The 71443-nt window shown below is 41.7% G+C and overlaps 3 protein-coding genes across 5 annotated transcripts; 2 read left to right on the forward strand and 1 right to left on the reverse strand.

Moving 5' to 3' along the window:
* Positions 1-5005: 5005 nt before the first annotated feature.
* Positions 5006-8165, reverse strand: Cyp8b1 (cytochrome P450 family 8 subfamily B member 1). The gene has a single exon (XM_020171905.2). The coding sequence runs from the start codon at positions 7995-7997 to the stop codon at positions 6492-6494; it is 1506 nt and encodes a 501-aa protein (XP_020027494.2). The 5' UTR covers positions 7998-8165; the 3' UTR covers positions 5006-6491.
* Positions 8166-26769: 18604 nt separating this feature from the next.
* On the forward strand, positions 26770-36471 carry Znf662 (zinc finger protein 662). Of its 3 annotated transcripts, none has more exons than XM_074060343.1 (5): positions 26770-27187; positions 29143-29269; positions 29867-29983; positions 31912-32013; positions 32916-36471. In XM_074060343.1, the coding sequence occupies exons 2-5, from the start codon at positions 29236-29238 to the stop codon at positions 33887-33889; spliced, it is 1227 nt and encodes a 408-aa protein (XP_073916444.1). In that variant the 5' UTR covers positions 26770-27187; positions 29143-29235; the 3' UTR covers positions 33890-36471. The 3 variants fall into 3 exon arrangements, with proteins under 3 accessions (XP_073916444.1, XP_073916443.1, XP_073916442.1); XM_074060341.1 differs by lacking the exon at positions 26770-27187 and adding an exon at positions 27422-27738; XM_074060342.1 differs by lacking the exons at positions 26770-27187; positions 29867-29983 and adding an exon at positions 27421-27738.
* Positions 29248-58043, forward strand: Krbox1 (KRAB box domain containing 1). Its single transcript, XM_074060344.1, has 7 exons — positions 29248-29269; positions 31912-32013; positions 53162-53252; positions 54854-54929; positions 56402-56528; positions 57076-57189; positions 57656-58043. Exons 4-7 carry the CDS (start codon positions 54894-54896, stop codon positions 57748-57750), a joined length of 372 nt encoding a protein of 123 aa, XP_073916445.1. The 5' UTR covers positions 29248-29269; positions 31912-32013; positions 53162-53252; positions 54854-54893; the 3' UTR covers positions 57751-58043.
* The last annotated feature ends 13400 nt before the right edge of the window (positions 58044-71443 follow it).

Genomic DNA, 71443 nt, shown 5'->3' on the forward strand with positions numbered 1-71443 from the left:
ACCTGCAGGAGTTGGCTAGCATTCATTCCAGAAAATCCCTCCAATTTCTGCAATTTTGCTTTCTGTCTCTCTGGCCCTGCCAAAAAAAGCAGCATTTATCATCCACTGGTTTTCAGTGGCTTCTGGGTCAAATGGGGTGTACAAATGGAAGGCCTCACACAAACACTCATAGAACTGACTGGGACTCTCATCTGGCCCTTGGAGGACTTCTGATGTTTTGCTCATGTTTGTGGTCTTTTTCCCTCCTTCCTTCTTCATGCCTCCCAATAATGCCTCCTGATAATCACTCAAGTAACTGGTAGTCTTGGTTGTTATTGGGGTCCCAATGGAGGTCTTGTTCGGGGAAATAGGCCTGAGCATATGCTTGGGCATTTAGTGTACCCTCGGGCATGATCTTCTAACCACTTTAGAGCTGCCAACGATATATGGCACCGCTCTTCAGTATTAAATAGAGTCAGAAGAAGCTGTTGACAGTCTGTGTAGGTGGGTTTGTGAGTCTGGATGATAGACTGCATCAAATCAATCAGGATCTGAGACCTTTCTGTGAAGGAAGGGTATGATGTTTCCAGTTGAGCAGGTCTCTAGTGGTAAAGGGCTGGTAGACAGATGTCTGTCCTCCTCCTTGTATTTGGCCTTCCTGGTCATAATACATGGGTTCTGGGCTTCCATCAGGGGCATCTGCAGAGCAGTGGGTATCTGAAGAGTGGGTGTGTCATGGAGACTGGCTAGATGTTCCTGATTGAGTGAGGGATGTGGGGTGAGCACTGGTGGACTTGGAGTGGGTATGGGGTCCATAGGACTCAGGAAGTTGAGGGGAGTTGAGGCCCCAGAGGTTTCCAAACCAGATTTTACAGGTGTGACTGTCCCTTGAGTTTCCCCATCCAATGTTGCAGGTGGACGTGTGGAACTGGATGCTGGAGGCAGAGGTGGATAGCGTGGCACATAGGGTGGTGGTATTTCCTCAGGTTCCTCAACCAGTATAGGCTCCTTTGTTTTCTCTCTACACTTGGAAGTTGTGGCCACCCTAGCTACCATAATTCTATAGGCCTCTTCCAGACAGGGCCTTAGCCCTGTGGGCCAGCTGAGGACAGCATCCTGCCAGCAGTCAATATAGGAAATTGATCTAGGTGCCCAGGCCTTCCTACAATTACCCTATAAACTTCATTAACTGCAGTTTTGTCTAGTGACCCTTCCAGGGGCCACCCTATACCACGAGCAGGCCAATCTACTTCACAAAGGACCTTAAGCTTGTTATGAGTTAACTCCATAGTCTCCATTAAATCCCTTTTAAAGTTTTCAACCATACACTCCAAGGAAGTGTTTTTACTCTGATTTCCACCCATCTGCTCCTGTCACCAGACAGCAAGGCAGACACAGTGGGGGAGGGGTTTTGGAGGAGAGGTAAGGGGTCCTCACTCACTTTGTCCTTCTCTAGCCACTCCCCTCGCAGAGATTTAGGCATCTCTTGGCCATACTGAGTCCATGTAAACCCCTGACCTGAGGCCCTGTTAGGCTCACCCTTGACCATATGAGTTCTTCATGGACCCACAGATTGGGACTCCTCACCCACTTTACAGCTGGGCTGCGTCTCAGCTCACGCTTTCACACACTCTCACACAGCACAGTACTTCCACCAGCTCCCTGAACCTGAGAGACACGGTTTCACCCTAAAAGGCAGTTACTAGGTGTCTCTGGGAGGTGATCAATCTCCCCTTCTGCCTCCTAAAGGCAGGCCTATTATGTTCTTACCAGTCTGATCGCCAGCACTCCCCTCAGTGGTTCCTGTGCCTCTTCAGGTTCCATTGGGCACCTGAGGCACTCACCCAGACTTGCTGGAAGGACAAATCCATCCTCCGGATCAAGCTGTCCATTGGCACCTGGCAGGATCACTTCTCTTGGCAGTCCAGGGGATGCACCCCAGAAAAAAGGGAGGTAAAAAAATCATAGTCTCCATAATCCTGGATGATCCCCCAAGAAATGTTATAGGAAATTCGAACAGAGATACAGGACTCTGAGTGAGGAAGCAACACTTTATTGTGCTGACACAGACTCAGCAGACTTGTGTCCAAAGTCTGAGCCCTGAGAACAAAGGAGTCTCACCTTATATACCCTAGAAAGCAGGTTACAGAGGCAATAAAATTAAAAAACAAGGTTTAACCCATATATGGTTACATGCAACTCTATAGGCTACTTCACCTTAGTACTAGTGCCCCTCTATCTCTAGTGCTACGTGACCTGAATCCTTCAGGTTTTATCTCTCTGCTATGCTGTCCCTTCTCCCCTGTCTGTTTCCTTCTAGGCCTTCTCCCTGCTACACTTCCTCTACTTTCTTCACTGGCTTACCACACAGTCTCCCCTGCATTTCTGGAATAGTTTCTCAACTGATTTCTATTCTTCCAATTGTCTTGTGCTTCTGAGGCAAAATAGATGAGATAACAGGGAAATTAAAAATAATAAATGTTAAAAGGGCCAGACTCAGAAATTAGAACCAGGAAGTAAACTGAAAGACTAGAGCAGCAAGCTCTCCTCCTATCACCTTCTCCTTTTAGATGTTAAGTTATAAGAACTTATAACTTAAGGAATGCAGGAAATGTTTCTCCTTTTTTCTTTTTCTCCTTTACCCTGTTATACTAAAAGAAATTCTTGCTAAAATTTCTACCTTGTAAGACTCATTTGTGTGTGTGTGTGTGTGTGTGTGTGTGTGTGTGTGATTCCTTAAATTTCTCTTTGCTGTGGATCTCAAGTTCTTGTCATTTTGTGTGGAAGCAGGAAAGCTGAAGGACACCCTCTTGTCTCTCCCCTGGTAATACTTCTATTGAGGCAGGCTAAGAAAGAGGGAAAGAAGCTGTGAGACTTTCAGGCTCCATGTAACTTTTTCCAGGACATTTCCAAAAATGGGCAAATGATCTGAACAGACACTTCTCAAGAAGTATAGCAGGAGGTATAGTGGCTCAATCCTGTAATCCTAGCTACTTGAGAGGTGGAGATCAGGAGAGAATGTCAGTTCAAGGTCAGCCCAGACAAAAAGTTTGTGAGACTCCAACTACAAAGAAAAGCACAAATAGGAGGATCGTGTTTCAAGGTGGTCAGGCATACAGTGAGACCCTATCTCTAAAATAACCAACACAAAAAGGGCTGGTGGAGTGGTTCAAGTGTTATGGCACATGCCTAGCAAGTGCAAGGCTCTGAGTTCAACCCTTAGTGCTGCAAACAAGAACAAAAGAAAGAAATACAAATGGCCAACAATATATGAAAAACTGTTCAACATCTTTATTTTCTTCCATCAAGGAAATGAAATCAAAACTACATTCAGTTCCATTTTCCCAGTCAGAATGACTATTAAAAAAAAACAAAAATAGCACATGCTGAAAGGATGTGGAGAAAAAGGAAACTTTATGGAGGGAATGTAAACTAGTACAGCCACTATAGAAAACCATCTGGAGGTTTCTCAAAAAACTAAAAATAGAACTACCACCTGAAGAAGTGTTAAGTCAGCATACAACAGAGACACCTGCACACCCATGTGTGTCACAGCAATATCTTTAATAGCCAGACTATGGAATTAGCCTAGCTGTCCATTAGCAGATGAATGGATAAAGAAAATGTGGTACATACACACGATGGAGTACGATTCAGTCATAATAAGAATAAAATTCTATCATTTTTAGTAAAACAGATAGAACTGCAGGTCATCATGTTAAGTGAAATAGGCCAGACTCACAAAGACGAATATTGTATGTTTTCTCTCATATGAGGAAACTAAAAACAAAACAATTATGACTTGAAAGTAAAGAAGGAACTAATAGAGGAGGTGTGGGGTCAGGGGAAGGGAGGAGGGGCCGCGTGTTAGGGAGAGTGGATGTGTAGAAAGCATGATGCACGCATGTTTGGAAATGTCATGAGGCACCCATTGGTCTGTGCAATTAATAGGAGCTAATAATCATAGTGATAATAAAAAGCTTTGTCTCACATCAACATCAGGACTTTTGCAAATAGCACCCCAGGTATACTCCCACTCTTCGGCTCCCCCGCTTTTCATTTCCTGAACATCAGGCACCCCTTGATGTTTTCCTGCAGTCTCACCTCTATGGTCTGCCGTCACTGTCTCCCTCAGGTAATAAGGATAATTTCCAGCCAGGTATCCCCTTCACCTTTGTCTTGTAACCAAATCCCACTTACTCTGGCACAGTGGTCACTGTGCCCTGTGCTTTGGGTGAAGATTGGGTAGAACATAGCTCCACATTCTCTCAGGTGTGGGAAAAGGAGGGGGTACAGCACTGAGGCCTAAGGAAGGCAGAGGACCTCCAGCCCCCATCCCACTGGGCTGGACACAGGGCCTAGATGCATGGGGGCTGTTGATAAGTTGTCCATGGATGGTCTCTACTTTCCAGCCATCTTGTCCTCCTCCCATTGCCTCTACCTGACTCCTCTCTGGCCTTTGTGGAGTCAGATGTACATCCTGCCCCTCCTATCCAGGTGGAGCTCTATTAGACTTCAGGCAGACATCACCGTTTAGGGGCAGCTAAACCCAGAGAAAAGCAGGCTCTGGCCCAGGGTCACACAATTAACTGGCGGGGGACAGACTCCTGACCCTGGCTCAGGCCTCTGCCCAGGGGCCTACTGTTCCTACAACACTCAGGGCAGTACAGGCAGTCTCAGGAGAATGGGAGGAGCCACTTAGAGATGAGGCATGGCAGAGACAAACCCCACTGGCTGGATCTTGCAGGGGAAGGGGGGTGGTTGTAGGGGGTTCATACTGCCTGGCCCACTTTCTCCAGGACACTCTATCCAGCTCCCACAACCATTCTTCAACCTGTCACAATGCCAGCCATAGTCCTGGCATCAGCCAGCCACAGCTCTGGGAGCAACACCCTCCCATTTCTCCTGGCTCTGGTAAACACAACTAGCAAAGGGGGTTGACTGTATTTCCTATGCCAGAAAGCTGAGGTCAGGGAGGGGTAGGAAATAATTTGAGGACACAAAGTAAATGAACTGAGACTGGAAGTCAAGTTTCTGCTATTTAATTCATATTTAGGAAATTGGAGTGAGATGAATAAGATATCATGCCCCTGGAGGACTCCAGTCTGGAGCAGGGGACAGGAGGAAGAAATCAAGATGCAGAAAGCAGTGACACCTAACTGATGTCTATGACACAAAGCGTTATGGAGGCTCAAGGGGACAGAGGCCACTTCTGGGATGGAAGGAGGACATCCAAGAGGCTGCCCTGGGGTCAGCATTAAAATCAATTCTCTTGCTTTAGGGACAGTTCCACTGGAGAAAGTAGGGAGAGTCAAATTGTATTGAGTTGAGAAATTTGTGGAACAACAGTTGCAAAACTCCAATGACTGGTGTGTGGAGGTGCTGGGGAGCCAGGAAAGTAAAAGGCATCAGAGGTGCTTTTGGAAAAAGGTCTCTGGCAGCTGTGTCTGAAGCTGCTGCAGGCCTGGTGTGGAGAGGTCATGGCAGTGCACAAGAGGGACACACTTCAGAGGTATCAGAGGGAGGTGAGCTGACAGGGCTAGGCCTGATTGTAGGCAGGGAAGGGAGGCAGTAGGGAGGCAAGGGAAATCAGGAAGGGCTGTTCAGGCAGAACATGGGGTAGAGCATGGACCAAGGTGAATCAGAGGTGTGTGAGACTCCCATGGGGAGAAGAAGGGTCTGTGGGTAGAGAAAATTCTGACTTAGTGGTCCTGGAAACTAAGGGAGGGTCAATGCCATATCTAGGTAGAGATGCAGAGGGAAATCAAGGGACTCCTTTGTCAAAGGCAGCATTTCTCTAGACCTGGTATGGTAGCCATTAGCTCAAGAGCATGGCTATTGGAGTCTGAATTCAGAAGTGCTGCAAGAGTAATGTACATCAGATTTTGAAGACAGAACCAAAAAAGGAATGCCAAAAAATTTCATTAATATCTTTATATTGGTCACTTGTTGAAATGCAAGTACTTTGGATACACTGGGTTAAGTTAAGTAAAATATATTATTTAAGTGAATTTTATCTATTTTTTGCTTTTAAAATACAAATCTGGTAGGAAATTAAAAGTTGCACAAGTGGATTGCCACACATTCCTATGGGACAACATCATTCTAGATCCTGAATTCTACAGGATGTGAAATAAGTGTGGAAGAATAAAGTGGGGCAGAAGGGTAGATGTTAACATTTACAAGCTACAAATAGTTAACATCAAATTGGATCCTCAAGGTAGGCATCACCTCTCAAATTGAGTTGCGCACACATGTCCCGTTCCACTGGACCTCTGTGGGATGAGGGATCTGCGGAACCCACTGGGAGAGATGGTGTTTTGAAGGCAGAACAATAAGCCTGTGAACTATCTATCAGGAAAGAGAGCAAGAAGAAGCAGGACAAACATAGGGGTGCCACAGAACCAGAGGAAGCGGTGGCCAGTGCAGGTCTGGAGCAACGGAAGAGCGAGACAGGTAGGAGGCCCAAAGGGAGCCCCTCTGGCCAGGCTTGCTGGCTGGCTTGGCTGAGTTCACTCCAGAGGCTTCAGGCGGTAGCGGAAGCACACCTCATAGCTGGGCTGTGAGATGCCAAAGCCCCACCGGTCTGGGTCACAAGGGGGCACAGGTATATCAGGGTCTACCAGCACCAGGTCAAAGTATGTGACCATGAGCAATACAAAGAGCTTTATCTCACTGAGGGCAAAGAACCTGCCAGGGCAGATGGAGACACCTGAGCCCCAAGGCATGATGTAGTGGTGGATCTTCTTGCCTGCTTTATAGAAATCCACTTTTCGGCTGCCATTGGAGTTGAGGAATCGATCATACTTGAAGGTTGTAGGCTCAGGGTGGATTTCAGGGTCCATGTGCACTGAGAGGTAGGGAAAAAGGGCTACTTTATCTCCACGGCGTAACAGGTACTCCTGCCCACTGGCCATCTTCAGGGTATAATCACTCTCCACCACCCTAAAGAGGGTGGGTGCAGCCTTCAGACGCAGGGTTTCTTCCATCACACTGTCCAGGACTGGGGTGTGTTTCAGGGCACTGAATTTGAAGGAGAAGAACTTCTTGGGTTCCAGCCTGGCCTCACCCAGGACCTGGATGGCCTCCTCCCTCACAGCTTGCATGGCTTCTGGGTGTTTCATGAGGAATAAGAGGGCCCAGAAGGAAGTGGGCCCTGTGTTCCCCTGGGAGGCCCACAGCATCATGAAGATGAATTTGTCCTGCATAGCTGGAGCTATTCCCTGCTCCCTCAGACGCCGAAGCATGTAGCATAACCAGGTGCTCATGCTATCCCTCTCCAGGCTGTGTTTCACAGACAGTGTCTTGTGAAAGAGATGCTGGAGTTGAGCCACTTCTAGCCACTCCCGGGGCCCCAGTAAATTGTAGACAAACCTGGGAAAAAGGAGATCGAATCTGCGGAACTTCACGAATATCTCCTCTGCCCGTAGCAGGTCCTGTTCCTTGTCCTTTGTGTAGCCAAACAAGCTCAGGTAGCCAGCCTTGAACAAGATGTTGTAGCAGAAGTGAAAGAGGCCATCCTCATGCCAGCAACTGGCGTCTGGACTCCAGCCTTTGGGTCCCAGCATCACCAAGGACAGGCTGTCCAGCATGGCTGTATTGAGAACCTCCAAGCCAGCGCCCATCAGATACTTGGTACTGGCTAAGTGTATCATCTGAATGTCCCCCTCCACCGACTGATATCCAAATACCTTTAGCACCAGTTGTTGTGAGTACTTCACAAAGTCTAGTTTCTTCTGTGATTCCTTGATGATAGGGCCAAAGGACAGGGGGTCCATGATAAAGGTGAAGTATTGGCCCCCTAGCTGCACTGTGAACACATCCCCATGCTTAGTCCACATTCCTTTCAAGAATTCAAACGCATTCTTCCGGAAAGCCATGGCATGGCCGAGCAAGGGCACAGGGCCCTTGTCCAAAGGGGGTTCCTGGGGCTTGCGTTGTCGGAGCAGCCCTGGAAGACACAGGCATACCACAATGGCCGCAAGCAGGGCTCCTAGCACTGCACCCCAGAGTACCATGGTTTTGCTTCTGCAGGCTAAGTTCTGCACAGACACTTGTTCTCTGGGTGCCAGTAGAGCTTTGCAAGACCTTGACAAGTCAGGAATACAAAGGTCTGTGCATTTGGACCTTGCCCTGTGACTAGAGCACAAGTTGTGGCAAATAACTAATGAGCTAGCACCTGGGAGAAAAATGTCACTCTGATTTAACACATGGCCATATCTGGTCAGGTGAGAGGAAGAGCTAATGATTGGAGGAAGCTCAGAGGGAAGCCTCTAGCTATGACTGCAGCCTGCACAGTTGCTATGTGCTTTGCTTTAACCTTCTGACCTTCCATTCAGCACTGACACTTTAACTCTGTGCCTGTCTTGAGCTCACTCTTACCCCTATGACCTACTGACCACACACACCTTTATTTGCTCACATAGTCATTTATTTACTTGCTCATGCACATCTGTCCCCTTCCTCACCTTTAAGACCCAGCTGAAGTTCCCATTCCTAGTTGGGCCTCTGGTCAAGTTACTTAACTTCACAGTGCCTCCATTCCTTCAGCTGTGAAATCAAGATAACATATGAAAACCACTTAGAACCGTACCTAGCTCAGGTTAGCGTTCAGTGTACCTCAGTTCTTATCTTTTCTCATACCTTGGCTCCCTTTCCTGGGCCTCCACGCAGCCTTGTGTTTATCTTATTCTTTTCTGAGTCTGTCTTCCCCTCTGGTCTCAAAGATGCTTTCTGAGGAGGCAGGGCCTTGTTGAGGTCATGTCTGCTTTGAGCTCCATGTACACAATCAAAGGCAAAAAGGCAAAGCTCCATGTACACAGTCACATTGATGTGTGACCTTCCATAGCAGCTTTTGACATCCTAATCCAAAGGAGAGGAGCATGAATGCTGGGGCTTAAGGCTTTAAAAGGTTGAGCAGGTGGAAGGGGTGCTGACTTAACTCCATCTAGGAGTCTAGTGTGAATGAATCTACCTGAGAGTATGCGCAGAACTTCCTAGACTGGGGCCCCTACAAGCAGAGGCTCAGCCCTTAGTTCCCAACGAGGCTCTCCCATGGAACTCCTCCACTGGTTCAATTGCTTTCCTGTTCACTCCTCAAACAAAAAGGTGGAATCCTGGAATTATGAAATGTCACAGGCAATAGGGACCTCGGCCAATAGCTTCATTTTAAAATAGGATCCAGGCTCAGAATGCAGTGGGAACTTTCTCTGGCAACTGGTTTGTCTTGGGGTATGAGTTAAACTGACCACTGACTAGAGAGGTCTTGTCAATGCCCTGCCAGCAGGTTCACAAAGGAGAAAGCTATGACATTGATAACAAAGCTTTAGTCAAGTAGGTTAGCCCATTGTTCCAACAGGTTGGTTTAGACTCTATTCAGTCAGTTCTGACACCTGCTAAATTATTCTTTAACTTCCTGCTCTACAAAAGGGACTTTGGTTTGCCAGACCACAGGACCATACACTCTGCTGATTGAACTTCTTTTGCCTTGGGTAGTTTTTAGCAGGCAGCCGAACTATCCATATTCTGCCTCCAAGAAGCCCTCTTTGATTGCAAACACAGCACAGTATTTAGCACATCAACTCTGCTTGGCTTTAGAATTCACAGTTAGAAACCGTGGGCTAAATACAATGAGTTGAAATTTGTCCCCTAGTTTTTAATGAACAGAATGCCACTTTACATTCATTTTTACTCATCTGTTCATTCTCTCCTTCCTGGAATGGTCCATCTATAACCAATCAACAGATATTTATTGGACACTTCCTGACAGAAACTTTGCTAAGAGTTGGAGATAAAACAATAAGTGAGACAAAGTTCTTACATTTTTGGAGTTTATGGTTTATTGGAGGGGAAAAATATTAAATCATTGCCCTATGTTAAATGCTGCAAAGAAGAGCAGAGAGTGAAGGGAGGTGAGGATTCAGACGGTCACACTGACCAGGTGATGATTAGGCAGAGGACTGGAGGACAAAGCAAAGTCACAGTGTTATATTACTGGCAGTAGTGCCAGAGGTAAGGGGGGCGGTTCAGGGATTTGGGGAGTACTGTCCCCTGGGGTCAAATGTTGCAGAGCTCAGAGGAGGGGGTGAGTCTTCTCCAGGGTGCAGGCCCTGCAGGCTCAGTGCAGATTCGGCTTTGACACATCACGCGACACTGACCCCTCTCATGCCACCTGACCTGTGGCCCGGTCCAGCTTACGGGATCCCCCTAAGTGCTGTCGGATGGACAGACAGTGAATGTAGACTCTTACTCGGGAGGAGGCTGGCTTGGCCCTGGGAAGTCAGCTCTTACTGCCCTCCTGGGCCTCCCGAGGGGTTGGAGACCAGCCCTCCCGAGCGCGCACCGAGGGCCGAAATACCTGGACACGGAGGCAAGGAGGACCAACGACAGGCAGAGGCGGCCTCCGGGAGTGCTAGAGCGGCGCGGCCCGAACACCGGAAGGGGGTTTCGCACTTCCGGCCCTGCGGTTCTCCCAGCTGCTGTGCGGGTGTTGCGGGAGCCGTCTGTCAGTCGGTCGGCTGTGTGTGTGTGTCTGTGCGCACCGCCGCTATGTTCAACGCGCGCGCCCAGCGGCGTCCGCCCAGGAGCGACGTTCCGCTGTCTCGCAGCGTGTTTGGTGTGCTCCTTTCTTGCCGGACTTGTTCATCCACCTGCCATGGTGGCCAGTGGGGTGGACTGAGTTCTCTAGAAGGGGTGGGGGTGGGGGGGCCCTGTGGCTCCGCCCGATCTCTTGGCCTTTTCGTTCTGTAATGGGGTCCGGAATTTCGAGCAACAGGGCAAGATTGAGGATTGTTAATGGGCTGTGCTTCCTGGCTTGGAGCTTTCCGCTGTGCGTGATCTGCTCTGCGTGCAGCTGCTCTCCCTGAGTCTTTTTGCGCGTTTTTCCAATTCTGGAAGACATTGACTGCTCCACCAGTGTGTGTCATTTCCTGCTTCACTCCCAGCTGTACTGTTGAAAGACAGATGTAGGGAAGAAATTACTTCACCCTGCCTTTAGATAATAATCATTAAACTTAGGCTGGACCTGCTTATGGGTTCTTTTCCTTTGTAGCCCTCCTGCTTCCTTCTTTTCCGGGAGAAGAAAACCCTGCCATGGCAACTATGTTAACAACCCGGCCCAAGGTTAGCCGTGCTTACTCCTAGCCTGCTTCACATATACACCAGGTCTCTGTGAAGCCGGTGTGGCACATAAAAAGGCAAATTTGGGATCTTGTATCAACTCTGTCACCCACTCATGACATGATCTAGACCATTTCATCTTTTTGTCCTTGCCATTCTCTTAAGTCACAACAGGAGGCTGAAATGCTATTGCAAAGGTGTCAGGTTGTGTATTTACTACTAAGTGCGTTACTATGTACTAAGTGGCAGAGGTTGGAGGGATAGAAGAACTGAAATGATTCACCCTGAGCCCCTGTCCTGGGCATGACTCTACACTGATCATCTCCATTGCCACAGGGACCATCATCCTTATTTGAGCACTTACCTTGACCTAAATATTATGCTAAATACTTTACGTGTAATTATGCTATTTAGTCTTCCTATCAACCTGTGTCAAGAATACTGTGCTTTAGAGATACCCTACAAGAATTCATGGAATTCAACATGTAGATGCAGTTATGACTAAGATTTATCCCAGCTATATAGTAAGATCGTAAGAGTCTGGAGGAATCCATGTACAAGTTTCCTAATGCTTTCTCCCTCTTACTTTGGATCACACAGAACTCCCTCTTTTAGCAATGAAATTGCAGCAACATGTATACTGTGTTTATGCCTAGGGACGTTCATTGGGGAGTCTGCCCAAGGTGTTACTGGGGGACTGATCACATAGGCACCCTCAGCCTAGACATGCCAACATTCCAGACTCTCAGAAGGAAAGCAAGTGTTCAGCATTTTTGTGTATTGTTAGTGTGGATAGTCCAGGAGTAACTGGGCACTCTGAGAGTGAAGTTCTAGATACTAGCCAATGGCTGATCTTATAAGTGGTCCTTTTCAAAGTCTCTGCCTTGTTAATGCCTTTGTACACAAAACCCTGAGAAGCTGTAATAGTGTCATTTTGCAGAGGAGAAAGTTGAGTTCAAAAGTAACTGCACCGCCAGCACGAAGTAGAGCCAGGGTTTTAATGGGTCTGTTTACTTCAGAACTTGAGCTCTTCTCTACCCATCTTACATCTATCTTGTCTGCTCCAGGGTCTTCCTTAAGTTCTCTGCACTTGTTCTTTCTGCCTAAAATGCCAGAGGAGGGGCTGTTGAGCTCGAGCTGCACAGCAATATCTTTGCATGACTGGTTTCATTTCACCATTTGAGCTTCAGTTCAGATTTTACCTTATAAAGGACTTCCCTGACTACCCTATGTAAAGTAGCCTCTCTCTTAAGTTACTTTATAGCACATTGCCCTGTGTTTTTTTAATGTGAAGTAATCCCATGTCTTTGTTTATTCTATATTAAATCTATATCTTCCTCTGTATGTGCTGGTAAGTTGGCACTCAGAAGAAAAAGTCCTGATTTGCCAATTTCTGTGTTGCAACTCAATCACCATCTGGCTAATTTCATACTACCAACACAGGGTCACTAGAGGAGGAGTTGGAAGAGATGTTCATTATCAGTTTACCTGAGTCAGTGTGAGCTAATAGCAGAATAAACTCTGGACACAAATATGTTAGGTGACAGCCAGTTTGAAAACAGCGAGTTTGTTTATACAAGTCACTGCCAAGTAGGTCAGAGAAACCTAAAATGGGGAAGTTAGGGTGAGAAAGCAAGTTGTAGAGTATCATTCCATAGTCCCTATCAATAAATAATTTGCATAGGCAGGATACTGGCTTAGGCACTATCTGGGAGACAGACATTTAAAAATTATTCTTCAAGAGCTCGCAATCTGTCAAACAATAAAATAAGCATATATCAAGTAGGCACTAGTAAAGGCAGTGCAAACTACATGCTGCTGGGCTGTCAGAACAGTTTATATCCTGATGGGAGGAAAGGAATGGAGTCGGAAGGATGTTTATGAAAATGAGGTCTATGAGTTGGGCTGGTGAAGATACACAGGATGAGGTTGTGAAAGGAAAGGCAAGATATTTCAGACAAAAAACAGTATGGAAAAAACATCAAAAGAGCTGATGAGATATGCTTGAAGAAAAAGTCCAGTTTGTCTAATACATCAGTGCAGGAACAACTCTTCAGGCCGAAAGCCTAGAACTCTAATGGGCACACTTATCTGGGAAACTGACCTTCAATTCACTCTCATAACAAACCCTCAAGAAGATGCTGGAAGCTGTTTGCAGCTGAAAGGGAGGTGGCCTTATTGTTGTGGTCTCCAGAGCAACTTGCAATAGCCAGAAGAGTATAAGTGGACTCCACTCCCATGGCAAGGAGAACTTTGTGAAATCCTTGGTTGGACTCCATTGCAGTGGGCAGTATCTTCAGCAGTAAAACACCTTTGTGGGGAATTCAAGGCCAGAGAAGCTTGACCCTCCATGCAGAGGTTGGATTTATATCTGTTGCCTATGTTTAATAGTACCTTCCTATCAATCACTATCATCCTTGTGATAGCTGTGAAGTAGGATCTGACAAAACAGCTATAAAGATGGCTTGGTGCCTATTCTGGAGTATCTTGAATTTACCTGAGGAATGGATTTGTCAGTGAATGAAGAACTACTAGAGATTTTTGAAGGGGGCTGGTGAAAGCTTTAGGAATGTTAATCTAGCAGAGATAGTTTATAGCCAAGATTAGGAAAAAATAGAATTGTCAATGAATAGGGTGACATAGGAAAAGTTGATTGGTAAAAGAGAAGATAAAGGTATAAAAGGGGGCGCTGAGCTTTGTTTCCCCCCAAAGAAAAGGGAAAAGACCCTAAGAAATAGGTAAGTGAATTTAAGTGGGGTGAATAGAGGGCACCTGGGCAGGATAATTGTAGGAGCATGTTGACAGTCTGGACCTGACATGCTAAAAGACCTGAAGTTGGGCTTCTGGCCTTGGACACTGATTGGTACACCATCAGTAAAGAATATAACAGTGGACCCATCCTGGATGAGGGCGACAGAAACAAAGGGTCCCATGCAGCTGCCCAAATCACACTTATTTATTTTTCGTCTTGTAGCATTATCAACTGCTTTTTCCCAAGCCATTTGGGTTCATTTAAATTAATCTGGGCTTCTGCCATTTGTCTGACAGGAAAATGTAGAATCTGTAATGATGTGTTGAAAGGAATAAAAAAAAAATAGACAAAGAAGCCAGGTTTTTTCAGGAGATCTCTACTGTAATTTATGTAAGAGTAAAAATACTAATTTTATCTTATAATTTTATATTAGGGAGAATTCCAGCTGTAATTAGAAATCTGTAACAAAAAAAGGCAAAAACAAAAGGAATAACTTGTCTAAAAGTACACTAATGTAATTGTGTTTAAGGGGTCATTTTGTGTATTTCTATTAACCTGTGTCTATAATGAGTCTTAAAACAACATTAGTCAAAACTTAATCTACCTCTGGAATTCCAGACAATAACTGACTAGCATATCTGGAGCTGCTTCATATTTGCATTTTAGCTCATTTTATACATCCTAAAGTCAACTTGTATAATTTGAAACATTTTTTGTGTGTATGAGTATATGTACATGAACATTTTTAGGTTGACTTTTAAACTGCAATTAAAAAACACAATGGACAAAACCTATCGCCTCTTCTTAAAAGCAGTTATTCGAGGCCTAACGAAAATATGTACATTCAAGAGTTAACGTTCAAATGCTAGACCAAACAAGGAAAGGTCATTTTAAAACCAAGCCATTAACTATTTGTTCAAACTTTAAACATGTAAAAGTTTACAGAATTAAAGGTATAAAAGTTTAATGCATATAAAGAAACCCAAAAGGGCTCTCTTCAATACAATATGCATTGCGTCTGAAGCTTTAACATACAAAGTGGTAAGTGAAACTTTTGGCATTTCTGCCATTTATAATTATTCCCATTCAGATGAAAAAAGAAAGCCTGCCATTTGGGCAGTCCTGTTATTTAAAACCTGGCTGACATCTATTTATCTTGGCTAAATAAGCATTTTGTTATTGTATATTTGAGATGCACTTAAAAATCAGAAAATAAGTCTATTTGCATTCACTAACACTACTTCCTAAACTTGTAAAAGCTATATTATTTTGAATTTTGTCACTGTTGTAGGTCTGTTATCCCACTGAGACAAAATTTCAAAGGTAAAAGCTAAGTTAATGGATAAAGGACTTTTGTGTAGTTATGAGGCTAATTCTTGTTAAGTCCTTTTCATGTTAAATGTACTTATGTTCCTCATGTTTATAAGTCTTCTATAATGCAAAGCTTGAGTGAACACTTTACCAAGCTGGTGTCCAAACTTGTTAGTGGTATTAACAGGCTTGTGTTCATGTGTCCTTAATTCTATCATGACTATCATAGTTAAAAAGATAGTTAGACATGAACAAACACTTCACTGTAAACAGAGTCATTCTAATAATTAAAAGAGTCACCTAAAAACACATCTGTAAACAAGTATATTCTACTTTATTTTTAAAATTTATTCTTAAAAGACAAAATTAATTGGGAATTTATATATAAAAATATTCTATTATTACTAAAATATAAAAATTTTATCATTCTTTACACTAAAAATTTTAATGTCTTCAAGAAGATAAAAATAAATGCTTATGGTCCTGTCATGTGCTGTCAGTTATAATTATAATCCTAAAATGTTACATACAATAAAAAAAATTAGACTATTTGTCAATTACTGAACTTTTCTCAAAATTCTGACCATGACTATCCTACTTCTTTTCTCATCCACAGTTTGGATTCTTCTCTAAAGTATTTACAATCAAGTTCATGGAAACTGATTCTAGCAAGTACTTATTTTTTAGCCAATTAATTTTTCTTTAAATATTTACTTTTTTTAGTTTTATTTTGTGTTTTTCCTTATAAAACTTTATAAATGTGTGTTGACATTCTATAGAAATATGACTTCTAACAAAATAACCTAAGTGGTATTTTGAAATGATAGAACACTTACAGAGAAAAATTAAACTTAAAAAATAGACTCCAGGTAAGCTCAACCTAAGAAGTACTCCTTCTAAACCTCTTAGCTATTTAAAGTTGGTCAAAAAGATTTTATTGGCAGTGACTCCTAACTGTCTGTCACCCTTCAACATGGGACCAGATCAGACCAACTAAGACAAATCTCAGGCCAGCAAGGAGGGACAATTAAAACCAAACCACAATATGGATGATTAACCAGCAGTGTCTTCAGAGAATATTGTTCAGAGACAATGGGGGAGAATGTTAAAATCAAAATGAAGTTATGCTGAGTATGATGGTACATGCCTGTAATACCAGCCCTTGGGAGGCTAAGGCAGGAAGATTATGAATTCAAGTCCAGCCTGGATTACATAAAAGTCCCTGTCTCACAGCACACAAAAAAAGTCACTTGTGTCAAAACTTCTAAAAGTAACTGAAGGTGAGAGGTTTTGAATAAGGGTGTGTACATACGATTACCTGATACCAAAGCCCTCTACCAGACATCTTTTTCACAAAAGATAAACTCATAATTTTGACTAAGGGCTTCTATTTGAATAGGAACAAAAATTCTACCTCTATTGACTCCAAACATATTTTTCGTAGTCCAGATTCATCGGTTTAATTTCAGATCAAAGCGCCAAATGTACAGTATTCCAAAAATTATATTCACAAATTGAAGAAATGTCAGATCCTGCCTTATGTCTTAATGGTTTGTTACAGAATGGTCTGGAGAGCCATTCAGAGGAAAAATATGTTGCTTGTCCTTATATTATTCATATATGGGGGAATACTACTCTGCTGATTCGTTATAATGTTTATGAAATACTCTCTTCCCTAACTTCTCATATGACTGATACTGGTAGTACAACAACTGATCTTCCCCTTCATCAGCTAGGACATGACTTTCTGCCTCTCCTTAGGTAAGGCCATCACCCATTCCCAGCTTAAAAAATTACTGAAGATGGACCTTTCCCTTTTAGCATTCCTTAAGATTAAGGGATCAAAAAGTCATTGGGGGAAACTGAGGTAGGTTGTAATAGGGAAAGGTGACAAGGAATTCCTCTGCCAGGAATTGAATGCAAAAACACTTTACTAATGATTAATCTTAAGAGCAAACACATTTACTGTTAGGAGAAAAACACATTTGCTAATGTTTGCTCTTGAGAGCAAACCACATTTGCTAATGCTTAATCTTGAGAGCAAAACGTATTTGCTAGTTTTTAATTTTGCTTTCCTCTTGTAACAAGTATCAGTGTAAGCTAGACAGTGAGCACTCAGCATTATTCGTTTCTTTTAGCTTCACTGAAATGTAACCTAAAAGAGAAAACAGCTCCCTAGGGCTGAGTGCAGTGGCTAAACTACTTAGGAGGCAGACATCAGGAGGATCACAGTTGAAAACCAGCCCAGGAAAATGTTATCAAGATCCCATCTTAACCAATAAACTGGGTGTTGTGGCATACACTTCCCTATGTGGGAAGTGTATTTGATCCCTTAATCTTAAGGAATGCTATGTGGGAAGTGTAACTAGGAGAATAGTAGTCCAGGCTGGTCCCAGGCAAAAATGCAAACTCCTCTTACAACTAAAGCAAAAAGGGCTGTGGGCATGGCTCAAGTGGTAGGGCACCTGCCTAGCAAGTGCAAGTCTCATCCTTAAACTTGCCACAGATGATTAATAGGCCCTGGGAACTCAGAAAACAAATTTTAAAGAAAAACACCTACAGAAAGCATCTGAGACAATCCCTGTTTACTTAATTCTGTATAAATATAGAAAAGTCACAGATTGCTTGCTTTCTTTTGAGACATCCACATATCCACGTTCTGTAGTGTGCCTTGCCTCTTTGCCTGTTTTGCTAAACAAATCTCTGCCTCGCTTACCTGATTTCTTCTGTATAGAAGACCAAAAAAACCAAAAACCAAACCAAACCAACCAACCAACCAACCAAACAAACAAAAAACCCAACCAAACAGAAAACTTCATGATTTAGGTTATACCCCTTGTACCCACCATCAGTTCTGGTAACAGTCCCTGGGTGATATCAAGAGAAGTTGGTGGAATGGGAAACACTAAGAATCTTCCTACCTAGACAACAAGTTTGCAGCACTGTTTTTTTTTTTTTTTTTTTTTTTGGTGGTGGTAGGATTTGAACTCGGGGCTTCACACTTGCTAGGCAGGCGCTCTACCACTTGAGCCACTCCACCAGACCTTGCAGCACTGTTTGAAGGAACTATTTTGGAACCCTGGAGTACATTTAAATGCTTTCCACTTCTAGAGGAAAGGTGGCTAGTACCCCATCGTGGGGGATGCTGGTCAATTACCAATTCTCACAGGGCAGTGGTGCCTCACTTCCCATCCCCATGGCAGGCAGCAGTGGCATGTGTCTGGCATGGCTTCCATATTAGTGAGGACATTGCCGTTCAAACACGGGGGTTCTGTGTTGTAAATGCTGACAGTTGCTCCCGATCAATGAGATTCAGGAATGGGTCTGGCTGCCATTGCTTCACTGCTGGCTGAAACAGCTTTGTTTTTGTTTTTACTTTAAAAATCTCACTCTCTCTCTCTCTGTATGTATGTAGGGAATGCTTACAAAGCTACCATGCATATCCAGGTTCAGACAAGACCTTAATCTTTCACCTCAGGCTGATTCTTGGCAAACACCCCGAATAATTTTTTAAAAATCAAACTCTAGGTGCCAGGTATGGTGTGATGTCAACTATTCAGGAGGTGGAGATTGGGAGGATTAAGCTTTGAGATCAGCTTAGGCAAAAAGTAAGTAAGACTCCATTTGAACAAACAAGCTGGGTGTGGTGGCTCATGCCTGTCATCCCAGCTATGCAGGAGGCATAGGAAGGAGGATCACATTTGTCTGAGTCTAGCCCTGCCAAAATGGAGATTCTATCTGAAAAATAAACTACAAGCAAAAAGGGCTAAAGGATTGGCTCAAGTACTAGGGTGCTTGACTAGGAAGTACAAGTCTCTGAGTTCAAACTCCAGTACCACCAAAAAAAAAAAAAATCAAACTCTGGGAGAAGGAGGAGAATATGGTTTCCAGAATTTCACAGTAAAAGATTTAAGTGTTCAGTTTCAGCAAAATTGCCAAGTATACAAAGAAACAGGAAAATATGGCTTGTTAAAAGGAATGAAATATAAAAGGAAAATGAAGAAGCAGGAGAGAGAGAGAGAGACCAAGAGAGAATCTGCAATCTTTACAAGCAGCAGGTCTTTATTAGGGAGAGGAGACCTGAGAGGGACCTTTGTCTGGCCCTCAGAGCAAAACTCTGAGAGGAGCAAGGGCACTAAGCCCCCTGTGGCAAAGAAAGGGAGGTCGGAGGGGGATGGGCATTAGGAACAATGACTGTGAACGGGGAATGGGAGAAGGTGGTAGATATTAGTGGAAAGGTAATTGGGGCTGGGCAGCCAGCCATATGTGTTGTTTTTCTCTGGCTCTTTTATCCGAGGTAGCCATGTTTGCATTGTTCCAATGTTTCTCAGTATTCCAGCAAAAAAAGTCAATAAAATTGTACTTGAGGAAGCCCAGACTTTAGAATAAATAGACCAAGACTTTAAGACAGCTATTTTAAAGATGCTCAGAGAGCAAATGGAAAACATGGACAGAGGGTATTAGTCAGCTTTTCATAGCTGTGACAAAGTAACTTGAGAAAAATGACTTAAAAGGAGGAAAGGTTTATTTTGGCTCATGGTTTCAGAGGTTCTAGTCTAAGGTTGGCTTGCTCCATTGCTTTGAACCTAAGGCAGTGCAAAATACCATGGTAGGAATGTGTGGGGAAGGAGGCTGTTCACCTCATGGCACCCAGGAAGCAAAAAGAGAGAAGGGGCCAGGGACAAGATGTACCTTTCCAGGGCAATGACCAATGACCTACTTCATCCATCTAGATTCCACCTCCTGGTTTCTACCCCTTCTCAATAATGCCTTCAAATATGAATCCATCAATGGATGAGTCCACTGATGAGGTTAGAACCTTCATGGTTCACTCACTTCCCCCAAACCCACCATCTGGGGTCCAATACCAGATGAGCCTTTGGGAAGCATTTCTGATTCAAACCATATGAGAGAGTAAAATTGTTAGGTTGATGCGGATGGGAAGGCCAAGTGGGAGCCAAATAACAAAGCAAGCAGGCTTTAAGCAGGCTTTATTGAGAGCGAGCTCTCGGGCAAGGTTCACCGTCCCCAAAGAACAGGGCTGGAGAAGTCGTGCCAGAGAAATGGCAGCCCAGTTTTTATAGCTTGGGTGAAGTCAAGAGCTTAAGGTATTATGGGGCACTGGGCGAGGTTTGGTGGGGAGGAACTCAGGGTAATATGGATCTGTAGGACAGGTCAGGACCCATCCAGTGGGAGTTGCCATGGTAACTAGAGGGGAAGAGGAAGGAGAAGGGTGAACCGGAAAGTCGCTAATGGCCATGCTTGGGAGTTGCCATGGTAACCATGAAAGGAAGGAGGGGGTCGAGTGGAAAGTCCAGTGGAGAGTCCCTGATCACCATGGGGTGGCTGCCCACCGGCCAAACAAAAATAATATATGAAGAAAATAAGAATATCAACCAATAAATAAAAATTACAAAAAGGAATTCTGGAGCTGCAAAATAAAAAAAAAAGGAAAAATACACTGGAAGGAGTTAAAAATAGATTTGAGCAAGCAGAAAGAAATCAGTAAATTTAAAGATGGGACAACTGAAATTGTTGAAATAGAGGAACAGAAAGAAATAAAATGAAGAAGAGTGAACAAAGCCTAAGGAGCTTGTTGGATGTTATTAAGCAGACAAAATATGCATAATAGTAATCCCAGAACAAGAAGGTGCAAAAAGAATATTTGAAGAAATTCTATCTCAAAACTTCTCAACTTTGATGGAATAAATGAATATCCAAACCAAAGATGCTTAACAAACTCTAAGTAAGATAAACTCAACGAGACTTACATTGAAACACATAATTACACAAAGACAGAAATTTGAAAGCAGTAAGATGAAATTACTTTGTCATATGAAGGGAATTTTCAACAAAATGGTCAACTTATTTCTCCAGAAATCATTGAGGCCAGAAGATAGTGGGTTGATATATTCCAAGTGGGAAGGGAGGCAGAGAGGTGTGTGTGGGGGAGGAGAGAGAGAAGCATTCTCAGATACGTGAAAGCTTAGCTAGTTTGTTACCACTGGACCTTCCCTGCAAGAAATGCTAAAGGGAGACTTTCAGATTGGAATGAAAGGAAACTAGAGAGTAACCCAAACCTGAATGAAGAAATGAAAGATCTCTGTGAAAGTTAACTATATGGACAATAAGAAAAGCTAGTATCGTATTTTGATTTGTAGCCACTTTTAATTTTCTATGATTCATAAGACAAATGCATACCCCTTCAGACCCATTAGGAGGGCTACTCTTTTAAAAGAAACAGAAAATAACAAGTGATGGTGAGGACGCTAAGAAATTGGAACCTTTGTTCATTGCTGTTGAGAATGTAAAATGCAGCCTCTATAGAATTTTATATGGTGATTCCTCAAAAAATTAAGCATAGAATTACCAAAGGATCAAGCCATTCCTCTTCTAAGTATATTGAGGTATACTCAAGAAGAAGTGATTTGAGGTATTTGTACACCCATGTTCATTGTGATATTCTTCGCCCTAGTCAATAACAGGAAGCTATTTCAAGGAGCCAATGATGGATGGACGGATAAACAACATGTAATATTGTTTAAACAATGAAGTGTTATTTTGTTACTAGAAAGCCAGTCCCCTGGTCTCAATGCCAATTCACAAATAAAGAGAGCCAGATTTTTAGGAAAAGGAAATAAGATTTATTATTCTTCTTCAGAGGAAGAGGAGGACAAGGAGAGTCAACCTCTCAAAGTACTGTTGTTTACTTCTGAGAGAAAATGTCCACTTTTTAAAGGGGAATTCAGGGGCTTGCTTTGAGTTTGTGACAAAACACATGTCCCACAATAGGTGCTGGCCTTGTTTCTGGTTTACTGGCATCAGATCTGAGTTTTATGTCTTTGTTGATAGGTTTACTCCTCAGTGGTTAGAGAGAGATAAAGGGGAGAAGATTGCTTGGCTTATTTGTTTAATTGAAGAGTAAAGAGTGTTAATCTCTCTCTCTTTCTGCTTTGTTATATCAACTGACATATTCTCTCTCTCTCTCTCTCTCTCTCTCTCTCTCTCTCTCTGTCTCTCGCAGGAATTAAACAGCAAAAACACTTTATTAATTATTAATCTTAAAACACATTTACTATTAGGAGAAAAACACATTTGCTAATTCCAGCTGCTCAGAAGGCAAAGATAGGAGGATCACGGTTCAAAACTAGCCTGGCACAAAGTTAATGAGACCCCATCTCAACCAATAAGCTGGGTGTTCTTGCACACACCTGTCATCTCACCTATGTGGAAAGTATAAATAGGAGAATAGCAGTCCAGGCTGGTCCTGGGCAAAAATGCAAGACCTTATTGCAACTAAAACAAAAAGGGCTGGGGACATGATTCAAGTGGTAGAGCATCTGCTAGCTAGCACAAAAGAGAGAAGAGAAGAGGAAAGGGGAGGGGAGGGGAGGGGAGGGGAGGAGAGAGAATGAATATGTCAGTTGGTATAGGAAGCATAGCAACCTGACCAGCATGTAAGCTGGCTACAACTGACCGGTTTTTTTCCTTTTGTAGTCCTGGTTACAATTTGACCTTAAAAATGAAGGAGAATTTGACATTTACTATAACATGGATGAACCTTCAATATATGTGAAATAAATAAGTCACAAAAGAACTAGTACTGAATGATTCCTAGAGTAATCAAATTCACAGAGTCAGGAAGTACAATGGTGATTCCAGAGGCTCAGGGCCAGGAATAATGAGGTATAAATATTTAATAGGTATATTTTCAGTTTGCAAGAGGCGAGTTGTAAGACACAAGGGCATTATATATAACAAAAATGTGCAACACATCAAGAAGGTTAGACAATTATAAACATTACATACCTAGTCACAAGCCCTCAAAACACATAAACAAAAATTGGTGGAATTGAAGGGAGAGATGTTTTTACAATAATAGTTGGAGACTTCCTTACCTCACTTTTAATACTGTGCAGATCAATCAGAGCATAAGTAAGAAAACAGAATGTGAACAACACAGTAAGCGTACTTGACTTACCAGTTAACGTACAGAACATGTCATTCAACAACAGTCTTCTAAAATGTGCATGGGACATTCTCCCAGAGAGATCAAATATTAGACCACAGGAAAAAAATCTTAATAGATTTAAAAAGATAACTATTACAAATTTCTTCTCTAACCATAACAGGATTAGGTTAGAAACAAACAAACAGAAACAGAAGGAAAAGAAGTAAAGCGTATCTGAATTGGAAAGGAAGAGGTAAAAATAAATTTTCAGATAACATTTTCAGTCAGACTGGGGTATCTTCCAAGGACTAAACCTCTGCCAAACAAAACATACAACTTCAGAGATGTGGTGCAACTAAACCAAGAGATGAGACAAACCATGACCACCATCTGGTCTTGGGTGTGCACTCCATCACATACCCTGGAATTGAGCTCTTGAGCATTCCCTTAAAAGTTGGACATTTTCTCTCAGGGGCAAGGTGGTGGACTTTGAGTCTCTATCTCACTGCTCTCCTCATTTTATCTGGAAAATTAATAAACCTTAATTTTCCTTTCTTTAAAACCCTGCCCTTGTTATTTGTAAATTGGCACTGATTGCAGAGGCTGAACATTTGGTAACACTGGGACCTGCTGATTCTTTCCCAACAGAGAAACCAAAGCACCAATCAGCATTACTTGCATTGCCTACTTCTGCCACTTTGCTGCTGAATGGGATGGAAGTGCAGGTCCTCATTCATCTCTCCGAGGAGAAAGGGGAGGTGGGGTTCTGCTGCTTCTGACTTAGAAGGGAGATCCAGTTCCCTACTCCACCCTGCTGACACCATGAATTAGGTGTGAAGCTATGGGAACAGGGCCATCCAGTGATCCTAACCTAACAGAGCCACTAGCATGCAAATCCAGCCTAGGAAGGCTGCAAGCAGGGAACAACAACTTAAGAAAGCTGTGGAATGGGCTGAATCCAGCTGTGGGGTTGGGGTGGCCTGGAGCCATGGGAGTCCCACTCCAAAATATCCAGAAGGTGGAATATGGAGGCAAAGAAGATTGTTCTCCTGACTTAAATTTTAGTGTTGTGTGCCCTTTTGGGTATGGACTTACCTGAAATATATATCCTTTACTTCTTTCCTATTCTACCTTTTGGAATGGTAGTGTTTATTCTAGGCTTGTCAAACCATCAAAGCACATGACTTGTTTGAGTCCACAAGTTTATGCCTGGAAGAGAACTTACTTCAGGATAAATTACACCTTTGAGTCTCACCCATACCTAATTTACATGAGACTCAGACTTTAGCTTTTTGAGTTGATGGTAGAATTCATTAAGACTTATGGGGCTATAAGAATGATTGTCTTTTGTATGTGAGATGGGAAAGCGTTTTGCAGAGCCAGGGTCAGGATGCTATAGTCTGAATGTGTTCCTTTTAAATTCATGTTGAGGGCTGGGACTGTAGCTCAGTAATAAAGCACTTGCCTAGCATGTATAAGGCCCTGGGTTTGATCCCCAGCACCACCAAAATTCATATTGACATCTAATCTTCATTGTGGTGTTAAGAGGTGAGGCCTCTTAAGAAGTGATTAAGTTATAAAGGCTCCCACCCTTGGAATTATAGAATAGGTTGAAGGGAGCTCCCTGGTTCCTTCTCCCATGTGAGGACACAGAAGCAAGGTGCTGTCTATGAAGAATGGGTCCTTAACACACACCACTTCTGCTTGCATTTTAATCTTGGATTTCTCAGGCTCCAGAACTGTTAGCAGTAAATTTTATTATTTGTAAACTACCTGATCTAGAATATTTTTATAGCAGCAGGAACAGGCTCAGACAAAGAAGTCCCTTGCAATTCAAAATGAATTTGAGAATCAACTTTTCCCTGTTTGTAAAAAAAGGCATTGGAATTTTGATAAAGATTGCATCATATCTGCAGGCCACTTTGGGTAGTATTGACATCTTAACAACATTAAGTTTTCCTATCCATGAGCACAAGGTATCTTTTTGTATATTTGCTTCTTCCTTAATTTCTTTCAGCAGTGTCTTATAGTTGCAATGTACAAGTCCAATTTGGTTAGGTTTATTTCTAAGAGTTTTATTCTTTTAGATGCTATTATAAATAAAATTGGCTTCTTAATTTTCTCTTTTTCATTGCTGATGAACAGAAACACAATTGTTTTTTCATGTTTGGATTCTGTACCTTGCAACTTTGCTGTGTTAGTTTATGAATTCTGGTAGATCTAAAATTTTCTGTATATAGGCAACGATTGTAGTGATCATGAATGCGAAGACATGATTCCACATGCTCCACATGTCCTGCATGTCGGGTGTGCGTGTGGAGATAGTCCAGATACTATAAGTTATATAAGAAAAGGAACTACTAGGGCTGGAGGTATAGCTCAGTAGTAGAACTGTGCTAGCAGGCCTGAGTTCAATCTCCAGCACCAAAAAAGAAAAGAAAAGAAGGAGGAACTACTGAGCCAACTAGGGATGGGTCTGAGTGTATGATGAGGTAAGACACGAGAAGGGTTTGGGCGAAAGGTAAAGCCACTATCAAAGAGACTGATGACATTGATAATGTGGCTGTGAAAGGTGAAGATGAACCCCAGTTAAAAGAGCGTATCTTAAGGGCCTAGTGGAGCAACTCAAACATTAAGAGGACCTGCCTAGTAAGCGTGAGGCCCTGAATTCAAACCCCAGCACTGCCAAAAAAAAAAAAAAAAAAAAAGATCATTCTAGCTCCGAGGAAGTCAGGGGGAGTGGAAGGAACCATTAATTTATTTTTCTTAGCTGTCATCTGCAGGATATTTGCCAGTTTAGCCCAGACTTCTGCCACGTCTCAACTTGACCACTGGCCAACAAATGATGTTAATTTAATTTTTTTCAGAATCCTCCAGCCTCAGCAAGAAACAATAAAACAAGATTAACTCTCTGAACACTGAAATAGCTCTCTTGTCCTCATTCTGTTATTGTTGGTCTCTTTTGTGTGCTTTTTCAAAGACTGCCTATTGTTCTCAGTTCTCTAGCATGTAGGACAGTAGACAACTGTGCTGTTCTGGAATTCCTGATGGTCACCACAGGTGACCAATGTGTCCTTGCTTCATCTGGATTAATGAAATATTTAACTGGCTTGGCTCCAGATGGGGAACCTGGCTGTAGTGGACTTGACTAAACTGCTGGGAGTCATAATCGTGGTCACTCTTTAAAATTGTCCCCTCAGCAATGGGATGTCTTACAATTCACATTATAGTCATTTAGCCTCCTTTCGTTTTGGTACTATGGTGTGAGCATCTCCCATGTGTTGAAATTTTACGCCCCTCCATTGTGAGATATTAAAAGGATGGAAACTTAATCTGACTATGATGTTTATATGTGGCTGCTTTGAAAAGTGATTAGATTTGGAAAAGTCCTTGGAGTGGAGCCCTCATGATTGAAATCTGTTGGTTTTATAAGAAGAGGAAGAGACTAAGTAGACATGCACACTCCCTGTCTTTTGGCATGTGATGCTCTGCACTGCCTCAGGACTTTGCCAATAAGTTGTTCTTCCAGAAATATGAGCCAAAAATAAACATATTTTCTTCATAAAGTAGCCCACCTCTGGTATTTCACAATAGTACTGAAAACAGACTAATGCATTCTGTCATTCTTTTTAGTGCATAGGGCAAGGACCTGGAGGAGCTGGCACATTCAGTTACTCTATTTTTTTTGCTATCTTAATAGTACATTGCTTGAATCCAAAAATGGCCTTTTGTATCTTTACAGGATAAATCAGTCAGATCTTAGCTTTGCCTGCCATGTATTTGACAGAAAAAAACCAGCAGAGTAAAAATATGGGTAAATATAAAATATTACCCATTTCTCTCCTCTTCAGTTTTCTAAAGATTTTGAACCAAATCACTGCTCAGACCATAAAAGAGCTTCTTCTGGTGAACAATGACCTATTAATTGCACATCAAGAAATAAGGCTCCAAGAGGTGGTAGACACCAAGCGACGTTAGAGGCACAAAGATGAAAATGCCATGTCCATCATCTGTGTTGGGAGAAAGCAGAAACCAGTGAAGGGGAGCAGCTGCCGGGAGGGGCGCAGTGGAATAAGGTATGTGTCACCTTCTCTCAGCATCCATCCATCCATCCATCCATCCATCCATCCATCCATCCATACAGGGCGCAGCTGGGTAGAGAGGAAGGGGTGGTCAGCGCGGGAGAAGGATTTCCAGCGGAACCCTCTTCCCCAGCTGCCTGCTCCCGATCATCCACGCCGGTGGCGCTGCAGGGCACTCGCTGTCTGCAGCAGGACTGGACAGCGGTCCTCCCTCCCGGGATGGGAAGGGAGGACCACAGAGACGCACACGGCGCCCTCCGCCGTCCTAGAGCAGCCGGGGCGCGGCCTCCGCCTCCCGAGTGGGGAGGTCCGGCCGGCCCCGAGCGCGGGGCGCCGGGGGTCCTGGGTGGTGACTAGCGGCTCCAGGGCTCGGACCTCGGTGTCCCGCTGCCTGGCGCGCCCCTCCTGGCCCGGGGCGGTCCCACTCGGCTCGCTGCCCCGGAGGGTGGGCGGCCCGGGCCATGGCGGCCGCGGTCCTGGCAAGCGGAGCACACCCCGGCTCTGTCCTTGGCCGGCTGCGGGGACAGGCCGCCCGGGCGCGCCCGGTGAGTGCGGGGTGGCCGGGAAGCAGGCTGGGCCCTAGATCCAGATCAGAAGGGACGGTTTCCAAGACCGGAGGGCCAGAGAGGGTTCTTCTGGGGAAGCTGATGTGCAACAGCACAGGCCTGAGCCTAGTGCCAGGGCCCAGGTGTTCAGAGTGCTGCGGGAGGGGACCTGTATTTCAATGAGGCTAGTTTGCAGAGCTGGTCGAACAGGAGTTTGTTACAGGCACAGGAGGGAGAACTGGATATTCACGTAGGGGGAGCTGCAGGTGCAAGGGCCCAGATGTTGGGAAAAAGAGTTTGGTTATCTAACCGAATGGTGAAAGGGTAGGAGAGAGGGTGGAGGGGGTAGATGTTTCTGCTCAGGGAAGCTGGGTCTCCGAATAGTGAATGCAGTTGTCCTCGGTGCCCAGAAATTGGGACTTTGCTGGGTAGGCAAGGGTGAGGCAGCCAAAGTCTTTGAGCCCTGGAGTGCTGAATAAATCAACTTTGGCAAGGATTGCTGTGGAATGGAGCAGAACTGGCTCCTGTATAGTGTGGAGACAGATCCTGTATGAAGCAGTAACTGGAATTACAGCAAGTCTTGGTGGCCATAGGTGAAGCACTGGTTTTGTTTCCTAAGGAAGAGAGCAAGAGAGAGGGGGAAAACGATGCAGAAGAGGCTCCCAGAGTTATAGGAAAGGGGGACATAGCGATAGGAGCATGGCGAAGAGAGTGGGGCAGGATGTTTTAGAGCATGTGTTGGGGTGGGGAGTGCAGGTAGTAATATCAGAAGATCTGTTCTATTGAATACAGTGTCTGGGTAATCTGAGTGGTCTGAGGAGCTCTCAGCAGTGAGAAGTGTGAAGTGTCCTACACAGGGCAGAGGCAGGAGGAGGACAGAAGGCAGTGTTGCACAGTAGGTAGGCACAGAGTATCAAACAGGGTTCTGTCTCAGCTTTGTAACTTTAGGAAGTTATTCTCTCTGAACCGTGTTTTCCTCTTCTGCAAAGTAGACTACATATCCTCCATATACTGTGAGACCAAGTAATGTGTGAAGTGCTTGACACAGGCTCAGTAAATGATAATTGTTATGAAGGGTTGTAAGAGGACACATTGTGGAGAAAGGATGAGATTGGGGCATAGCAATTAAAAGGAAACTTTCACAGAGATACATGAAAAAATGTGAGAGGAGGCTTGGATGTTTGCAAGAAAGAAAGAAAGATAAAGAGGCATTAGAAAATTGATGGCCCATCCCTCATATCTTTTTAAGGAGGGGGAAAATTCTTTTGAGAGCTTCTCTTAGCTATTCAGAATCCAGAAACCCAGCAGCCATCCCTGTTCTGTACCTTTTGGTATCCATGTGCCCCTTACTGCAAGCCTAAGTCCTGGGATTGACTGAAGGTGTTTCAACGCATGTCGTTTCAGGAGTCAGTGACTTTTGAGGATGTGGCTGTGTACTTCTCTGAAAAAGAATGGACCGTCCTGGCCCCTGCTCAGAGAGCTCTGTACAGGGATGTGATGCTGGACAATTATGGGGCAGTGGTTGCCCTGGGTAAGGGTCTCTTTCCTGGGCTCTGCCTGTGCTCTTCATAGTTTCCTGGCTCCTTCTTAAAGGTTCAGGAGTCTTTGATAACCCTCAGCTCAGTTTTAGCTTCAGGATCTTGGAAGATCCTGAGCAGTTTCTGGGAAGGGGGAAGTCCTGGGATCAATTCGAACCTTACCCAGTTCTTCCTTGCCTGCCCAACTCCTCACCCCCACTGAGCCTTCAGTTCCTTATCCCATCAGTGTGGGAGATCTGGTCCGGAACAATTGTCCCCATGCAGGTGTCTGAATGACACCTGATTGATTGCTCTGAAAGGGAAGACACAAGAAAGTTCAACTCCTCAATGAGTGGAGTCATCCATTTGCTGACTCAAACTGAGCACTTCTTCTATACTCTGTCAACTTCCTAACCTTTTTGAGAATAAAACAAGTATAAAAAAAACCTCCTGGACTTTTCACCTGGGTCTCCTGCCATTCCCCTGGATTTCCTTTTCTTGTTACTTCCTTTCTTTCCCCTTTCACCCCTGAAGACACAGGCCTGGGAGGAGTCTTGGGATTTCTCTGGGTCATCCCACTCACCTGCCTGTCCCATTTCCTTCCCCTCAAGCGGCATTTCCATCTTCCAAACCAGCTCTGATCTCCCAGCTGGAGCAAGGGGAAGCACCCTGGTGCTCAGCTCCTCAGGGAGCTCTGGATGGAAAGGGGCCAAGGGGCATCTCCTCAGGTGAGTGAGGACACGTGCCAATCATCTGACCAGTTCCCTTGTCTTAATGTTTAAAAATGTAATAGGTCTGTGTTCCTTTAACCTAGTGCTATAGACACTAGTTGGATTCTGTTTTTCCTATTCCCATGGTTTTCCATCTTTTTGAGTCCTTGTTTTATTCATTCTGGCTACTCTGTATGCATCTCTATTCCCTTGTTTTGTCTCTTCCCCATCTCTCTGTTACCATGGCTTATCTACTTACCTGGCTTTCCTGTTTACTCTGATCTGAGGCAGCTTATTTTCCTGGCCTGCTTCCAGTCTTCTGGATGCCCTTTTGGATATAATGACCTTCTTTATCATTAAGAATCAAGAAGTCTCAATAACCCTCAGCCGAATAGTTCCTATTCTTCATGGATTACTGATGGGGAAAGGCCTGGGATTGTTTTGGGAAAGCTCAACACAGGGCTTTCTTGCTCCTAGTTTCTAATAAGCCTGTATCTCCTTGTTGCCTTCCTGGCAGTATTCCATCTTCTCCCCAGAAGGCTCTTCTGTGAGCATAGTAAGACTTGAAGTAGACGCCCTTCACCTCCTAGTGTCACTGTTCCTTGCTTTATCTGGCAGTCTTTATCTTAAGATAGTCTGATTATAGCTATTAAAACTCAATTCAAACAGGTTTACCTAATAAAGAGGAATTTATTGTTTCATGTAACTGGAAAGTCTGTGGTACACTGAGCTACAAATACACTTGGACCAGAATTTCAGTCTTCCTTTGTCTACTTGTATTTGGCTTTGTCAATTGTCCGGGTTTCTCTTGTAATTGTAAGGTAAAATGGTAGTTGTAACCAAGGCCCTAAATCTTAATATTTATGGAAAGAAGCAGGGCAGATCTTCCTCAGGCTTTACCCAGTGAAAAAGTACTGCTCTAATGGACTGTCTGAAGTCATATGCGAGCTCTAAATCAGCCACCGTGGTCAGGGAGATGCTGTGCACTGACTGATTTGACCCAAATCATTGATCCTTGACCCAATCTCCCACCCAGTGAGGAGGGGTGGACCAGTGAGAGTCTACTGTAGAAGCTGGAGTTGGCATTCCTCCCCATCCCCATTCAAGTGAAAGGCGTTCTGCCCCACAATGGGGAGGGATAGAGTGGATGTAGTAGGAGACAGTGTCCTCTGCATTCTCTTAGGGTCTCATTGCCTCCTGTCCTCCCCACCTGAGGGAATTTTCTAGTCAGGAAACCAAATAACTAAGTTATTCCTTGAGCAAAACTCTAACCCTCTGACCTACAGCAGACTTCTTGGAGCACATGTGTCTCTACTCGAGAGCCACTTTTATCTCAGGGAAGGTCATACTCAGGGGACACACAGACTCTGGTCTCATATAGACTTGTCAAATGACAAGTGGAAGTAAGTTTTATTAAAGTGGACTTTTGTGAATAGAAGTATCTGTTGTAGACTAGGAAGTAACTTCTGGAAATGGTTGAGTGAGGCTGTGAGGTCATTCCAATGAATGTCACAGAGAGACCCATCATTGATCCTTTGTAAAATGAGTACTCAGTAATAGATGAAGAAGAAAAAAGGAAAACTAAGAGACTATAATTTTTTAGAACAGTCTTCCTAGACAAAAAGTCCTCAGAAGCAGCTTTTCACAACTCCATCCTATCCTGATTCTTTTGTATATGAACTTGTTTTCATCTCCCATAGATAGGTGTAGAAGAGGACTTAGTCCAGTTTCTTCTTGACATTTTACAATGAGTGGTATACTTTCATATCTTTGGGAACTGATGCCTCTATCTATTATAGTCCTATCATCCTCAAATTTCTGGTCATCTGTGTTACCAGTCTTTCCACCTACCTTCATTCTCTCCCCTACCACTTTAGTCTCTGTTCCATTCCAAATAGGCTCCACTCCTCCAACTGAACCTGCTTATTTGTGTCTTGCCCTGGCAGGTTATCCCTTTATAAAGCCTGTTGGAATCTCCCATCTTGAGCAGGTGGAAGCCCCATTGAACCTGAAGTTGCAAGGAGAGGATCCAAGCCTAATTTTCACTGGTAAGTAAGAGGGAAATGAGCATTTTTCTCCCAGTTATAAATTTCCCTTTGTCTATCCTTTGTAAAATGTTAGAAGTCCATTTTGCCGTTTATGTTATAAATAAGTGACACTTCAGAATCCCCAAATTAACCAATTAATGAAGAGGAAACTTAAGCCCAGAGATTCCAAGTTTTAATATGACAAACTCAATTAATCAAATTAGCTTTTAGGCCTAACCTGAACAGATGGCCTATGTATCTGGCTGTTATGGTCAACCAATAATATTTTAATGAGATACTATATTTCACTTGGAATTTTTTTAAAAAGTAACATATGGCCTCTATCTTGGAAAGGCTCATAATCTAATGACATTATACATAAATCTACAATCACAGTAAAATAATGATATTATTACAGAGGCATGAATAGCACTATGGGAACAAAGAGGAGGCAGTCTTTGCCCAACTACATGAAGTAGTTTGGTAGGCTTGGTGATTGGATTGAACTTCCTTTTAGTGTTGAAAAGTATGAGGAATATCTCTCATTGCTGCCCCTTGTGTATGACAAACTGAGGTTCCCCAAATATACTTGTGGTCCTCTGCCGTGAGTGCTGGTCTGTCCTCATGTTATAAACTGGCCTCTACCTGGAAGGAATTCTGACTTGTCTCTCTTAGATTTGATTCGACTTTTTTCTGAGAGCATGCCCTATACTTTATCTAGTGGTAGGAATCACAACCTTTGTGTATTCTGTCTAGTTTTGACTGCCTTTTATGTGTTAGTGTGTTTTTGCCATTTTCAGTTAGTGCTATCAAGACATGAGGGTGGTACTTGGAGAGAAATGGATTTATTAATACCACTTGGTGACTGTAGTTACTCCATTGTAGGTATTGATGATATTTGCAGCTCTGATTTCTTCTTCCAGAGAGTGTGTCAAAAAGTAAGATAGAAGATTTTATTCTGAAAGAGGAAGATTTTGAGGAAGCACAGGACCTCACAGTGCTATCAAGTGGACCCCAGGAATTCTGGTTTGGAAAAACCTGTGCAGAGGAGAAAAGCAGGTTAGGGAGATGGCCTGGCTACCCCAATGGGGAAAGTATGGCAGATACTACAGATGATATTATAAAAGTGATTGTCAAGGATGAAATGATCTCAGTACAAGAGAGTTCAGAGAATTCTGATGTCAATAACCACCTTGGGAAAATTCTAACTGAGCAAGTATTTTATATATGTGAAGAATGTGGCAAGTGTTTTGGTCGAAATGAAGACTTTGATCGACATCAGAGAACTCATAATGGAGACAAAGTCTACGGATGTAAGGAATGTGGGAAGGGTTTCAGTTTTAGATCACATTGCATTGCACATCAGAGAATTCACAGTGGGGTGAAACCCTATGAATGTCAAGAATGTGCTAAAGCCTTTGTTTGGAAGTCAAACCTGATTCGGCACCAGAGAATACACACAGGTGAGAAACCCTTTAAATGTAAGGAATGTGGGAAGGGCTTTAGTCAGAACACAAGCCTTACACAACACCAGCGAATCCACACTGGAGAGAAACCATACACATGTAAAGAGTGTGGGAAAAGCTTTACTCGAAACCCAGCCCTTCTCCGACATCAGAGAATCCATACTGGGGAGAAGCCTTATGAATGTAAGGACTGTGGGAAAGGCTTCATGTGGAACTCTGATCTTGCTCAGCACCAGAGAGTCCACACTGGGGAGAAGCCTCATGAATGTACTGACTGTGGGAAAAGCTTCATTTGCAAGGCACACCTTATCCGACATCAAAGAATTCATACTGGGGAAAGACCCTATAAATGCAACGAATGTGGAAAGGCCTTCAGTCAAAATTCTGTCTTGATTAAGCACCAGAGGCGCCATGCTAGAGAGAAAACCTGATGATTATCTATCAGACCTCTCATCTTGAATATTAGAGACTGCATAATGGTGATGTTGTGTATAGTTCTTGGGCTACAGGAACTCCAGAGCCATAACCCTAATAGCCAGTATTATTTTGCCTCTTCCCATGAACAGATACTACATACTATAGCAAAACTCGACCCCCATATCACTGTGTTTATATTGGGCACTGTTTAGTTGAGTACTGCTCTCTATCAGGTACCATGCTAACCACTCTGTATGCATTCTTTAGTTTGCAATCTTGTTAAGGTGGGTACTTTTCTTCTCACTTTACAACTGTTAAATGTGAGATTGAAAGGTTAAAGAATTCATTAAAGTTTGCACAGATAGTAAGTTACAGAGTTGAGTTTGGAGCCAGGCCTTTCTGACTCCAAAATATACTGTTCTTTATTTTAGTTGTACACATTTATTCCTCTATCCATTTTTACTTTCTGTTCACCTAAGACCCAGCTTCTTCAACTACTTATGTTCTTCAACTTATAATGAATATCACTCACATGAGTACTTAATTTTGTGCTGTCTTATGATTTTCTAATGGTCCATGTCTCTGTGTTTTGACTCTAGCTAATTGGCTTTTTGAGGACCAATACTGCATTTCTTTTATGTTTTTCAATTGTGAAGCTTTTTTGAGTATGTTCATGATAAAAAATTGAATAGTTCCAAAGGATGTTTAGGGAAAAGTAAATTTCTTTGTCACTCCTATCTTCCAGTTCTCAAAGAAGTAACAGAGAGGCAATTACTGTTACCTGTTGTGTATCATTCTGGAGATACTCTTTCTCTGTATACAAATACTAATAATGCTTTTCATAAGTCTGCCTCTCAGAAAACCTTATTCTGTATAGGTGGCATTGCAGTTCCATTGCCAACTATATGACCTTTCCTTAGAGACTGTGGTCCTCCCCGAAGAGCCCTAGGTAACTTAGAGGAAAAAAAGTAGAACTGGGTAGTTCAAGTTGTACAATCTTGGGAGACCTGATTGCCCTCGTGTAAGGAGACAGCACTCTGAGATTGGGAAAATGTAAACACAGTTGAAGGGTTTTTTTCATAAAATAGTATACAGTTGTAACACCTAATTGTACTATAATTCTAAATCTCCCAGCCTGTCCCTCACTCACCGCCATGACAGTTCTCATTCTAAAATAAACTGTGAGGCCATCATCAAGGGCAGGAGAAATGGTTTCTTTCTGGTAATGGCTAAGGCACTACTACATATCCTCATCCAGTCAGCAGTTGAAAAGCCCCTGTAAAACCTAGAATCTTGGCATCAGAGTCATGCTCACCCTAGGTCCAAGATCAGAGAAAACAAATGCTAGGAACACATGTATTCTATGCAGGAAAGTAAGGAAATCCAAAATTACCTCTACTTGAAATTATGAGTTTATAAAACTATTTTGGGAGAAGGAGCCAAGCTGTTAATACTATGAAGACAGAGGCTGTTAGAGAGTGGTAATAACCACTCTCTAATAGATTAAAGGCCTTATTCAATGAAGAAGAATACTGGTCAAAAAAGAATCAAAACATCCAGACTCTTCACTTTTAGAACCATTATTTTGAAATAGTGCAGCTTGCTTCACTGCAGTTTAGTTATTCCACTTTATAAGCTTTCAACCAGTTAATATAATTGTTGACTAAGGTGCAAGGAGTAGAAATCATGGGCCTATTTGAAACAAACTTCTGCTTCCTGGAAATTATAAGCTAAGTCCTAGATTACTAAAACCTAAGGTCATGTAATAAGGATAATCTAGTATGGTCCACCTATGATAACATCTAATGAGCAGTAAAAATTGTGTCCACATGGAACAAAGAAATGAAATGACTAATGTGTATAGGTGTTGTGGGAAGTTGTTTTCTAAGAAAATGTTACTGAGTACTAACTTGTGTGTGAAGCATACTCCCGGGTGCTATGTAAACAGTATAGTCAGACCAAGCCCAAAAAATTAAAGTCAGTGAAAATTTCTACGTGCTATGAAAGGAATGAACAGAGTACTGAGAAAGAGTGATGGAGAAGGGACTCACTTTAAATATAGATGGCCAGGGAAGGCCTATCATTAAAGCCAAGACTGGAGGTAACATTAAAGCTAAGACTGGAAGTATGAGAAAAGGCCACTTATGTCAAGAACAGGAAGAACAGCATGCAGAGGGAGCAACTATGTGGACACCCTGATCTATAAAGAGCTTGTTATATTCAAGAAACCAAAAGAGGGGGTGGACCTGTAGCTCAGTGTTAGACCATGTGCTTCACATGTGTAAGACTTAAGGTTCAACCCCCACCCCACCACTAAAGAAAAGAAATCAAAAGCATGATGACTAAGTTGAGTTTGGAGAAATGGGAAGGCCAGACCATTCATTTCTTCTGGAGTGAAAAGAAGCCATTGAAGGGTATTCAGTGGAGGAGTGGCATGTTTTGAGTCATGATTTAAGATGACTACTGACTGTAAAAGGACAAGAGCTGGCATCAGTCCAGTTTGGAGAGGATGGCAGTCTTATTGATAAAGGAGATGGTGGGACGTATGTGGATTTAAGATATGTTTTGGAAATAAATAAAACCAGTGATGTGCTGATGGGTTGGATACAATAAGTAATGGACTAAGAGGAATCAGGGATAGCTTTCTGGTTTCAAGTGAACAGGTGCTAGTGACTGAAATGAATGACACTGGAAAGGGAATATGCTCGGGAAGGGAGAAAGAAATCAAGGGCTCTTATTTTGGATTAATACATTTGAGATATGTATGAGATGTGCAAGTGAAAAATTCAAGTTGGCAATTGTATCTTATGGGCTGGTGCTCCAGATTGACCATGACTGAAGCTGTACATTTGAGAGGCATCATTTTAGCAGAAGACATCTAAAGCCATGGGAAGAAATGAACGAAATCCCTTAAAGTATGGGAAGAAATGAACTGAATCTTCTAGTGCTGAACTGTCCAATACAGTAGCCACTAGCCACATGTGGCTATAAAAATTAAAATTGAAATTTAAAAATAGTTCCTTAGTCATCTAAGGAACCACCTTTCAAGCACACCCTGTGTGGCAGTTAAGCACCTTATTATGCAGTGTACATATAAAACATTTTTATCATTGCAGAAAGTTTTAGACAGTGCTGTTTCAGAGAGAATGTGACAAGATACAAGGCCCCGGGATGGAGTGCTCTGGGATACCAGTTCAGTATTTAGGGAGTTGGATGGCAGGAAGTGCCAACAAGGGATAGAAAGAGCTGCCAATGAGGGGTTGGCAAATGCCAGTGGACATGTTATGCAGACAACAGTTGAAATAAGGTTGAAGCTTGGACCAGGGTTGCAAAACACTTTGTTTTCCTATATTTTTCATTGTCAAAACCCTAAATTTTCATAAGCTCCAAAGTCATAATGATGTGAATCTCCTGGATGAGGTCAGTATTTTAAATTGGGAAAGAAAGTGCATAGGAATAAGAGTCCATGGAGATGAAACCATGAATGAAATGGAATCATTTGAACCTACAGAGGAGCATCTTGGAAGATGATCAACCCTAGGAACTCTCACTCGGTGATTGAAATGTTTATAAGTAAAGTAGCAAGACTTAGAAGTAACAAAAGGGGAATTTCCAAAGCATGGCAAGAGGTAGATATTCCAGATGCATTAGTAAATTGGGTGTGAAAATGGATGGCCCCTGCCAAGAGAATTCTTAACTTTTTTTTTTCTTTCTTACCAGAGACCTATAGACAGGCATTTGGAAGCCCTGAGCCCACATCACAGACTCCATAGTCTGTGATGAAGGAATTGTGACATGGAAGACCCGATTTTTAATGAAATTTTCCTAATATCTTAAATATTAGAAGAATAAAATTAGTACTCAATTCCTACATTTTTGAGAAATATAAAATGTGGAAATTAAAATATTTTTCTGATAAGTTGCAATCAGCAATATGTTAAAATCAGGAATTAATTATAGAAATTTTTGCCTTCAAAATTAAAGAATAGGGTTAGAAAGTGAGGAAGTATAAAAATAGCATATTGATAAGTAGCTGACTTGCCCATAATTTCTTACCAGAATGAATAATTAAATTCCTACCATGTTGTAAGCTGGAGCCAGCAACAGAGTTGCCTGTCTTACAAGCAACTCAGTCCCAAATTAGTGTCAGCAATCCTGTGCATCTGTCTTTGTGGCTTTCAGTTAGGACTCTTTCTCTAATGGTCAGCTCTTACTTGGCTCCCAGCATATGTTCCCGATCTTCCTGGAAACAGTAACCCAAATATTCTCTAGGAAGTCCTTTCTCAGCAAAGCTACATGATTTGGCCCCACTCCCAACTTCACAAGTGTTCCCAGTTTGGCTTGTGTCAATCATCTCATCCCATCTGCTTGGCCATAGTGGAATAGATTCATATCTGCTAGAGACTTGGTTTTTTTGAGCAACATTCCAATATTGTTTTATTTTATTTTTTTATCTTATTATTCATACGTGCATACAAGGCTTGGGTCATTTCTCCCCCCTGCCCCCACCCCTCCCTTACCACCCACTCCACCCCCTCCTTCTCCTCCCCCCTCAATACCCAGCAAAAACTATTTTGCCCTTATCTCTAATTTTGTTGTAGAGAGAGTATAAGCAATAATAGGAAGGAACAAGGGTTTTTGCTGGTTGAGATAAGGATAGCTATACAGGGAGTTCACTCACATTAATTTCCTGTTCATGTGTGTTACCTTCTAGGTTAATTCTTTTTGATCTAACCTTCTCTCTAGTTCCTGGTCCCCTTCTCCTATTGGCCTCAGTTGCTTTTAAGGTATCTGCTTTAGTTTCTCTGTGTTGAGGGCAACAAATGCTAGCTAATTTTTTAGGTGTCTTACCTATCCTCATATCTCCCTTGTGTGCACTTGCTTTTATCTTGTGATCAAAGTCCAATCCCCTTGTTGTGTTTGCCCTTGATCTAATGTCCGAATATGAGGGAGAACATACGAGTTTTGGTCTTTTGGGCCAGGCTAACCCCACTCAGAATGATGTTCTCCAATTCCATCCATTTACCAGCAAATGATAACATTTCATTTTTCTTCATGGAAATTCCATTGTGTATAGATACCACATTTTCTTGATCCATTCGTCAGTGGTGGGACATCTTGGCTGTTTCCATAACTTGGCTATTGTGAATAGTGCTGCAATAAACATGGGTGTACAGGTGCCTCTGGAGTAACCTGTGTCACAGTCTTTTGGGTATATCCCCAAGAGTGGTATTGCCGGATCAAATGGTAGATCAATGTTTAGCTTTTTAAGTAGCCTCCAAAATTTTTTCCAGAGTGGTTGTACTAGTTTACATTCCCACCAACAGTGTAAGAGGGTTCCTTTTTCCCCCGCATCCTCGCCAACACCTGTTGTTGGTGGTGATGCTAATGATGGCTATTCTACCAGGGGTGAGGTGGAATCTTAGTGTGGTTTTAATTTGCATTTCCTTTATTGCTAGAGATGGTGAGCATTTTTTCATGTGTTTTTGGCCATTTGAATTTCTTCTTTTGAGAAAGTTCTGTTTAGTTCACTTGCTCATTTCTTTATTGGTTCATTAGTTTTGGGAGAATTTAGTTTTTAAAGCTCCCTATATATTCTGGTTATCAGTCCTTTTGTCTGATGTATAGCTGGCAAATATTTTCTCCCACTCCGTGGGTGTTCTCTTCAGTTTAGAGACCATTTCTTTTGATGAACAGAAGCTTTTTAGCTTTATGAGGTCCCATTTATCTATGCTATCTCTTAGTTGCTGTGCTACTGGGGTTCCACTGAGAAAGTTCTTGCCTATACCTACTAACTCCAGAGTATTTCCTACTCTTTCCTGTATCAACTTTAGAGTTTGTGGTCTGATATTAAGATCCTTGATCCATTTTGAGTTAATATTGGTATAGGGTGATATACATGGATCTAGTTTCAGTTTTTTGCAGACTGCTTACCAGTTTTCCCAGCAGTTTTTGTTGAAGAGGCTGCTATTTCTCCATCGTATATTTTTAGCTCCTTTGTCAAAGACAAGTTGGTTATAGTTGTGTGGCTTCATATCTGGGTCCTCTATTCTGTTCCACTGGTCTTCATGTCTGTTTTTGTGCCTGTACCATGCTGTTTTTATTGTTATTGCTTTGTAATATAGTTTGAAGTCAGGTATTGTGATATCTCCTGCATTGTTCTTTTGACTGAGTATTGCCTTGGCTATTCGTGGCCTCGTGTGTTTCCATATAAATTTCATGGTAGATTTTTCGATGTCTTTAATGAATGTCATTGGAATTTTGATGGGAATTGCATTAAACATGTAGATTACTTTGGGAGTATCGACATTTTTACTATGTTGATTCTACCAATCCATGAGCATGGGAGATCTGTCCACTTTCTATAGTCTTCCTCAATCTCTTTCTTCAGAAGTGTGTAGTTTTCCTTGTAGAGGTCTTTCACATCTTTTGTTAGGTTTACACCTAGGTATTTGATTTTTTTTGAGGCTATTGTAAATGGAATTGTTTTCATACATTCTTTTTCAGTTTGCTCATTGTTAGTGTATAGAAATGCTAATGATTTTTCTATGTTGATTTTATATCCTGCTACCTTGCTATAGCTATAGATGATGTCTAGAAGCTTCTGAGTAGAGTGTTTTGGGTCTTCAAGGTATAGGATCATGTCATCTGCAAATAGGGATATTTTGACAGTTTCTATACCTATTTGTATTCCTTTTATTCCTTCTTCTTGCCTAATTGCTCTGGCTAGGAATTCCAGTACTATGTTGAATAGGAGTGGAGGTAGTGGGCATCCTTGTCTGGTTCCTGATTTCAGAGGGAATGGTTTCACTTTTTCTCCGTTAAGTATAATGCTGGCTGTAGGTTTGTCATATATAGCTTTTATAATGTTGAGGTACTTTCCTTCTATTCCTAGTTTTCTTAGAGCTTTTATCATGAAATGGTGTTAGATCTTATCAAAGGCTTTTTCTGCATCTATTGAGATGATCAAGTGGTTTTTGTCTTTGCTTCTGTTAATGTGGTTTATTACATTTATTGATTTTCGTATGTTGAACCACCCCTGCATCCCTGGGATGAAGCCTACTTGGTCGTGGTGAATAATCTTTTTGATGTGTTGTTGAATTTGGTTTGCCATTATTTTGTTGAGGATTTTTGCATCAATGTTCATTAAGGAGATTGGCCTATAGTTCTCCTTTTTGGAGGTGTCTTTGCCTGGTTTTGGGATAAGTGTAATACTGGCTTCATAAAATGTGTTAGGCAGTTTTCCTTCCCTTTCTATTTCGTGGAACAGTTTAAGGAGGGTTGGTATCAGTTCTTCTTTAAAGGTCTGATAGAATTCAGCAGAGAATCCATCAGGTCCTGGATTTTTCTTTTTTGGGAGACTCTTGATTGCTGCTTCAATTTCATTTTGTGTTATAGATCTATTCAGGTGATTAATTTCCTCTTGGTTCAGTTTTGGATGATCATATGTATCTAGAAATCTGTCCATTCCTTTAAGATTTTCAAATTTATTTGAATATAGGTTCTCAATGTAGTCTCTGATGATTTCCTGGGCCTTCCATGGTGTTTGTTGTTATCTCCCCTTTTGCATTCCTGATTCTACTAATTTGGGTTTTTTCTCTCCTCATTTTAGGTTTGCCAGGGGTCTGTAGATCTTGTTTATTTTTTCAAAGAGCCAACTTTTTGTTTCATTAATTCTTTGTATGGTTTTTTTGGTTTCTATTTCGTTGATTTCAGCTCTTATTTTTATTATTTCTCTCCTATTTGTTTTGGGATTTGCTTGTTCTTGTTTTTCTAGGAGTTTGAGATGTATCATTAGGTCATTGATTTGGGATCTTTCAGTCTTTTTAATATATGCACTCATGGCTATAAACTTTCCTCTCAGGACTGCCTTAGCTGTGTCCCATAGGTTCCGGTAGGTTGTGTTTTCATTTTCATTGACTTCCAGGAACTTTTTAATTTCCTCTTTTATTGCATCGATGATCCATTCTTCATTAAGTAATGAGTTATTTAGTTTCCAGCTGTTTGCATGTTTTTTGTCTTTACTTTTGTTGTTGAGTTCTAGTTTTATTGCATTGTGATCAGATAGAATGCATGGTATAATTTCTATTTTCTCATATTTGCTGAGGCTTGGTTTTTTCCCTGGGATATGATCTATTTTGGAGAAGGTTCCATGGGCTGCTGAGAAGAATGTATATTGCATAGAAGTTAGATGAAATGTTCTGTAGACATCAACTAGGTCCATTTGATCTATTGCATATTTTAGATCTTGTATTTCTTTATTGATTTTTTGTTTGGATGACCTATCTGTTGATGATAATGGGGTGTTAAAGTCTCCCACAACCAGTGTGTTGGCGTTTATATATGCTTTTAGGTCTTTCAGGGTATGTTTGATGAAATTGGGTGCATTGACATTGGGTGCGTACAGATTGATGATTATTATTTCCTTTTGATCTATTTCCCCTTTTATTAGTATGGAATGTCCTTCTTTATCTCATTTGATCAATGTAGGTTTGAAGTCTACTTTGTCAGAGATAAGTATTGCTACTCCTGACTGTTTTCGGGGGCCATTGGCTTGGTAAATCTTCTTCCAGCCTTTCATCCTAAGCCTATGCTTATTTCTGTTGGTGAGATGGGTCTCCTGTAAGCAACAAATTGTTGGAGCTTCCTTTTTGATCCATTTTGTCAAGCGATGCCTTTTGATGGGTGTATTAAGTCCATTAACATTAAGTGTTAGTACTGATAGGTATGTGGTGATTCCTGTCATTTAGTTGTCTTAGTTGTTTGAAGGTTTGATTGTGTGTACCTAAGTTTAGGTTACTCTCTACTGTCTTGCTTTTCTTTTCCTGTGGTTTGGTGCTGCCTGTCTTTTCATGGTTAAGTTGGGTTTCACTTTCTGTGTGCAGAATCCCTTGCAGAATCTTTTGTAATGGTGGCTTTGTGGTCACATATTGTTTTAGTTTCTGCTTATCATGGAAGAATTTTATTGCTCCATCTGTTTTGAATGATAGCTTTGCTGGGTAGAGTATCCTGGGGTTGAAGTTATTTTCATTCAGTGCCCAGAAGATCTCACCCCACGCTCTTCTTGCTTTTAATGTTTCTGTTGAGAAGTCTGCTGTGATTTTGATGGGTTTACCTTTGTATGTTACTTGTTTTTTCTCTCTTACAGCCTTCAATATTCTTTCCTTAGTTTCTGAACTTGTTGTTTTAATGATGATATGTCGTGGAGTAGTTCTATTTTGATCTGGTCTGTTTGGTGTCCTGGAGGCCTCTTGCATCTGTATGGGAATATCTTTCTCTAGATTTGGGAAATTTTCCGTTATTTTGTTGAATATATTACGCATTCCCTTCGCTTGCACCTCTTCTCCTTCTTCGATGCCCATGATTCTCAAGTTTGGTGTTTTGATGGAGTCAGTGAGTTCTTGCATTTTCTTTTCACAGGTCTTGAGTTGTTTAATTAATAGTTCTTCAGTTTTTCCTTTAATTACCATTTCATCTTCAAGTTCTGAGATTCTGTCTTCTGTTTGTTCTATTCTGCTGGATTGGCCTTCTGTTTTGTTTTGCAGTTCTGTTTTGTTCTTTTTTCTGAGGTTTTCCATATCCTGGGTGGTTTCCTCTTTAATGTTGTCTGTTTTTGTCCTGAGTTCATTTATCTGTTTATTCATCGTGTTCTCTGTTTCACTTTGGTGTTTATACAGTGCTTCTATGGTTTCCTTTATTTCTTCTTTTGCTTTTCAAATTCTCTATTTTTGTTGTTTTGGAATTTCTTGAGTGTCTCCTGTACATTTTGGTTGACCCTATCTAGTATCATCTCTATAAAATTCTCATTGAGTACCTGTAGTATGTCTTCTTTTAAATTATTCTTATGGGCTTCATTGGGTCCTTGGCATAGTTTATCTTCATTTTGTTGGAGTCTGGATCTGAGAATCTGTTTTCTTCATTCCCCTCTGGTTCCTGTACTAATTTTTTTGCTGTGGGGAAACTGGTTTCCCTGTTTTTTCTGTCTTCCTGTCATTGTCTTTGGTGTTGTTACTGTCCCTGTACTGTGTGCAATTAAGTATTTTCTAGCTTGTAATGATAACAATGGTAATATTTAGAATGGAAGTGTGAGTTGAGATGGAAAGCAAGAAGTTAAAGAAAAGGGAAAAACAAATACACAGACAAGAAGGAGAAAACAGAACAAGGTATCAGACAAGAAAATTTCAAAGGTATAAACAGGGAGCGTTAGTGTACTAATCGACAATACGCTGAAAAGACATTAGAGAGACAGAGAGAGGATTGAAAATCAAAAATAAAAAAAAGATAAGAATAAAAATAAAAAATAAGTAAATGAAAGAAATATCTATATATAAAAATGAATTAAAATAAAATGAAAAATAGAAAATTAAAAAAAAAAAACCAAAAAACCTCCAAGTTCAAATGCAATGAAGTTTCAGTCTTAATAATTTGGGTGTCTGTCTCAGTCTCCAATCCTGGAGATGGTGCCTCAGATGTTGTTCTGTAGTTGTCTCATCAAAGGGGACACATAAAGTAGAACAAAACTACACACACACACACACACACACACACACACACAAAACCCACCAAGTGTCCCAAGTTCTAATGCAATACAGTTTCAGTAAAGTTTTCAGCATGCAGGTGTAATTCGGTTGTTCTCTCATCAAAGGTAGGGAGAAAAAGAAAAAAAAAGAGTCTGGAAACAGTTCTGAGAATGGTATCTGCAGCTGTGGCTTGCCTGCCTGCTGCTGTCAGCCTGCTGTTGCTGGAGGCATTATTTAGGCAGATCTCTGGGGTGAGCTTAGCACTCACCTTGCCCCACAGGCTTTGTTTGCTCAGAGTTCTCCTGTGCGGGAGCCTCTACTACAAGCTTTCCCCTTTCCAAGCACACTGGGAAAGGTGACACTGCACCCGCATTGTCAGGCCTGCGTGTTTATTCACAGTTCATGTGGGAGGTGGGTCTTTCCCCCTCTCCTGTGGAGTTTTCCTCCCACCACCACTTTCACAAGCTTTCCTGCTCCTGATTACTGGGCGGTGCTGCTGCTCCTGCCAGCTGTCATGTTTGTTTACAGTTCACGTGGGAAGTGGGTCTTCCCTCCTCTCCTGTAGAGTTTTCCTCCCTCCACCACTCTCACAAGCTTTCCTGCTCCTGGTTTCTGGGTGAGCACCCCCGCTCCCACCAGAAACTCTCCAGCCTGCCCGGCTTGTTTATTTACAGTCCCGGGAAGGATTCCCTTCCCCCAATCTTTGGTGCTCCAGTGCGCCCCACCCTCTTTCCCACATGTCTTTATTGTTCTTATTGCTTATTAGTCAGTTTCTCTTTTTTTCCCAGGTGGAGGTCAGTCTGTCCAGGGGGCTATGCTGCTCTGGCCCAGGCTTCTCTGTGGGAGTACCGTGGTACCACGAAACTCATCTGCGTCTTTCCAAGCTGTGTGGGCGTGGGTGACTGGCGGCCCTGGGGCCCTCCTGGTTTCTCTGTTTAACATGAAGTGGAGATTCTCTGCGCCGGCAGGAGGTGTCTCCAATATTGTTGAGAGGGACAGAGTTCAGACCTTGAGACACGTTCTATGAAATGATAGTCATCTCAGTGATTCAAATGAAAGCTGTTTTATAGAGTAAAAAGCTATTTCCTTATTTTAGCAACAAAGAGAAAACTGGTTTTGATCATTTTTTCTTTATTTTCTCCCAAAAGAAAGGCTGCATTTGGCAAATGTGTATGTCATAGTTGAGCAGGTATGGTTTTCGCCCTCCCCATTCCAGCATGCTTAGTTCAAGCAGGACTAAAGTGTGTCCAGTATAACGAAGCTGAGACTCAACTAGTTATGATTGCCACTATGTTGTATCTACTATATTTGGTTTTAAAAAGGTGTTCACTGGTTTTCAAATGACATAAAACAGAAACTTTTGTTCTGCTGATAATATAAAGAAATGACTAAGAATTGGCTGTAGAAGATACCAAAACATACATTTGTTAATAAGAAAACAAAGCTAGGAATAGATACCAAAACATACATTTGTTAATAAGAAATCAAAGATGGGAATAGTGGTGCTCTCAGGAGGATCATGAGTTCCAGGTCATCCTGGTCTATTTAGGGAGACCCTGTCCCAAAAAAACCCAAAAACAAACAAAAAAGAGAAATCAACTGGTGTTGTGGGTCGTGTTTGGCCGTATAGATTTACTTTCCCTTGAATGAGTTTCCAGCCCCTCAGGAACACTCTGGTGAGAGACTGTCTATGCTTTTCATTCTGTTTTTTTTTTTTCTGTTTCAGAAAATAATAATTCTGAATGCATGGGATCTAAGCACCCAGCCTTAAATACACATTACTGTTTTCCTAGGATACATAAGGAATCATTCCTTGGAATGTATGGGAGTGGCAAAAACTATTTTGCCCTTGTCTCTAATTTTGTTGAAGAGAGAGTATAAGCAATAATAGGAAGGAACAAGGGTTTTTGCTGGTTGAGATAAGGATAGCTATACAGGGAGTTCACTCACATTAATTTCCTGTGCATGTGTGTTACCTTCTAGGTTAATTCTTTTTGATCTAATCTTCTCTCTAGTTCCTGGTCCCCTTCTCCTATTGGCCTCAGTTGCTTTTAAGGTATCTGCTTTAGTTTCTCTGCGTTGAGGGCAACAAATGCTAGCTAATTTTTTAGGTGTCTTACCTATCCTCATATCTCCCTTGTGTGCACTTGCTTTTATCTTGTGATCAAAGTCCAATCCCCTTGTTATGTTTGCCCTTGATCTAATGTCCGCATATTAGGGAGAACATGTGATTTTTGGTCTTTTGAGCCAGGCTAACCTCACTCAGAATGATGTTCTCCACTTCCATCCATTTACCAGCGAATGATAACATTTCGCTCTTCTTCATGGCTGCATAAAATTCCATTGTGTATAGATACCACATTTTCTTGATCCATTCGTCAGTTGTGGGGCATCTTGGCTGTTTCCATAAGTTGGCTATTGTGAATAGTGCTGCAATAAACATGGGTGTACAGGTGCCTCTGGAGTAACCTGTGTCACAGTCTTTTGGGTATATCCCCAAGAGTGGTATTGCTGGATCAAATGGTAGATCAATGTTTAGCTTTTTAAGTAGCCTCCAAATTTTTTTCCAGAGTGGTTGTACTAGTTTACATTCCAACCACCAGTATAAGAGGGTTCCTTTTTCCCTGCATCCTCACCAACACCTGTTGTTGGTGGTGTTGCTAAGGATGGCTATTCTACCAGGGGTGAGGTGGAATCTTAGTGTAGTTTTAATTTGCATTTCCTTTATTGCTAGAGATGGTGAGCATTTTTTCATGTGTTTTTTGGCCATTTGAATTTCTCCTTTTGAGAAAGTTCTGTTTAGTTCACTTTATAGCAAGATTCTTATACAGTCAATAGGGAATTTATGGTTGTTGCTAGGACTCCTGGATCTTTAATTGAAGAACTATCAATTTTCTACTTGGCTACTTCTGTTTCCTAGACCTTCCTCTGAGTAGAGATGAAGAAATGGAGTTGTTCTTTAGATACTTTGGTTCAGATGTTCTGGGGGTCATTTGACCTAGATACCTAGAAATTCAGTAGGATCTTGTGCTCAGATGGAGTTATACCCTTGAGAATCTACTAACAGAATGGGTACTGGACCTTAGGAAAGTAGGTAAACGTAGAGTGGAAAAAAATAAAAATTTAAAAAATAAGGCCAATTTGAACAAATGACTATCTGCAGTTGAACCACATCCCCCAGAAATAGAAGATCAGATTCCTTAAGTGGGCTTCCTGGCACTGCAAGCAAAGTGGCTGAGTCACATGAGATATAAGAGACTAGGAAACAGAAGCCCACATTGTATTATGTGGAATTCACTAATTTAATTTACTTATTTGCAGCACGCTGTATAATGTGTTGAATGGAGCATACAGATGAATGAATTCATGGGAGAGAGTGGTTCTGGGTGAAATGTCAGCTTAGTAGGGCCCTCCAGCCATCATCTCTCTATAGAGACACCAATTTGAGCAGCTATTTATGCACTAACTGCCTTCAAAAGAGTGCAGGAAGCTCAAGAAGTGACAATAGTGCCTGGTTTTATATAATAATAAGAAAATACACATTGAAGATAGCAGGAAGGAAAGTTTTACCATGTTACCCCTCCACCAACTCTAAACAGTGCAGTGTGGCTAGAGATGTTTTCCATTTGGGAGGAGGAGAGGAAATCTGGTTTAGGCCTTAAACTTGACAGTCAGTACCAGGCCTGCCATGAAGAAACCCATTGCTGGGCAGAGACCCATGGCCCCTGCCTCCAGTCTGGTACCTGCAGACTGAGCTTCTGGACCTACATTAGCCAGAGGAGGGACTGCCTCCTCTCCTCTCATTTCCAACTCTAGGTAGCACAATCAACAGCAAGACTCCATCTGCTTGGGTAGGGTAAGAAAGTTAGCAGAGAAAAACAACAGAAGAAAAAGAGATAGTCAGCAGAGGACTTTGTCTTGGAACTCAGTGCTGGGCCTGTGGAACTTAACAATGGGCACATCCTAGTTTTCAGACCACTGTGGATGGAGTCGCTGGATCTACCCCCGCATCAGTCTATCTGTCTTCTGTTTCAGTCATCATCACCTGTGGCTAGCTGAGTGGTCTCAGGTCACAAATCCACCTCAGCAGCAGGCAAACCTACAGCAATGTGGGCCTTGGCCTTATCCCTATGCTGAGCTGGTCTTAGTGAGTTGTAGACTCCAGCTGTGGATCAGTATTGAAGTGTTGAAGACCAAGGGACTTCCTAGATCATTTCTCCTCCCAATCCTAAGCAGCTCAACATGCAGAGAATAGTTGTCTGCCTGAGGAAGAAAAAGATGATAAACACCAGGTCATTGCATATGAGTCTGGCGGCTGGACCCTCCATAGTGAAGTCCAGAGATGGTGCCTGGCCATAAGCCAGGGACTGTGGATGAGGCACCTGGGTCCATTTTGGCTTCAGGTGGATGCTTATCGGATTGACTACTCTTTCTAGGCACTTCACTGGATTATTCTGAACAACACACCAACTGTGGTTCTGGGACAAATTGGGACTAAGGACACCATCTAGTGCTATGATTATACCAAGCGCAGAGAAAAAAAGCAGCCTTTTAAAAATTTCCAGGAAGACAGGCATAAACAAAGTCAGATTACAAAAACTGGACTTAATCCTTCAATATGTACATGATATTGTATACCAACAAACATCAAGAACCTTCAGGGAACTTCACCTAATGAGCAAAAAGAGGTATCAGAAACTGAATATATAGCAACTAATATTATGAACTCTTGGATGGAAGATTCAAAATAGCTTTTGAAAGGAAACTCAATGTACTTCAAGAAAACACAGCAAAACAATTCAGAACTCTACCAGAGAAGTTTAACAAGTTAATGTAATTTTAAAAGTCAAACAGAAATTCTTGAGTCAAAAAATATGCTAGATGAAATTAAAAGCACAATATAAGGCGTCAAAGGTATGACAGAAAGCAAACGAAAGAATTAGTGAGGTCAAAGACAAGCTATATGAACATACACAGAGGAGAAAAAAAAAGAATGAAGAGAAATGAAGAAACCTGACAGGAACTTTGGGTCAGCATTAAAAGAGCAAAGATACAGGTTATTGGGGTTCAATAGGCATTTTAAAGTGCCAAAGGGATAGGAAGACTATTCACATAGATAATAACAGAAAACTTCTAAAACCTAGAGAAAGGTAAACATGTCCAGGTCAAAAGTCATCAGTCAGATTTAACTCAACCAAGTCTACTCCAAGACATTTCAATCAGCTCTCAAAGGTTAAAATTACAGAGGATTCTCAAAGAAGCAAGATAAAGGAAACAAATTACACATATGGGTGTCCAAGTTTAGCTAACAGTGAACTTCTCAGAGACGCCTTATAGGCCAGGATAGAGTGGGGTGATATTTTCATAGTGCTGATGGAAAAAAAATCTGCCAACCAAGAATACTGTACCTAGCAAAGCTATTTTTCAGAAATGAAGGAAGAATGAAGACATTCCCAAACAAAAGCTGAGAGAATTTATCACCATTATACCTGCCCTACAAGAAATGCTAAAAGGAGTTCTTCACACTGAAAGAAAAACTGCTAATAAGAAAACGTTAGAAGGTCTAAGACTCACTTGTAAAACAAATTCAGAATACTCTATTAGTATAAAGTACTCATATCTCATATGAAGACCAAAATACAAAATTAATAATCATTAGGACTATATTAATACATTAAAAGATAAAATGGGGCATCAATTATTCAGAGGAATGGAGGACAAGTATAGAGAATTTTATTACTTTTTCTTTCTTTTGTTTCTTCTCTATTGTTACATCAGTTGTGTATCATTTCAGAATATCTTGTTATAATCAAAAGGTTTGTTTTGTTTTGTTTTCTTGAGACAGGGTCTCACTATGTAACCCAAGCTAGCTTGAAACTCATGATCTTCCTGCCTCAGCCTTCTGTGTGCCGAAATTGCAGGCTTGTGCCACCATGCCCAGGACTCAAATGACTTTTTTATAAGCCTCATGGGAACCACAAAGCAAAAATTTAAAATAGAAAAAAACTAAAACTAATAAAGAATCAAAACATACTACCAGAGTAAATCTAGTTACAAGAGAATACTCTAAGAGAAGGAGAAAGACAGAAAGAATCTACAATAAAACTAGAAAATAAATAACAAAATGACAATACCAAAATTTACCTATCAATATTATTTATAAATGTAAATAGATTAAATTCTCCAAATAAAATACACACAATTGAAGGTTTTGTTTGTTTGTTTTTTAATAACCCACCTATGATGCTCACACTGTGACGCTGCTATGGATATTTCTTGGGTAGATGCAACTTATCCTCTCCTTTGGCCATGTATGAAAGGAAGAGGTGTGAGCAACATTGAAAGATTCCACATTCTAGGAATTCAGCAACTCAAGAGAAGTCATGGCTGCATAAAGTGTGATTCATTAATTATGTAGTAACACTCCAAATGGTAAATTTAACATGAACACAAAATGAATTTGCCACTCATACGTTCCGGGATATTCTGGGTAAGATTTGCATTTTAGTCACTGAAACAAAATTTTAAAAAGTTATTGGAAGCTAGTATTCATGGGTGGCATGATGATATATCAGCATTAAATAAATGGTATTAGGGAAACAAAGAGGCAAGAAAACCTATATTGTTTCAACATAGTATTTCAAGGCTGATCAAGAAAGAGACAGGACCATAAAATGGCAGTATTACATAAGTTTTATTGGGCAGCACTTGCACAGGATTGCATAAGAGAGGAAGTTTCTTAAAGAAGAAGACCTTCCAGATACTATGAAGCCATCACCCAGAAGGGGAAGAGGGCAAAGGAACTCCTGGGATACAGGAGAATTAAAGAGGATGTTTATATGTCTAGCTAATGTCACTCAGCAGCAAGGTGGGAGTCACTAGATCAGAGAGCACTGAAGGGCAGCAGCACTTTGGTGGTATTTTATAGATACAGGGTTTGTCTTATCAATGACTAGCAGATGTTAGGTGCAGTTTCATGGGTTATGCACAGCAGGCAGGCTCTAAATGGCTAAACATATGCTCGTTTGGGTTATATTTAAAGCAATTGGATGTGAGAATTTGCCAAATGTGTAAAAAAGTTCTTAAATTCATGTGCATCTTTAGGCTCAATATAAATTCCTTATGTTTATGTTATTATACAATGCTGGGGACTAGCCATGACCCTGGACTGGGAATAATGGAGTTTGCACAGCCTCTCCATATAGGAGTTTGCACAGTCTCTCCATGTAGAAGTTTGCACAGCCTCTTCTACCATAATTTCCCCAGAACCTGGTGTTTTGAATTTTGTTCTCACATCTCCTTGAAGGATACAACCTGCTGTGTCTGCATACCAGCCCCCTGATGCAAAACTAGATAAAGTACCAGAACTATCAGGAGACTCCCTAATGCCAGATTAATCAGTACCTTAGATAAGGTGTCCTGCATGCCTTGATGATTCCAGAACTGATGTGCTGTAATTAGCCTTAGGGCAATTAGCCCACCAAACCTCATTCCTTTCACCTTGCATCAGATTTGTTAAAGCTTGATTTTTGCCTGAGTCTTTTCCTTGTACTGATCTATTTAACTAAACACTCTGGCTCAGGTAGGCTCTCACGTTTCCCATCAGGAACGTACAGCCCTCCCGATACCAACGTTCTGTTTTATGCTGTATGTCTGTATGTTTGTGTGTGTTTTATCTCTCGTTCCCTGTCACTCTTAGTTAGGCTCACGTAGCATACCCACGGCAGGCCGGGGCAATACAATACAATGTAAACTTCAAATTCAATAATATTAAGTTGCATCAATTTAATATTAGGGACAGTAATGTTTTGCTGAAACTAAATCACTGTTCCAAAATGAATATTATACTAATAATCTATACTAGGTATAGATTTGCTGGTAGATTTTACCAGCAAAATCAAAAAATGAGCAAGAAGTGACATCCTAATCCCTGCTCTCCCATACTTAAAGGTTTTTTGGCGAAAATCAGTGAAGTTCCTAGAAAGATCCAGCCACTGAGAACTTGAGGTAAAATTACCATGACCTGAGTTCCACACAAAATGCAAAATGAATCCAGGGAAATGTTGGCTTCAGTAGTGTATGACTGAAAGGTGGCTGTTTCTTTGGACCCAGTCCTCTTGGCAGAGTGGTTGTTTTGTTGGGGAATATCAGCTGAGCATGAGTTGTAAACTTTGAGCCCCATGTGGGACATCATAGTGGTCCCAAGAGTAAGACAAGTGAAGATGCTTGCTAGTGGTAGACAAGTGAGTCCTTAAATGGGCAGAACAGTCTAAATTAGATCAAAAGGATGGTGAGCAGGCCCCTTCCTTCCTCCGTCTTGGTCCTCCTGCGCAGGACAGAAAAACACCCCCTTTGAGGCGTCCCGGGTCTTCTGGGTAGACAATAAGATCACCAAGCTTATTCCTTAACTTTCATTCATTCAGCAAACTTTTCCGAGGCTCCTCTATCCTGAGCAAGCCAGGCCCTCAAAATATCTTGGGAGACATCAATACCTTACTAATAAAATTCAGCCCTGTTCAGCTCTTCCTCTGATCCATTCTAGGCCTTCAAGGGAGGTGGGAACTATACGGGCTCTGAAGCTCATTTCTCTCTTCAGGCCCCGCCCCCTCATCCACTCTCCTGTAGATTAAATGACCCCTGTCTTGCTCCTTTAAGAGTAAGTTCTGTTGGATCAATGAGCCTGGTCCAGGTAAATCGACTCAGAGTGCGGTTGTGGAAGGAACACCAGAGCTTAACGTTATCTATCCCCATCCCGCTTCTTGCTAGGATCATCTCGCGAGAACTCTAAGGAGGGAGCCACCAAGAAGTGGGAGGTCCTCCAAGATTCCTAGAGAGAATCACACCCAGGAGTCGGTAGGTAGGTGAGATGACGTACTTCCGGGGCAGCCATTTCAATTTCCAACGTCCGCAAGTGGCCTGTGGTGCTGACGACGACGACGACCTCTCTTTGCCAAAAAGCTACAGAGGTCACCCAGAGACCTTGGTGAGCAGGTCTGGTGTGGCCTGGGAAGGACAGGACAGGGTCTCTGGGGAGGCGGGCACAGCAACTGCTGCTTCTGGGGTCGTCTGGCTCTGTGGTTGGCGCTGACGCAGACCACGGAGCCCTGCCCCGAGGGCAGCCTGTGGCCTGTTGGGATTCCAGTGTTGACATCGAGGTGTTCACGAGTGTTTTGTTTTGTTTGAGGTACAGGGCTTCCCTTGAGCCACGCTAGCCGTTACCAAAGGTTTTCCTTGTGCACGTGGGCCGCGGAACGCGCCGCTCCCTGCTGTGCAAACCCCACCTTGAGGCCTGGATGTTATTTACACGCGTTTTCCCTCTCAGGACTTGAACTGTGATACTATTCTCCTGGCATGGGGTACACCCAATCTGTACTGTCATAGGTCTGCCAAGAATTTGAGAGTATTGAAATGCGTGTGTGGATTCCCCCCCCCCCCCCCCCCCGACTTAGTTCACATATTGGAGAATGTAGAACGCTGGATTTGGACTAGCTCATATGAATGCTAAATCTAAAAACCTCCTGAGGAGTCATATCCATCAAAGCACTTAATATGTGTGCAGCGTTTTGTTGTTGGCTTTTGGGGGAACCAGGTGTGGGGAGTTTTGGGGTTCTGCGGTTTGAACCCAGGACTTGACAGTCACTACACAGGTAATCTACCACTTGAGCCCCCCGCCAGCCGGAGCAGTGTTTCCAATGTGCAATATCAGTATTCTGTTTCCAGATGATTTGCTTCTCAGATTGCCGGCTGTACAGATCAGACCTTTTTGCGCATGTCCTTATGCTCAATATGTCAGTCCTCTTACCTATCCACTGAAAGAGAAATTTATTACAGATACCATGATAGTATGATTCTAAAGAATTAAGAGTCCACAACTACAAGTGGTACCTATTTACTCAGTTTAAGTCACTGCATTTGTTGCCCTTAGACAGAAATCCTCCATGAATTTAGTAGCATTACTTGTATAGGTTTGCATTGTGTTTCCCTTTAAAGTCTGTCAGTTTCTGTTTGGAAGTATTGTTTGTTATTGGAATCCCTTTAACTTCTAAGTTTTTAGCTTCTCCTGACAGTTGTTTCCCCCAACTTCCTGAATGGGCTTTTTGGATTCACTCAGAAGGGCTATTGGAAGGAGAGGCAGTGCACTTACTGTAAATTCTTTTCTCTGTTCAAATACCTTGAGACTTACAGCAAACAACATATAGAGTTGAAGGGAAATTGTTTTTAAGGTCTGTGAATAGACACACTGACATGTTTATTAAATATTCATCCTAACTATGGCACCTGTTTGTATTTCAGATATTGTCTTTAGGGCATAAATCTTGCTGATTCACTCTTTTGAATTGGAAAAGATAGTACCGATAGATAATATTTCACATGGCCTTAAAAAACAGGATGGGTCAGAGGTATGCAGAAGTTAAGGTCAGTAGTTATTGTTATTAATATTTCTTTGTTTACCTTCAGCTCCTGGAACTTTAAATTTTCTTCAAGACAGGAATAAAAGATGATGGCAGCTGGATCCTTTACAGGCAGATCCCAGGTAAGCTGGATTTCCTTTGTCTCTACATATACATGTGTGTATACATGGAGATTTATGCACATTCATATATATAAGGGCATATATATATATATATATATATATTTATATATGGTATACAATGTTGAGTAAAAGAAGGCAGATAAGAGTATATGTTGAATGATTCAATTTATTTGAAGTTCAAGAACAAACAAAATTAACCTATGGTGATAGAGGTCAGAAGAGTGGTTAACTGAGGGGAAGTAACCTTGGGACTGCTTTGGAGGGGGTATAAATGTGTGTGTGTGTATGTATTTGTATATATATATGTTTATATACATATATACAAAATGTATGTACATCTAAGTGTATATGTGCCTCTGTATGTATGCATGTACATAAATTTTAACATACTTGATACGTAAATTTCACAATGAAGTTTAACTTATATACAGCACAAGTCTTAACTGTATACCTCAATTTTTAGAAATATATATACCTATATGATCATCACTCATGTCAAAACCTAGAACATTATTAGTACCCCAAAATGCCTCTTTTTATATCCCCTCCCAAGCAGACCACTATAGAAAAGTCCACTTGTTGAAAAGTTTGTCTTTTACCCACTGAATTGCACTGGTTGCTTTGTCATAAATTTGGTGACCATAGTCTAATTGTCTGTCTTTCAATCAGTAACCCAGGACACTCATTGTTGATGAGAAAGAGAACTAATTTTGTAACATAATGTAACATGGAGGGCTTTCCTCTAACTTTAATATCTCAAATGTAACCAACAAAACTTTCTTTGGCACTTTTATTCATAGGTTTCCTTAAGCCCATATTCCATATAAGACTACTTCTTCTATAGAGCTCTATTTCTGAAATATGCAACTGAGCTTCTACTTTTAATAGCTGCCTTTTAGGCACATCTTGAGCCTCATGTACCAAGTTGTTCTAGATCCTAGCCTTTGCTAAGTAAGCAGTGTTTTCTTGGGCTTCTCTAACCTTATTATTTCTATAGCGTGATAGTGGGGGGTCATTGACAAATCTGAGAGCTATGTACCTGGGGTAGTGAGCAAAGAGACAAGCGTAAAGGACTAGTATGGAAGCAGTACTATGGGATCACTGACATATACAAAGCTGAGGGGGGCGGGACTTACAGCTAGGTGATAGCCATATCCAGGAATCAGTTCTTTCACATACATGCTTTCATACTCAGACCCAAGCCTAGCTCCTATGCAGCTGATTCAGTGTCTGTGAGATCACATGTTAGGAACTCATAGTACAGATGTACTTGATTCTCACTGACTGGCTGCCTTTAACTTTGCATGATCTTCCTCCACACCTTCCAAATTTCACAGAAAAAACTCCTCAGACGCATGAAGAACCTAGCACTGAATACATATCATTGTAAGTGTCACTATTCTTAGGCCTCTTGTAGACAGTTTTGATGTCAAAACCCTGAGGTCTTGGATAGTAAAAACTTGTCATTTCAGGAATCAGTGACTTTTGAGGATGTGGCTGTGTACTTCACTAAGGAGGAATGGGCCACCCTGATGCCTGCCCAGAGGGCCCTGTACAGGGATGTGATGCTGGAGAATTACGGAGCTGTTGCTTCAGTGGGTAAGGTCTCTTTTGCTGATCTCTGCGTGGACCCCTCAGAGGTTGAAGGGTTCTTTTACAACTGTTAGCTGACCCCAAATGGCACTTTCAGATATTGGCAGGTATGCAAAGCTCTCAGGTCTTTTGACCTCCAAAGGGCTATCCTTTTCCCATCATAAAAGCTACCTTCCTCCTCTCCTTGTCTTAAAGGTGATTATCTGCATATATTAGGGCTTGAGATACATCTTTGTACCTAGTATTGAACCTCTAAATTCTCTTGAGAGAACCAGCTCCTTTGTCTCTATTCCGCAGTTGCTCATAGGAGCCATGTGCCTGTTTCCCACAATGGGAATTTAATATTATCTAACAAAGAAGGAAAGAAGTTGTTTTGTTCCCTTTGGTAAAGGCTTCTTCTCAGCATCCTCTTGAAACTCTTTAGGGTACCTCTTATGCAGCCCACTCAGAAATTACTCTCCTTACCTTCCCTGTGTGTCTATGCAGTCATAGGATGAAATCAACTTCTGAGGTACTGCTCATAATTGTGTTATGTTTTCGTTCCTTCAAGCAGCGTCACCCACTTCCAGACCAGCTCTGATCTCTCAGCTGGAGCAAGGAAATGAGCCAGACTTCAATCAGCCACAGGGAGCCCGAAGCAGGAAGGACTGGAGAACAGGCTTCCCAGGTAAGTTAAGCAAGGGGTGTTCTCCAGCTTTGTCTCTTTCTTTACCATCATTTCATCAAAGTGGAAGAGGTGTGTTCTTTGTGCCTAGCAACATGGAGTTCATTGGAATCCTTGATCACACAATTTCTGAATGGTCTGTTACTCACTGCTTCCCATCCCTTTAAACTGCAGTAGACAACAGCCTGATTCAATGTTTCACATGCTGGAATGCTTTTATTCTCGGGAATATGTAAAAAACATTTTTCTAAATACCTTACTCATTATGTATGATTACTTTTTTCTACTTTCTCCCAGTTTTACAAAGTTATTAAATCTGGTGCAGTATTATGTTGTCCACTTAGTCAGTAGAACAAATGGAAACATTTTTTTTGCTTATAATGATAATTAATGTTAAAATTTTTATCCACTTTTACATTGAAATACTTTAAGGTAGCTTACAGATAAATTGTGATTTTCCTACCTTTAGGGCTCATCTCAACACTAAGAAGATACGCTTACCTGGTGAAAATAATACAGAATCCTCATACTTATCAGTGCTGGGAAGGCAGGACAAAGGCTTAAGTCTTGACCTTTAAATATCAGTTTTCAAGTAAGGAGTGGATTGAAGAGCCACCTTAAATGACATAAAATACGCATTTTCATTTTTCTGTAGACACATGGATTTCCAAAGTTTGGTGTTTTTCAGTTCATTAAAATTCATTTTGATGTGCAAAGCAGGCTCTTATGTCATTTTTTAAAAACAGCTTTATGGAGATACAATTCACAGACCATAGAGTTCATCCATTTAAAGTGTACAGTTGAGTGGTATTTAGCATATTCACAAAACTGCGCGTGCACCAATCTGCTTTTAGTTCTTTTCTGTCACTCTCCTCCCCTGAAAAAAAATTCATACTCATTAGCAGTCACTCTTCATCACCTCCTGCCCAACATCCAGCATCAGGCAACTGCTCATCTAGATTTGCTTATTATGGATATCTGATATCAGCTCAGTCATACAATATGTGGTATTTTGCAAATGGCTTTCACTTAATGTTTTCAGGGTTCATCTATCTTTTACTGTATATCAATACATCATTCCCATTTATGTGTGAATATTGGGTAGATAGTATCACATTTGCTTATCCATTCATCAATTGATGGGCATTTGCATTGTTTCTACTGTTTTGGCATAATGAGTAATGCTGCTATGAACATTAGTTTACAAGTTTTAAGACAGTCATGTTTTCATTTCTTATTGATGCATATCTGGATACTTAACTGGGTTGTATAGTAACTCTTAGTTTAACATTTTTATGCATGCCAAAGTTTTCCTAAAGTGGCTAAATCTTTTTAATTTCTCCATCAATGTATGAGGGGTCCATGTTCTCTACATCCTCACCAACACTTACTGCCTATCTTTTTTTTAATGATAGTCATCCTGGTGATATGAAGTGGTTTCTCATTGTAGTTTTCATTTGGATTTCCCTAATGACTAATGATGCTGAAGATCTTTTCGTGTAGTTAGTGTTCATTTATATCATCTTTGGAGAAATGTCTATTCAAACCCTTTGCCCATTCTTAAATTGATTTGTCTTTTTATTATTGTGTTGAAAGAGTCCAGACATATTCTGGATACTGAATCCCTATCAAATGATTTGCAAATATTTCATTCCATTCTCTGAAATGTTTTTTTCACTTTATTATGTTCTTTGAAGAACAAAAGTTTTTAATTTTGATGAAGTTCTTTAGAATTTCCTTTTTTTTTTTTTTTTTGGTGGTGGTACTGGGTTTTAAACCCAGAGCCTCAAGTTTGCTAGGCAGGTGCTCTACCACTTAAGCCACACCTCCAGCACTTTTTGCTCTGGTTATTTTGGAGATGGGTCTCACTTTTTGCCCAGTCTGGGCCATAATCCTGTTTTATGCTTCCCACTGTTGCTGGGATGGCAGATGCATGCCACTATGGCCAGCTTCTTTCTCCCATTGAGATGGTGTGTCTTGTATTTTTGAAAGAGTTTGTGAAAAATTAATAACTTTTAAAATATTGTATTGAATTCACAGTGAGGTTCTCTGAGCCTGAGTTTTTATATATGGATAGTTTTGAAATTACTAATTCTATCTCTTTCTTACTAAAGGTCTATTCTCATTTTCTACTCAGTTGAGGTACTTTGTGTCTTTGTAGGAATTTTAAAATTTCAGCTACATTATCTAATGTCCTGACATACAGTTTTATACCATTTTCTTATAATTTTTAGTTTGCAGTGATATTTTCTCTTTCATTTGTGATTTTAGTAATTTCTGTTTTTTGGTCAGTCTAACTAAAGCTTTCTTAATATTGCTGATTATTTTAAACAATCAACTTTGTGTTTCATTTATTTTCTCTAGTGTTTTCCTATTTTCTATATCATTTTTACTTTATAATCCTTCTTGCTGCCTTTTCTCCCCTGGCTTTGGGTTTAGATTGCTGTTAAGAAAGTGGCACTTTCTTTAGGTGGAAGGCTAGGTTATTGATTTGAGATTCTTCTTTTTTCAATAGAGATAATTATAAGCTTTACCTCTAAACACTGCTATTTGAGAAGAATGTGTCCTCTTGTTGGATGAATAGTATTATTTAAGTCTACTTCCTCATTTATCTTCTGCCTAGTTCTATTGCTAAAAGTAGTATATTGAAATCATTACCTGTCGTTGTCTCTTCACTTCTGATGGTTTATATTTATAATTTCTACTTCTACTGACAGATTGACCCTTTTATTATTGTAGAATATCCTTTTTACCTCTAATAACATGTTTTGCTTGACTGTCTGTTTTGTTTGATATTAGTATAGGCACATCTGCTTTTTCACAGTTTTTACTTTTATAGTATATTGTTTTCTGTTCTTTTACTTTCTACCTGTTTGTGTCTTTTAATCTAAAGTAGGTCTCCTATAGATAGCATATGCTGTCTTGATTTTTCATTTGTGGTACAATGTCCCAGTAAAACTTACTGTATGTTGAAAATACTATAAGTAAAAAATGTATTTGGTACACCTAATCTATCCAGCATTATAGCTAACAGCACAGTACATTGTGGAGTATCAGCCTCTCAATTGCATGGCTGATTGAGAACTGCATGCGTGCTGTCATTGCCCAGCACTGTGAGAGAGCACCATATTGCATATGACTAGCTCAGGAAAATTTCAGAGTATAATTTCTACTGAACGCATTATCACTTTCATACCATTGTACAGTTGAAGAATTGTAAATTGAACTGTCCTAAGTCAGACTATAGTTGGATCTTCTTTTATATCTAGTCCCACATCTTTGCCCTTTAAGTCATTTAATCCATTCATATTAACTATTACTGATATGGTTAAATTTATGTCTGCCACTTTGTTATTTTCCTTACTTCCTTCTTTCACCTTGAGTGTTTTCTGGTAAAACAGCTTCATTTCTTTCAAGATGTTTTGAATTATTTTTTGAGGCATTAGTGGATTGCTCTAAGGTACATAAGATACATTTTTACTAACTTATTTCCAGCAAGAAACTTTACTCATGTATTTTTCTATTCCCCCCTTTTTGTGCTATTATTATTATACTTGTTATGTCTATTCTTTCTATAAACCCAGTAAGACACTGTTAGAATTAATAGTGTTATTTTATGTGATTTAAGGAAGCTGGGAAAAGAAGGATAAACAAGCATATATTATAGAGTTTGTCATATTAACCTTATGAATACTTAGGGGTTAATTTTAGTACTGGGGCTTGAATTCAGGGCTTCACACTTGTTAGGCAGGTGCTCTGCCGCTTAAGTCCCTCCACCAGTCATTATTTTTTATTTTCTTCATTTCTTCCTGTGGATTTGAGCTACCACTTAGTGCCATTTCCTCTTATCAATATAGCTTTGTTTCCACCTACTTCTTTTGTGCTGTGGTCAAATATATTTCATTTCTAGATGTTAGAATTATATACTTATTATTTTATATAATTGCTTTTTAAATATTTTATTTAAATAAAATAAAATGATCCCATTAATCTTTTAAAACTTTGCTTTCTGCCTTGAAAAGAGAGTCTTGATTGACCTTGTTAATGAGTATTTTTAAAAGTCATTTTCATTTTCAAATGCATCATAAAGAAATAGAACATAGTCATTTTTACAATAAAATACAAGATTTCAAAGATAGATGATATTTTGTCTGCTTTCCTGATTTGTCCTCCTCATTTGCTTCAGGGGAAAGTTTGAAGGGCACAGATCAGTTCAGCACTGTGTCTCAGAAGCAGAGTGCTTAAGGGCAACACACCTGGAGCCAAAGTGCTGCTTACTAGCTATGTGACTTTGTTTTCGTTTTCTTATCTGTCATATGGGGTCAGTAATAGTGTAACAGTGACAACTAGTGTAATTTGTCAGTTAAGTAAGGTAATGCATGTATTGGGTAACTAGTATATGGCAGTAATTATTAGTTACTGGTATTACTTATATCAATTCTCAGTCAGTGAGAGATGGGCTCCAGTGCTCCTTAGCCTCTGTCCCCTTGTTTTGTCCTCAGCCCCTGACAAAGTTTCCATTTTCCAGGGGAAGAGCCCAGGAGCTCAGATCTTCAGGGTGGTTTGTTAAGAGGTGGTGTGAGGACCATACACGGTGATGAATGCTGAGACACTGGCTATTTGCCTCACTCTACCACATCTGGTCTTTATTATGAGAGAGCTTCTGTTCTAATATTTGGAGACTTATCATAGATGCAAGGACCCACTAGGAACTCACAAAATGATCATTAATTCAATAGGATTATGATTCATTTTCTCTTCATGGAGTAAATTGTCCTTGGTGAAGTGAATCTGAGTCCATTCTTCCAGGGCAGCTATTTTAAATGGTGGTGTACATCTCAAGACCTTGTTAAAATGCTTACTCTTGGCCCAACCCTATCTAATGTGTAGCCCAGGAGTCTGCATATTTAAGAGTGCTTCAAGTAGGTCTGATGGAAGGCCCATATCTTGGGAAACACTGACCTGCAATCAACCTGGACAGCAAAAATGTGGTGCCATGATTCATGAATGAAGTTAACTTGAGTGGCGGGTTAGATTTATGTTCTCCAAATCTCAACTATTTTATGTATATTACTTATATTTAACAAATAAAATATAAGATTCCCCATGGCAGGAATAACTTCATATTTCTCATTTATGCTGTAACATTTTATACAAAGTTACTTGATATCTTTTGTTTTTACCTTTTTGATTAATAAGATTCTCTCCCAACTTTATTTATCCTAATTCTCTACTCCTTCCTGTTGCTATCTGAGGGTTGTGTTTAACTGTCCCTTACCCCTTTGTTCCCAAGCTTTTTATACTGTCATTTGATCTTATATGTGACCCATGACCGTCCCTTATTGGCATAAATCCTCTTGGGTACTTTTTCTTCTTGAACTTTCTTTGGACCTGTAAGCTGTGATAAAGCTTTCTCTTCCCTCTTGGAATTCAGGCCTTTTTCTTTGCCTTACCACATTTCCTACTTAATGCTGAGGGCATTTAGTAAGAATATAAAATCTGTGTACTACTATTACAGTTAATCTCACTTGTTGATGAATCCAGGCAAATTATGACCAGGCAAAAGTCCAGTCTGCCACTGTCTTTTTGGGTATGTCCCAAGAAAATTCCCTAGAATATCTCTAGTTATTGAAAAAATCAAAAGAAGAATATTTTGTAACATCTGATGTATGAAAATAAAAGTTCTGTGTCTATAAATAAAGTTTTGTTGGAACACCTTTGTCCATTCATTTACATATTATTTAAGGCTGCTTTCTCACTACAGCAGTAGAGTTGAGTACTTGCAATAGAAACCATATGGCCAATGAGCCTAAAATATTTACCAATCATCCTTTTACAGAAAGTTTGCTACCCTTTGATCTACTGTAACCTTGCCAAGAGGTAGTGTTTTTATATATTTCTTCTATTAGCAAGTGGAAAAACTTGGACTGAGAATGAGTGTTTGACTTCAAAACAAATCATTTCTGATAAATGCAAATCCTGTGACATAGTATCAGATAAGCCTCTCAGAGGGGTATCTGATTTTCAAGATACCTTTGAGTCAAGAGATCAAGGTAGACATAACTTGGAGGAAATTTTATAAGGGATGAAAGGAATTAAAATGAGAGAGATTCTGAGAAAGAGATGATTAATCATAAACTTCCTAAGGAAAATAGAAGTTACCACAAAAGATATCAGAAAAAAATGTTAGTGTTAGCATTCAACATGAAATGTATCTGAAAGTTCCACGTATACAACTTTCCTGTAAATCTGGTGTGTGGCACAGACATTGCTGTCATAATTCAGACTTTTTTCCAGCACCAGAAAAACCACGCTGGAGAAATTCCATAGCAGTGTATAGAGTATGGCAAAGCCTTTTGCCTTAACTCTATTTTTGTTCAACTCCAAAGGATGCAGAATGGAAAGTGACCCTGTGTGTGCAAGGTATGTGGCAAGACATTCTGGGGAAATCCCACCACACAGCACAGCAGCAAATTCTCTCTTCACTGGAGAGAAGCCCTATCAGTGTAAGGAGTGAAGCTTTTAGAGTCGACTGCAGTTTTGCACATCACCAAAGGGGTCACTCTTGGGAGAAGCCCTGTGCAAGTAGTGGCAAGACTTTCAGGTTCAGCTCCCACTTCACTAAACACCAGCTAATTCACGCTCAGGAGAGGCTCTGTGAGTGTAAGGAGTATGGCAAAACCTGTGTCTCCAAATCCACACTGTTTCATCATTGGAGAGTGCATATGGGGAAGAAACTCTTAAATGCAAGGACTGAAGGTCATCTGTGCGTCAGATAGGATTCTATTCAGATTTGTATTTCCCACTGAGAGGCTCATGATTTACCACCTCCTTAAAAGCATGGATTCACCAAGAAGGCAGGAGCTGGTGCTGAGGCTGGGGTAGGAGTCATGTGACTGTCCTGTGCCTGTAGGGACAGGGATAACACTAACTGGTGACCTGTTTTGGAGGAATGTTGATGAGTGCACTCCTGAGAGGAATCAATGCCCACAGGTAAAGGAGGCAGGGGCTGGACCCTGGGGCCGGGTCACACACCTGGTCACATGGATGATTGTGCTCATCCATGGTCCCCAAATGAGTTGGTGGCATGCTCATGACATTCACTTGACATATCAGGTGTCCATTCTCCATCTCTATCCACTGTGGCCTTTGAATTGTCCTATACACAAAGTACATCTTCATACACAAAGTTACCACTGGGTCCTTTAGGGACTCTTCTCAGCTTATACTGGGGACCCTGTGCAAGGCAACTGGTCAGAGCTCTCCCAGGAGGAGTGTCACCAAGGAGCCCCCCTGCTGGGCTGTGTCTGCTGATGATGAAGAGGGGCCAGCCTGTGACCAGGACCCTTCCTGTTCCTTGAATTTCTCAGCACATCTAGCCTTCACTGAGACTCTAACCAAACCCTGCTCCTATTGGAAGTCCTACTTCAGCCTCCTCCCACATATCCCTTGTAGCAATGCTGGGGGCCAGCTTCTTCCTCCAGCTCCTAGGAAACTGGTAGAGAAAGCACTGGGCAGGAATCATAGCTATTTCTGTGAAGAGGAAGACCAGCTCACTGCCTCCCTTCTGTTTGTCAGAAACAAACTCAAAAAGTAGGAGTTCAGGATCAGAATCACATGTACCCTGGCCACAGGCAGCCCCCTCAGCTCCAGCTGTGCATTAAATAAATGCAGCCCTGACCTCCACATGGTCCTTGTTCTCAAATAGTCACACCATATGTAACATGGATCCCCTCAGGTTATCTCAGCAGCGTGACGGATGACCTGTGTAACCACAGGAATGATGCTCACAAGGAAATGGAGCTGAGCACAGGATACCCACATCAGCCCTCTCCCTGTCCCTTGTAGGATTCACAGAGGTGACAAGAGCTTCCAGCACAGTACTACTTGCTCCTGGAGATACTTGGTTTGGGTTCTGTGCTCATTTCTGTGCAGAGACAGAGCCTGAAGGCATTGGTTCCCATTTCTGCCGTCAGTAAGAAGCCCAGGCAAGCAAGGGCAGGTCCTGTACTCTGCCATCTAGAGATGCATTTGGAGAAACACTTGATGTTCCAGGGCAGGACCTGTACCTCTGGGTGTCCTGCACATAGAGTCGGGGTGGTCATGTATGCTGAACTTGCCTGGCTTCTCCCTGCTGCTGTTACCAAGAGCATAGAAGGAGGGGACATGGGATATGTGGCAAGCCATGTCCTGGAGCTACATCCTGATGTATTAAGGGCTTGCTGGTCCTTCTTCATCACACTGGCCTTTCCTAAGTCATTTATTGTGCCACCAAGTTGGTCTGACTTTTCCTATACATCTAAAACCACTGAAGGGTGAGGGGCGGGGCCATCCAAAGAGTAAGGGTCTCTCTCAGGGTGACTGCATTGGAATTTCAGGGCCTTCAAGCAAGGCAGCAGTCTTACTGGACAGGGGCAGAGGAAGCTCATGGAGTGCTCCCATGCATCCCCATTCCAATTTTCGAGGCCCACTCATTTCCTTATCAATATCCTTCCTGTCACACGAGCGATTGAATGATCTGCAGGTTTTAAAGGGTTTTGTCATTTGACAAACCACAGGCTTTAGAGTCTGACTTTTGGCAAACCTCAATCCTGTGGTGGTGTGAGACAGATTTTTAGCCCCTTCCTACAAAGTGTCTTTCTCCTGAACTGCCCCTCACCAAGCATTTAGAATTTAGAATAAAACTGTGTAGTTGATCCTTGTTCTTCTGCATTAAGTAGTCTGGGGCAGTTAGAAATAACCAGATTACTCCCAGTCCTTCATCCCTAGGACTCTCCCTTCCATTCAGGGCAGTGACTCTTTGCTTCCCTCCAAACCTTATTAATCCCAGTGGGCCCTGTCTTGGCAACCAGCCTTGGGATACCTTTACCCTCACTGCCCTGAGGCTCAAGATGGGATCACAAGTGCAGATTCCCATCTCCCCCAGGGCCTGCATTTGCAGTCACTCCTGGGATCTTAGTTGCAACAAACCAGCACACACTTTGGCTACACTGAGCACAAAATGAATGTAGAGCCCTCGAGGAGGAGGTGACCGTCCCACAGCAGGGGACAAGATGCAGATCATGCTGCTGAATAGCTAGTGGGCTTTTGCTTTTCCAGCAGGACACAGACCCTGTGGCTCCCACTGACAGAGCTGGGTTTGTGCTGCCACTTCCAGAGCCTCTGCCACTGCTGACTCTGAAGGCTCTGTGTTTTCCCACCTCTGCTCCTGCCCCTTGCTCACTTCCAAGTCAAAGCCTTGAGCAGCTGTATTTCAGTGGCACTCCTAGGGTCCTTCAGCCATGAAGGAGGCTGAAAAAGGTGAGTTTATGACTTCTAATTTGTAGAGATAACTTTATAAGCTGGGAAATTCCCAAAGTGTAGCACCAGTTATCACAAGTTTCAGGGTAGTTGAAAATCCTGACAAATCCCCTTCTATAGTTTATATCTGTAATCTCCCCTCGAAGGCCTGATCCCTAGCCCATGTTGCTATGGTGAGGTGATGAAACCTCTAGGACAGGGGGGCCTAGTAGGAGGAGTTAGGCAATAAGGGGTGTAACCTGGGAGGTCATACTGGATCCCCAGCCAGCCTTCTCTCTCTCTCTGTGCTCCCCGGCCTCCCAGTACTCCAACCATGCTGCCACAGGTCAAAAGCAAAAGGTTGAGGCAACAATGAGTTGAAACCATGAAAGAAAATAATCATTTCCTCCTTTTAAGGTGATTATCTCAGGTGTTTTGTCACAGTAACAGAAAGCTGACTAGCACGCATTTCAGGGATATATCCCTCAGTGGACTCATGATTAGAGAGTCATGTGTGTATACATTATTTACTAAAATAACTGGAGATCAGAGAACATCTTTACAACCATCACCAGGAAACACTGAGCTAAATTATGGTTCACTCACAGTAGTGGAATATCATGCAATTTTTAAAAACATGAGAATTATTCATAAGACACAGTGTTCAGTGGAAACATGCCACAGAACAGAATACAGAGTGGGCAACTCTGTAGGAAGGAACAATGGGAATGAAGGAAAGAAAAGCCATGTGCAGTTGCTTCTTTAGGCCTAACACATCTCTGGAAGAGCCTTCAGAAACCTGGCCAGATGTGGCCTCTGGGCGTGAGGCACAGGGGTGAAAGGGAGCATCTCACTGATGGAAAGAAGCCATTATTTACCTGATGACAAAGAAGCTCGCAGCACAAAGAAGTCACGCCTTCTGTGACCTTATAGGTGAGGTTCTGGGTGGAAGTAGTGTGGACTGTCTTATCACTGACCAGGGCTCCTCCCTGCCCATTGCCTGTCTCTTAGGGCCCTGGTGGGTATGGCCCTCTGCTGTCCCTGGTGTCTTCTCTCTGAGAGTTCTCCCATGGTCTGCTGAAGTCAAAAGTTTGTATGTTCCAACCCATACCCTAATTCTGTACCTCACACAGCATCTATCAGCAGGTCTGGACATCACATGATGGAATGTTTGATACTGCAAACATCCTGGGAAAGGCTTATTTGGAGGGGCCATGGATGGCCATCATTTCTCAGAAAAGCTTGGTAAATACTCTGAGTTACTATTGAAGCATGGGTTACTTTATATTTCAATGACTAACTTATAGTGTCTTAGAGCTGCCTCCTGTCCTGGGAACATGAGGTCCCTTGAGGAAGCCCTACCACTCACTCTGCTGGACCATGTAATGTATGTTGTGATTCCCATGTTGCACGCAAAGGAAGTAACTTAGCAGGCACCGAAGGAAGGCATAGAGAAGATCTGGGGTGAAAACAACCCTGTAAGTCACCTTTGTCTGACTTTTGCACCCTCTCATAGATCTGAGCACTGGGCACTAGTTGAAGACCAACCACACAGGAGCAAAATGACATCATCAAACAACTGGTTTTCCCAGACCCACACTCACCATCAGAGGCACAGATGCCTCCAGGGCCTTCCAGGAACACTCAAGGAACAGCTTGAGTGCTCACTTTCTCAAGCGAGGCTCACTTCCTCAAGGAGGCTCACTTTCTTACCTAGTGTAGAGAAAGGGTGTGTGCTTATCTGAAGATGCCTGTCTTTTTCAGATCCTTGCTTCTTAGGTAGTTCCACTAAGACGAGGTTTGGAGCATGTGCTATATGGCTACATGAGCAGCATAAAAATATATCCTCTTATTTATTTCTGCTGGAAGGAGAGGCTGTCCGAGCTGGGGGTGGGGGTCCAGGGGAGCCCAGGGTATCTGGAGTTGGACAAGAGCAGTATGCCGAGCAGCTGTCACTTTTATTCCTGGAGCTACGGCCAGAGTGTAGGTGTGAAGGAAAAGCACCCCCTCAGCCTCCGAGGGTCCGAGACCTTTGGGATTGGCTTCTTTTAATTTGTAGGCTACACTCACAGTTCAGTGGGCGGGAAAGTGCTGCAGAAGGGCGGGTTTGGAGGTAGGAAGCACTTATTTTCCACCAATCGGGAGGCCGAGATGGGCCCGCCGGGGCCTGACGTCATGGGGCTGGCTGGAGTGGACACCTGGGAAAAGCGCCCTGACTTCGCCCACCAGCCTAGTTCAGGAGGGGGCCAACAGGACATTTCTCTCTTCACATCTGCTGGACCTTGGAGCTGGATGCAGCCAGGCCGTGGAGACAGCCCTGGGCCTGGGCTCCTGTGCCTGCAACACGTGGGATAGCACTTCATTGGGGCTACCCTAAAAGGTATCAGGTGGGCGTTTGTCCCCAAATCCCAGAACTCATGTGCCATCCCGGTGTTGTACATAGGGGTGGAGGTGACAGTTTCCCGTGGGGTGTCCTTGCTGATGCACCTTTGCAACCCCAGTGAATAGGGGCAGTGGAAACATGAGGGTTGAAGTGGACTTTTGGTCCTGGTGTACGTATCCCACTTTTCAGGGCATGACCTCTCTAACCCTCCCACATATAAGATTGGCCCTATGGCACCCAGGACTTCCCTTGCCCCAACTTCTAAAGTTCGTCACATTTGTTATGAGGATATGACTGGCCCTAGGGCCTGGTGAACTCTAATGTTCTCTGAATTCAATTAAGAAAGACCGCTGAATTTGAAGGGGTCAGAGGGTTCTTTCAGAGATAGATGTTCTGGAAGGGCCTGAGAATATAGTTCTACAATTTTTGGTGATTTGTTTTTTGGCAGTACTAGGGTTTGCACTCAGGGCCTCTTGCTTGCTAGGCAGGTGTTCTCCCACTTGAGCCTCTCCGCCAGTTCTAATTTTTGGTATAAAACCACAAATGCACCATCTTTGCTGCTAATTTGATGAAACATCTCAAATAACCTACCAGCAAGGGCAAGGTGAGGGGAGCTTTTGAACTCACTGGTCTCATGTTTAAGGCCTGGATTCCTTTGGCTAAGGGGTTGGAAGTGAGGTTGCTTCCAAAGATGGAACCACAGGAAGCGAGTTTCACATGTAGAGTCTTTCCCGTTTGACCTCTTTTGTAGTAACCACTCCCCAGGACTCCAGTAATAGTTTTCCTTTACTTGCATCCTCAACTGTCCTCAGCTTCCCGTGATCACCTACAATCCCCCAACCCCCAAAAAACCGCAAGTCCTACATCACCCAAGTAAGTGTCTCAGGCTCAAGTAGAAAGACAGCTTTCTCTCTTTGAATTCCTTTTTCCCTTCCATGTGCTTTTCACTTAAAATTTCACTTTATTAACAGAAATCAAAGAAAAAAATACTCCCATAACTCTATTTCATCCTTAAGTCAATCTTTATTTTCCTCCATTTCTCTCTCCTTGCCTCTATGCTGACAACATTTTTATGTAGCTATAAAAACCCAAGCTTAAAATGATAAAGTTAGATTTTGTCCATGTGGCAACATAGTCTTTATCACAGTCTCCAGTGAGAGATTATACAATCATTTGTGGTAATGAGATAACATAGTACCTTGTTTTACAGATGGAAAGATTTTTAAAATGTTGTAACAATTGTAACAAGAAAATATAACTTTACATTAGTTATTGGAGTACATTGTAGATGAATCAAATAATTAAATTAAAAAAAAATCCCACAAATACATATACCTGAACAAATTTGTATAAATGCTTTTTGATCTTGGCTAGGAAAGGCCTGAAGTTGACAAAAATTACAAAGTCTAAATTACATTTGTTATGAGGATAAGGCTGGCTCTGGGGCCTGATGAACTCTAATGTTCTCTGAATTCAATTGACAGAGACTACTGAATTTGAAAGGGTCAGAGGGGGTTCTTCCAGAGATAGCTGAGACAGAGTCTCCCAACGTAGCCAATGTAGCCCTTGAAATAACTGTGTTGTCCGGGGCGGACGGGAACACAAGGTTTCACCAACATTAGCCTTAAAAACACTGTGAATTCCAGGCCAGGCTGGGATATAGTTCTACAATTTTTGGTGATTTTTAAGAAAAAAAATTTTTTTTTTTTGCTGTGCTGGGGTTTGAACTCACAACCTCATGCTTGTATAAAGTATGAATATAATTACAAAATTACAAAAATTATATGGATAAATGTGACTATATTTGTTCATTCATTCAACAATCATTTATTTAATTACCAAGTAGTATATGGATGAATTTGACTATATTTATTCATTCAACAATCATTTATTGATTGCCTAAGCTCTACCGATTGTGCTAGGCCCTGATCTGTGCACTGGGCAGTCATGGCTAAGGGCTACCCCTGTGAGGCCTTAAGCACTTTGATACTCTGGGAATTTAAGGAAAGTCACCCCATGCAAACTGTGGTAGCAACTTACTTATTTAAAAACAAAAAAACAAAACTGTTAAAAACTTGTCCTTAAAACGTTCTTAAAATTTTAATTAGTTTCCAACATTTGAAATGGGGAGAAATCCCATGAAAGGATTTACAGGCTTTTCTTGAGAATTTGGAAGACTCAGAAGATCCAGAGGCTACACCTGATCTCTCCACAAGGGCCTTTCCTCTCCACATGACCTCGTGCATAGAGCCAAGTAGCCACTGTAGGTCTGACGTGGGCCTGTGGTCTCCAGAACTACACAGTCCTCAACTCTCTCTGAGCTCTCACCCCTGACTTACACATGTAAGGCTCTTGTGTGCCATCTGAGTTGGTGACTCTGCCTTTAAGTGATCAGGAGAGAATACACCTTGTCCATCCTTAGCCGTCCATTTCTCTACCCCACAACACAAATGTTCTGAAGGGGATTTGTATCTGCTTTGTTCCCTGCTGTATATCCAGGGCCTGAGAAGAAGGTTTGGGGCATAGTTGGCACAAGGTCAGTAATTGTTCAATGAATGAATGTTTATAGGTAAGAAATAAGAAATGCTCAAAACA

The sequence above is a fragment of the Castor canadensis genome, chromosome 17, assembly GCF_047511655.1.
Source record: "Castor canadensis chromosome 17, mCasCan1.hap1v2, whole genome shotgun sequence".
Lineage (NCBI taxonomy): Eukaryota > Metazoa > Chordata > Mammalia > Rodentia > Castoridae > Castor > Castor canadensis.

Bases quoted from the DNA above. Each gene is read 5' to 3' on its own strand.
- Cyp8b1 (XM_020171905.2), bottom strand. From the start codon at position 7,997: ATGGTACTCTGGGGTGCAGTGCTAGGAGCCCTGCTTGCGGCCATTGTG.
- Znf662 (XM_074060341.1), top strand. From the start codon at position 27,655: ATGGCGGCCGCGGTCCTGGCAAGCGGAGCACACCCCGGCTCTGTCCTT. The intron at 27,739-29,142 runs GTGAGTGCGGGG...ATGTCGTTTCAG, and splicing joins AGGCCGCCCGGGCGCGCCCG to GAGTCAGTGACTTTTGAGGA. The intron at 29,270-29,866 runs GTAAGGGTCTCT...CTTCCCCTCAAG, and splicing joins TGGGGCAGTGGTTGCCCTGG to CGGCATTTCCATCTTCCAAA.
- Krbox1 (XM_074060344.1), top strand. From the start codon at position 54,894: ATGATGGCAGCTGGATCCTTTACAGGCAGATCCCAG. The intron at 54,930-56,401 runs GTAAGCTGGATT...TTGTCATTTCAG, and splicing joins CCTTTACAGGCAGATCCCAG to GAATCAGTGACTTTTGAGGA. The intron at 57,190-57,655 runs GTAAGTTAAGCA...TCCTACCTTTAG, and splicing joins CTGGAGAACAGGCTTCCCAG to GGCTCATCTCAACACTAAGA.